The 64,229-nt window shown below is 39.8% G+C and overlaps 2 protein-coding genes and 1 long non-coding RNA gene across 3 annotated transcripts; all 3 read left to right on the top strand.

Annotated features, from left to right (window-relative positions):
- The first annotated feature begins 14,122 nt into the window (after positions 1-14,122).
- LOC307163770 (uncharacterized protein) lies at positions 14,123-17,104 on the top strand. The gene is made up of 5 exons (XM_079880010.1): positions 14,123-14,207; positions 14,981-15,024; positions 15,118-15,396; positions 15,942-15,983; positions 16,989-17,104. The coding sequence occupies exons 1-5, from the start codon at positions 14,188-14,190 to the stop codon at positions 17,060-17,062; spliced, it is 459 nt and encodes a 152-aa protein (XP_079736136.1). The 5' UTR covers positions 14,123-14,187; the 3' UTR covers positions 17,063-17,104.
- Positions 17,105-31,946: 14,842 nt separating this feature from the next.
- LOC307163794 lies at positions 31,947-32,642 on the top strand. The gene is made up of 3 exons (XR_013822151.1): positions 31,947-32,042; positions 32,391-32,459; positions 32,583-32,642. It is a non-coding gene; the product is annotated as an uncharacterized lncRNA (long non-coding RNA).
- An 11,838-nt stretch (positions 32,643-44,480) lies between these two features.
- Positions 44,481-55,259, top strand: LOC307163713 (uncharacterized protein). The gene is made up of 6 exons (XM_079879920.1): positions 44,481-44,537; positions 45,050-45,391; positions 53,296-53,583; positions 54,020-54,265; positions 54,361-54,432; positions 54,531-55,259. The coding sequence occupies exons 2-6, from the start codon at positions 45,088-45,090 to the stop codon at positions 54,629-54,631; spliced, it is 1,011 nt and encodes a 336-aa protein (XP_079736046.1). The 5' UTR covers positions 44,481-44,537; positions 45,050-45,087; the 3' UTR covers positions 54,632-55,259.
- Positions 55,260-64,229: the final 8,970 nt, after the last annotated feature.

The raw sequence follows: 64,229 nt of genomic DNA, 5'->3' as shown, positions 1-64,229 counted from the left end.
TATTTAAACAAAAATTGTAGGCAAATTAACGATCACTGATACAATTTTCAATACAAAATTTATTACAATGAACTCCTAAAAACACCAGAAAACCTCATCTCAATGCACGGATTAATCTGTTACATAACATTAAACAAGATCAACATAGAAACATCCTTTGTTCCAAAAGAAACCGTTACAACTTTGTTAAACACATTAAGGACCTATGAACTGGCTTAAATGCAATTTTAATATCACTTAGTTATCAATTATTTATGCTCTCTAGCTTCTAAAACGCTTCTCTATCGTCTCAGGACTCGTGTTGGACTCGGTCAGTGATCTTGCCAAATGTTCTAGTTGTTCTCGACGAGTCCAGCAATATATGCTTTTTTCTCATTTAATCAAAACCATTTCCTTCAGAGGAACCCATCAACATATTTCTGCAATATATATTTAGTTTTCAGTGCGTATGAACATGTGTGCTGCAGTCCATACCTCAGGAGTCTGTGTGATACTGAATCTGCACTTTAAAGCAGCCTTAAATATCTGGACTGGAACCAGAGTAACCACATCAGGATCTAGCAATTATTGTTTCTATTTAATCCGTCAACTGATGACTGTGAATGTGTGTCTGTGTCAAACTGTGCACGACAAACAGTGTTTGTGTGAGCAATTCATAAATGTATATTTTTTACAGTTTTCTATGCAAATATATATGTATATGTTGCTTTTGTGTGTTTAACTGGTCGTCTGCACTGTTCTTTGTGAATCTGCAAGTATGTGTTGTGGAAAAACAAAATTAAACCACTTTAAGAAACATTTTTGTTGGTGTGTATTTTTGAATGAAAATACGTATTTTGTAATTATATATATATATATATAGATGTGTGTGTAAAAAATGACATAAAAAGAGGATGTTTGAATAGTTTACAACTTGCTAAAATTCATGCGGAGCCGTATGTGGAACTAAACATTTGATGTCTTGTTATAAATGATAAGTCCTCATTAATTGACTGTATTTACTGGACTGTGTCTGCAAACTTATAAATCTACACACTTGCTGAATTCAGGAGCGCACACTAGCATGATGTTACTTACTCCTACTATTACTGTCATAGAGAGATCCTGCAGAAGTGTAAGAGTTGAACACTAGTCTGAGCTTCTGAATTCAGGAACTGTGTTATCAGCCGAGAGTCTCAGCAATCCAGACCAACATCTTCCAAAAGATCAATCTGCAGTAAAATAATAACCAGGAGAGGAAATAAAGCTCAATCTGCATTAAAATAATAACCAGGAGAGGGAAATAAAGATCAATCTGCATTAAAATAATAACCAGTAGAGGGAGATAAAGCTTGATCTGCAGTAAAATAATAACCAGGAGAGGAAATAAAGACACACTCTCTGTGAGCTTCAGTGGTCGCACCAAAGGGCTTCCGGTCATGAAGCAGAGATGATCCCGTTGGCTGGTGGACGCTATCGCTCTAGCCCAGGGGTTCCCAAACTTTTCCATGCCAAGGCCCCCCAAATACCACTAGGTTCTGGCCAAGGCCCCCCTTTTGCAGGATGTGTTATTGAACCCATCGACAATACTACGGCACGTGTAGAAATAAATAAATAAAACATCTAGGTGAACATCAGATTATGTAATGGTGTTTGATACCAGAAAGATTATAGAGATTTGATTCGAGTTTGACCTGTCGATACAGATTTTAGCCGATTCTGATTTCATTTTTTCTAACCACTTTACAGCACACACAAATATTTTATATAAAATAAAACACCACTTTTACCCAAACTGATTAATAAAAACAAGTTTAAATGGATACATTTTTTTCTATAAATATTTTTGTCTTCATTTTCTTTTCTGAAAAAAGTGACTGCCATGTCAGAAAAGAAAATTAAGACAAAAATCCTACTCCAGTTCTTGTTCAAACACACTATACATGCAAATTATTTGCATTTTAGGTACTTTTTGTGTGAAATCATATTTATTTTGTCCATCAAAAGTGTGCCTTCACTTTAATTGAGCGTGAGCAGCGCAGCAAAAATATACTCGGCGCCGAAACCTTCCGCTTCACTACTGCTCACGCGCTGCTCCTGCTCGCGGTGTGAATACACTCACTGAACATGCACCCCGAAAAAAAATTAGCGCTGCTCACGCGCCGCTCGCGGTCTGAAACGGCCGTAATTCACAAGGTTTCCTACATGTGCGTCCTGTGTGCATGTGTGATGCTGATGTTGCGCGATGTTATTCATGCGGCGCCCGAGTGCATTTGAATCGGCATGTCAGACTGAAAATCACGTGAAAATCGGCCAATTCTTGTCACTAGCCGATCAATCAGTTCATCTCTAAAAGATGAGCATTAAAAGTATAATGTTCAGATAGGCTATGCAACAAATTATTATAATGTTATTTCATATCAATACTCATATTAGCAAATATTTTATATTTTATATAAATATAAACATTTTGTACTTTTTTTCCGCTTTTTTCCCAACTTGCTGCGGCCCCCCTGGCGCCCCCAGGGGACGCGGCCCCCACTTTGAAAACCCCTGCTCTAGCCTACGCTTCTCTAGGCCTGCAATCCCCACAGGCGTCAGCGCTCTCTCCACCAGAGGCATGGCCTTCTCCTGGGCCAGTGGAGGATCTATCAGAGATATATGTGCAGCGGCCGGTCCTCGCCAGATTCTAGAACTTGGAAGTGTCTGCGTTGCAGGCGAATATCTTTTCCGTATAGTTGGAGCTGTCCTCCGTGTGAGCCTGGCCCTCCATCATTATTAAGATACTTGGTTTTACTTGTGTTGTTTTGATTTTTTGTTTGTTTTCATTACTGTGCAGCACTTTGTGACTCTTCTGTCTGTGAAAGGTGCTATACAAATAAATTTTACTTACTTACTTACTTAAGGGTTCTTACACCAGTTCAGCTCTACACACACCTGAGGACATCAGAGAAGTGTGTTCATCACACCAGTGTCATTAGACTGATCACAAACCCCTTTACACCACAACTGTACAGAGTCAGATTCATTCCAGAGTGTGTGTTGAATATTGTTGATGTGAATTCAGATGGTTAACAGTCAAACCAAAAATTATTCAGACACCAGATATAATTTTTGATATTTCTCTACTAGTGTGATCAGGACACTATAGTTCATTTCTGTAAGTGAGGAGAGCAGAATAAAGTAGACTGTGACATACCCAACAATTCTTCATACAGTTGTGTTCTCTTATTACGTTGCTAATTGATAAATGTCCACTAGATGGGGATATTGTTCTAGATATGAAAGTAGGAAGGGCAGAGGAAGAGGTTGTTGTGCTGATGGAGAATGAAAAGTAAAAAGACCTGGGGCCTGTACCATGAAGGTAGCTGAACAAACTCGGGGTTACAGGATAAGTTTTGAGTTGACAAAACCAAACCGATGCAATCAGGCTTTATTGGTACCATGATGCAGCTCATCAACTTTCTCTGTCAACTCAGGCTTTGATCCTCAAGCTATGATTACTCCACGCGCGCGTGCACATAAAAGAGTGACGTCGACACTGAACAACCAATAGCGGGTCGCGATTTTTCCGCGGAGGAGCAAGAGATAATCATTCATAATTACGATGAATTTAAATATGTATTTCAAGCTCGAAACAATACGGTCTCTGCTGCCAAAGCAAGAGAAGACTGTTGGAGAAAGATTGCTGATTGTTAATGTGTAAGTTAAACAAATACGTTCTATATTTATGTAAAATTATGTATGTATGTGTAGCCATACGTGTAATATAGCCTATAGCCTATTTTTATAATATATAAAAATGTGCATGTACCGGTACTAAGAAAAATTAATATTCATTGATTTTTAGATGCAACCCCAACTCCAAATGTTCTTGGCAGCAGATAAAGACAAAATATAAAAATATAATTCAAAGTGGTGAGTATTTACCACAACCTTTTATTATTTTTGTGAACATTTTATCACAAACACTTGTTTGCAGAAAACAGAAATAAAGAATTAAATTCAGAAAACCAGAATACACTGGCAGAGTAGTTGGCTCTGAGTAGGCAATAAGGGACGGACGATTATGGATGGGATTACAGGTGCTACAATCTGACCCTGGTGCTGGCTCCTCTAAGCAAGTAACACTGGGTACGTGTGCAATACATTACTATACTTTAAGTTTTAAATATGGCTGACTGTATGTTCTGCAGTAGAGGGAAATACAGTGTCCCTGTTGAAGCCAGCACACACACACACAGTCTCCCACACAGAGGTCAGTATGCAGCAGACAGAACACCAAACATAACCTGCTTTACAACAGTTATGCTTTACATTGGCCTATTTTTATTTATTAGGGTGGAGGAAATGAAGACACTCTGTCTGTGTGTTCTCAGACAGTTGCTGATGTGAATGCACTGGGCTTTTTATTATGGCAAACATTTGAATGTGTGGCATAAAAAAGGGACTGGCCCTTACACATCTCTTTTATTGTAGGATTTTTCACAATCTGCCCCAGAAACTGAGGCCTCTACCTCAATGGGCTTCAGAAGAAATGTGTAAGGATTTAAAACCCTTAACATAAATTACAGTCAGTCCTGTGTTTGTAGGAAGTCAAGGAACTTTTTGTGATTTTGATGAGCCTCCAGAAAACTTGTAATGATCATGTTTGTGGTGGAATTATGTTTCAGGTGGAAACAGACTCAGTCAGGGCCCTGTACAAAAGGAGACTCGAACTAGACTGCACACTAAAGGAGACTCGAACTAGACTGCACACTAAAGGAGACTTGAACTAGACTGCACACTAAAGGAGTCTTGAACTAGACTGCACACTAAAGGAGTCTTGAACTAGACTGCACACTAAAGGAGACTTGAACTAGACTGCACACTAAAGGAGTCTTGAACTAGACTGCACACTAAAGGAGTCTTGAACTAGACTGCACACTAAAGGAGCTGACTGTGAGCTGAGGAGGCTCCAAACAAAATCAAACAGCTGGATAAAACTGATCTCAGTATGTATATATATATTAGTATAACTTATTTAACCAAGTAACACTTTAGTATGAATATTTATTAATGCAACTTTCTCTTGCTCTCTTTCTCCCTCCCATCCCACAAAACCAATAAAACTTTTATTAAGTGTAATATTGTATGGTGATCGCATCTACGTCTGCACCAGCTGGGTGGTCAAGTGTGATCGGGTCAGTGTCATCGGGGAGAAGCTGGTTTTGTGGTGTTTCTCGCTCCTTCCTACTGGTGGCTATATTGTGCAGAATGGCACATGCAGCCACTATCTGTGATCTCTGGTGACTCTTAAGGGCCGAACACCATTGAAACGTGCATTTAGGATGCCAAAGGTCATCTCTATCTTCACTCTGGTTTTACTGACGGCCACATTGAAGCGGTGCTGTGGCCCTGTCTGAGGGTCATGATAGGGGGTTATTGTGTAGGTTTTTCTAGCTCAGTTCAAATTAACAATGTTTTGTATTGTACCAAATTTAACTTGCTTTCCTCAAAGTGCTGACACAACACAGACTCACAGAAAATTTGTGAGACAAGCACTGGAGCCAGGCCATTTGGCATCCAAACTTGATCATATATGTTCATGACCACAAGTCATCTGCAGACTGCAGACGAAATGTTTAGTAAATCATTGTTATATCTGTTAATGTTACTATTAATTTAAAGATTCATCTCACAGAAAATAATCATCTCACATATTCACATCCTCTCTACCTGAACATTATGGCTGTGATAGGACTTCCTATTAACATAATCTGCCTCATGTTCCCCTAGAGCAGTGGAGATTGGAGCAATAGACTGCATACATGCAATGACTTGGGAATCCTATCATAAGATTAACAGAAGAAGAATAAAAAAAAATATTCTTAACATGTATTATATTGTATACACTTGTGAAATTTGCTTTAAAAAAAAAAAGTGTTAATGTGATGTCACCCTATCAATATATCTTACTGGCAATTTTATAAAAGCCCTCTTTTATGGACATGCATGTCAATAAATGTCCGGGGAGCACTATTAATGAAACTTTTCATGTACTCCTGCAGAGCGAGGACCACCTTACGAATGGTTTGACAAACCGTGTTTTCCCCTAGCTTCTGTGCGTCACCCACCGTGCAAGAATGTACCACTTGCAAAAAAAAAAAAAAAAAAAAAAAACCGCAACGCAATATTTGCGGTACAGTAAGTGCATGAATTCGACGTGTTAAATTCTTTATGTGCGGCTCAAGAGGTTCTCAAAGATAAGACATTCCTTCCGCGGAAAATCTGTATCTTTCATACAAGTAACTTTTAGGAAAGGCAAGGGGATTTTGTCTGGCTAAAAATTCTTTCTAGTGCTCGTCAAACAATTTGCGCTGAGATGTCCACCGGATTTGGAAGAAAAGGTGAAGTCATTGCAACAGACACTTGGAATAAGTTACGTCACCTATATGTTTCTTTGCTCTCAGCTGATTGGTCAAACTTCAGTCTGAGATCTTGAATCCAGAACATAACCTGCCCCGGAGCAGGTTAGCCGTGCAGCGTAAGATACCATGGCAACGAACACAGATTAAAGCCGAGCTACTTTCATAGTACCTAAAACCCAGGGTTGGCGGAAACTAAGCTGAAACATAGCTGGCTAGCCACCTAATCCGGCTTCATGGTACAGGCCCCTGTTCGCTACTCGGTGTGCTCTCGTTTATTTTGATGTGATTACACAACAGATTGGCGACGAGGATGGCAGTTCATCTTCCTCCTACATACTTACAATGTCCTGCTGAGCCTGCAGTTCTGTTTGGGATATGGACACACATGTTTGAGGACTACTAGTTGACGATTCATGCTGAGGGAGATGACTGGTCTGAGACTCGTAAGCGTGTTACACTGCTTCACTGCCTGGGCACAGAAGCACAGAGAATTTTCTACACTCTTCCTAATCTAAAGTTTTTACAAACAATAACTTGGTTTCCCTGGTTACGCCTGACGGTTTATTTAGCATCCGGAGATATTTATAGTCCGCTCGATTTATAGTCCGTATAGATACTTTGACTGCCTGTTGCTATGGTTACTCACAGCTGATGTAGCCAGCGCATTTATTTATTAATTTCGAACGGTAAACAGTCAGTTTCACCAGAACTCCTTTACTAGGTGTCCACTATCACTTTTTAACGGACACCCTGCAGCCAATCAGAATCGAGTATTCACCCAGACCATGGTAAATATAAGCAACACTTCTCTGAACTGCCCTTGGAACAGTCAGATGTGCGTCTTGTCACGTATTCAAAAGATGACCTTCCAGTGTTGGGATGTATTAAGACGTCTGCGCGACATGGTGAACATTCAGTAGGCTACCTGCTGCCACATTATATATTGTGAAAAGTGGAAACGCACTTATGGGCATGGACTTAATATATTCCTTGAACTTGTGCATAACAGGAAATCGAGTACTCACCCCCAAACAGCCAGTGCAACAAGTGTTCAATACTGATACGCCATCCTTTGGCTGTGCAAAGAACTTTGTACACAAAGTGAAAATGCATGAAAACTTCATTGCTGTGCAACAGAAGCTACTCAGACTACCTTTCTCTGTAATGGATGCTGTGTCTGCAGAGCTGAACCGCCTATTAGCAGCGGATATTATTGAAAGAGTGGATGCTTCGCCGTGGGTTTCACCCATCGTAGTTACTCAAAATAAATCTGGAGACATCAGAATGTGTGTGGATCTTAGGGAACCCAACAAAGCAATCGTTGTGGACAGCTACCCCATCCCACACACTGAAGAACTCTTTTCACAGCTGAGAGGTGCTGTGATGTTTTCTACAATCGACCTGGCAAATGCAACCATCAGGTACCACTACATGAGGACAGTAGGGACCTCACTGCTTTTATAACACATGATGGTTTGTTTCGTTTCAAGCGAGTTTGCTACGGATTAGCATCAGCCCCAGCAGCGTTTCAAAAACTGATGTCTACTATTCTCAGGGGTGTTACAGGCGTCCAGTGTTATCTGGATGACATAATTGTGTTTGGTGACTCTGTTACTAGCCATGATGCTCACCTAAAAATAGTGCTGCACAAACTACAAGAAGCAGGTCTGCATCTAAATGAGAAGAAATGTACATTTCGCCAGGAGAAGCTCACATTTCTGGGACATACCATCTCCAAAGAGGGATGATGCCAGATCACAGCCACTTGGAAGCAATACGTAATGCTCCACCACCTTCGGATGTGCCCACACTAAGATCATTTCTAGGCCTCACCGCTTGGTATGCTATATTCATTCCTAACTACGCAGCTGTTGTGGAGCCTATGAGAGATGTCCTTAGAGGAAATTAAAATTTCGCATGGACTAATGAAGCACACAAAAGTTTCCAGGAAGTAGAAGAACTGATTGCATTGGCTTTAGCCTATTTGATCCTGCTTTGCCCACAATTGTTACAACAGATGTCTCAGACTACGGCATAGGTGGCATCCTGACTCTGTGTTGTACGTCACACGTAGGCTCACTATTGGCCGACGCTGGTCATGTGTGATGCGTGACGTACAACACAGACGCGCTGCGCAAAAACACTACGTGAACTCACTCGAGGCCCAGAGAGAAGGAAATGAATAGTAGAATAAAGTCGTTATTTTTGTTTACTTTTTGCGCACAAAAAGTATTCTCGCCGCTTGATAAACTTAAGATTGAGCCACTGATGTCACATGGACTACTTTGATGATGTCTGTATTGCTTTTCTGGACGTGAACAGTATGCCGTCCATTGACTTTCAATGGAGGAACAGAAAGCTCTCGGACTAAATCTAAAATATCTTAAACTGTGTTCCGAAGATGAACGGAGGTCTTACGGGCTTGGAACGACATGAGGGTGAGTCATTAATGACATAATTTTTATTTTTGGGTGAACTAAACCTTTAATCCTGTCCGATCGTCCATCCATTGACTGAGCGTGTAGGCCTATGCCGGGTCAGCCAATCTGGGATGTCCGTTAAAATTAACTTTTGCAAATAACAATCGCGGTCCTGGACAGTGAGTGACCTTGAACATTAAGATACATTTTCACACGATTTTCTTCTCTTTATTAAAAACAAGCTAACAAAACTTGCCAGAGGGATCGTTCTGCCTCCACCTAAGCTCCACCCACAAAAAAAGTCACCATCCTCACTAACTGAAAAGGCCTACCTATAAGTACTGTAACGAAAGTATTTGTAATTAGTTACTTTCCACCACTGTCAAAAAGTGACAACTTTTAAAAAGCTATAAAAAAATATCTGTGGGGTATTTTGAGCTACAATTTCACATACACAATCTGGGGAGGGCAGAGTTTTTTTTTACATCTTGTGAAAAGGGCATTACCCCTTTAATTCTGCATTAAATGACTAAATGCCTGTTAAACTTCATACTCACAGAGACTTAATCTCTTGATTTCTAGTTTCTGTTCTGTGTTAGAGATGACTGAGCTATTAGATGCTTTAGGGACACTTTATATTTTTATGCATTAGTCTACACAATATATCATGCAACAACTTTCATATGGATTTACACGTTTAGCGAGTCCAGTGTGTTTCCTTCCTGTCGGCATGTGCTGTGATGTAATGTTAAACTGCACTGAATGATACATACACACACACACACACACACACACATACACACACATACACACACACACACACACACAGAGAAGCTAGTGATGCATGTCGGCTGGCTGTGGGTTCAGATCTGTGGGAGTTTGCAGAGGGGCTGGTATATCTGCACAGTAACAAGGAAATACAACTCAGCTCAGTTTTGCCCTCTTTACCGTAAACACACACTCTCACACAAACACACACACACACACACACACACTTCGGAGAGCCATACTAACCAAAACCACAAGCCTTGAGCTACGCTTACAAAGCCACCACCATGAGGCAGACATGGGTATATGCACACACACAAACACTCACTCACAGACGCACACACACACACAAACACTCACTCACAGACACACACACACTCACTCACATATGCACACACACAAACACTCACTCACAGACAGACACACAAACACTCACTCACATATGCACACACACAAACACTCACTCAAAGACACACAAACACTCACTCACATATGCACACACACACACACACACACACACACACACACACACTCACTCACATATGCACACACACAAACACTCACTCACAGACAGACACACAAACACTCACTCACATATGCACACACACACACACACACACACACACACATATGCACACACACAAACACTCACTCACAGACAGACACACAAACACTCACTCACATATGCACACACACACACACAAACACTCACTCACATATGCACACACACAAAGACTCCCTCACAGACACACACACACTCACTCACAGACACAGACACACACAAACACTCACATATGCACACACACAAACACTCACTCACAGACACACACAAACACTCACTCACATATGCACACACACAAACACTCACTCACAGACACACAAACACTCACTCACAGACACACACACACTCACTCACAGACACACAAACACTCACATATGCACACACACAAACACTCACTCACAGACACACAAACACTCACATATGCACACACACAAACACTCACTCACAGACACACAAACACTCACTCACAGACACACAAACACTCACTCATAGACACACACACACTCACTCAGACACACAAACACTCACATATGCACACACACAAACACTCACTCACAGACACACACTCACTCACTCAGTGGCGGTCTTAACATAGAGGCATAGGTAGGCGGCTGCTTGGGGCCCCCTACCAGCGGTCGTAGTAGGGGGGCCCCCAACCAACCTCAAAAAAAAAAAAAAAAAAAAAAGCCCCTTATCGTCATAAACGCTTCAAAAGCATAGTCAATTTTATTAATATTCTTAAGACATACTTTGAACGTTGAAGTAGTAGTTAAAATGTCCAATTCATGGTTATCTATCCCTACACATGCACCCCCTACTTTCACAATGAAATGGACTAGTCCGTAATCATGCGCGGCGCGAAAGATAAACACGCAGTGACAGGAGGACTGGGAAACAAACAGATACAAAGCAAGATGAGTCTAAACGCGAAAATGAAACGAACTCAGAGCTGCCAACTCTCACGCATTCACCGTGAGACACACGCAATTGACACTTTTCACACGCTCTCACACACATCCATTTTCTCACGCACAGAAAAATCGCGAAGCAAGAGGACACGGAGACCGACAGACTAGACAGAGCAGGTACTTATGATAAAAAAAAATCTCAGCTCTCAGATTCTGTCAATTTTATTACGAAATTCAAACAATAAATACCGTTTTGGTGCTTGTAAATGTTACGCGACGCGACAGATCCCTAGTGCACGTGAACCGATCATCTCTACTAGCTAATAGTTATAAAGACCAATGAATACTGTTGAAAGATACAGTCCAACTTACCAAATTGTATATTCCTCATACATAATATCGACCAATCTGTGTTTTTCAACTGCGGAAAGGGGCGAATAAAACAGCTGGAGAACAATAATTATTGAATGACAATTATTGTCACATATGTGGCGGATTTAGCAAATTGGGGGCCCAAGGCGAATGTATGTATGGGGCCCCCCCCCCCATTCGATCTTTAAAAGAGAACGGAAAAAAAAAATTACCGAATGAATGGTGGATAGGCAGGTAAAGCTAATCTACGGGGAAGTAAAGGTTGGAGAGGAGAAAAAAAACCTTACCCTTTAAACCCTGCATGCACTTTACTCCAAAATGAAGATGGAAAGCAGATAACACACGAAGTGTAGCACTACACAAACTAGTTACGATGGAACCCAACAGAGAATAAGGTTTCAGATAACACGTCACCTGAAATATCTTGCATCAGCTGTGCAAATACATCTACTGATGCTACTGGACACATCTTCAGTGATGTTCCTGGAATCATTGGATGTTTCGGGTCTTTCAACATCATACACCCTCATCCAGGTGACCCAACTGTGGCTGATCAGACCCCAGCCTGTGTCCAGTTGGCAAATCTATACCCCATGGATCTCCTCTCTTGAGCTACGTCACAAATTTTACGATTTCAATTCAATGCTTGTAATTTGATTCATTATTGACTCGTTTGGATAAATATTAGGTACACAAGATGGGCGTTAATTTTTCTCAAGAAAAAAAAACTCACATAATGCTGTAAACATACAGAGAGGCCTATCAGCTTTTAGTATTATTTAAGGTTAAAAATAACTCAAATTAAACAATGCGTTTTTATTATAACAACAACTTTATTTAATGATTTAAGTACAAATATACTAAATATGTAATATAGTAGGCCTACACATATTTAGCAAAATACTCTATAGCTCTTTTTTTTATAGCCAACAAACATGCTATAGGCTAGCCTATATTATGGTCATTATTTGGCTTTTCTGAGGTAAATGTTATATGTGACAATAATTGTCATTCAATAATTATTGTTCTCCAGCTGTTTTATTCGCCCCTTTCCGCAGTTGAAAAACACAGATTGGTCGATATTATGTATGAGGAATATACAATTTGTTAAGTTGGACTGTATCTTTCAACAGTATTCATTGGTCTTTATAACTATTAGCTAGTAGAGATGATCGGTTCACGTGCACTAGGGATCTGTCGCGTAACATTTACAAGCACCAAAACGGTATTTATTGTTTGAATTTCGTAATAAAATTGACAGAATCTGAGAGCTGAGATTTTTTTTTATCATAAGTACCTGCTCTGTTTAGTCTGTCGGTCTCCGTGTCCTCTTGCTTCGCGATTTTTCTGTGCGTGAGAAAATGGATGTGTGTGAGAGCGTGTGAAAAGTGTCAATTGCGTGTGTCTCACGGTGAATGCGTGAGAGTTGGCAGCTCTGAGTTCGTTTCATTTTCGCGTTTAGACTCATCTTGCTTTGTATCTGTTTGTTTCCCAGTCCTCCTGTCACTGCGTGTTTATCTTTCGCGCCGCGCATGATTACGGACTAGTCCATTTCATTGTGAAAGTAGGGGGTGCATGTGTAGGGATAGATAACCATGAATTGGACATTTTAACTACTACTTCAATGTTCAAAGTATGTCTTAAGAATATTAATAAAATTGACTATGCTTTTGAAGCGTTTATGATGATAAGGGGCTTTTTTTTTTTTTTTTTTTTAGGTTGGTTGGGGGCCCCCCTACTACAACCGCTGGTAGGGGGCCCCAAGCAGCCGCCTACCTATGCCTCTATGTTAAGACTGCCACTGGGTATTGTCCCCAACGGCGCGTCTATGACAACTCGAGGTATCGCACACCGGACGCGCACTTTGTCAGTTTATGGCCAGCAATATAGTTATGTTTAAGGATATTATGGAATTAAGATCATGCCTGTACTATGTTATGTTTGTACTGTACAATTAAATACAATCGTTGCTTAGTCTGCAGTCTGAATTCACTTTACCTCAGAGCGTCCGTTAACTGAATGAATTGAGAATATCACCTGAAAATTTTCATTCAATCAGCTAATTTCTGTAAATTAATGTAAAACTAAATGTATATTGCAGCACAGGGTGAAGTCTCAACACTAAATTAAAGGCCTATAGACGCCTGTCTCAAATACAAGCCGGTGCAGTTCGGCGATTTGGGAAAATAAAAGCCCGGGCTATTATTTGAAGTTTTACGGTATTTAACAGCTAGAAGGGCTTTTATTTGGCCTGTGAGAGATTAGACAGATATTTGTATATGACCCCTAATTGCCGGGAGAACTGTAAATCGAAACATTTGTTAAAAATGTAGAAGATTATTCAAAAAACCTACTTTCACGAACTAGTCTTAGGATTTTCGCTCAACTTTGGTAAAACCACTGCAGCACAATTCTTTGGACTCTCCTGATCAATAATTATTTAGTTATTAATTATAAAGATAAATGAACTTTGGCATTTTTGTAACAGTGTCATTTAGAAATGAGGCGTGTCCAAATGTACCCAAAAGACTCAAACTCAAAAAAACTCAAATCTTCATGACATTAGGAGAACACAAGCAACCCATGATTTTAAACAAGCATGCAAACGTTTAAGGAGATTGGGCCATAGGTGGCGCTATAACTTTTAAAAAGCTTTAAAATACATATATTTCCCTATATATTTCCATAGTTAAAGAATTCTCTGAATTAAAACCCAGTGTGTTTTAGCTGAACTATCGGGGACTTCCGCATTACTGTGGACCGCTAACATGCCTTCACGGTTTAACCCGTAAGTATGTAAATATCCTACAGCCAGATTGTGTGTTTGGCTCTTATCTTGTTAGTAAGTTTATTTATGTTTAAAAAAGTCAAAAACCAAATTAGCTAAATAAACAATAAATTTAAAAAAATACTTTCAACTATGTATAGGAGTTTTAGTAGACTACGTCATGACTCACAACGCATTGGATATTGTTACTTTTAATAGATTTTTTTTTTAATCCAGACAAGTAGTCCTAATATAATACAATATAAAGACAATAAGCAACAGGATATAAAAGAGCATTTAAAAATAACAAAGAAAAGGGCAGAGGGATAGTTCACCAAAAACTCCCTAAAATATGATTTATTAAAGGGCCAGTTCACCAAAAGTGTAAATCGTTTACTCGCCCTCATGTTGCTCCAAACCTGGATGAGTTTCTCTGTAATGTTGAACACAAAGGAAGATATTTTGTAGAATGTTTGTAACCAAACAGTTATATATATTATGGAAGTCAATGGGGACCAGCAACTGTTGAATAACCCACATTCTTCAACAAAGGATTGTGTTCAACATTACAGAGAAACTCACACAGGTTCAGAGCAACATGAGGGCGAGTAAATGACAGAATTTTCCTATTTAGGTATTAATGTAATCAGTCAACTTGGGGAAATATGATGAAATCCACTAGTTACAGGTGCTTTGAATTAGGCAACCTTAGTGTTATTATAATATAACCTTTATTCAATATTTAAACACTTAAAGTGAGCATGTACAGATCTGCCCTTTTCTGTTCTCCTCAGGCACAAAATGTTGGTTTTACTGCCATGCATCTTCTATTGTGCGAGTGAGTATTTCATTTCTGCAGTGTTTTAATGTCAGTATTTACTGAAAGAAAACATACATCAATATTTGCTTGGTTAAAACTTTATATCCTCAGGCTGTGCTCCTCAACCGAAGCCGTGTCTCCAGTGTGCTTTATCCTGTGATGACGCTCATGAGCTGAAGAAACACCAGAGCGTTCATGTGGACGTCGAGCATCTTTCAGAAACTCTTCACGGAGAGATACATGCCGTCTCCAGCTTATTTACAGGAGGACGCTGTTCTGTGGTCGTGCCGGATTGCTGGAAGTGGGGCTCTCCGATCACATTACGAATATATGCTGATGATAACCAGTCGTCGGCTGAGCCGCTCTACGTCAGCGCGGGGTTAACGCCTGGTAAGACTCAGATCATCTAAACGTGAAGGTGAATATACAGTCAAACCAAAATATATTCAGACTCCTTCAACATCTCTCACATTATCACAGTTTATTCACTGTAGTTTAGAACATGGTAATAAATATGAGCAGAACTCAGTTGATATTTGACTGGTTTTGTCCGTCCTTCTGTTAGACTGTCTCACACATGAATTATGTTGAATATCTGTCAGCTGTTAAATTTAACTACACAATTAGATAATACCAGTTTAGCTCAACCAGTGACCAAGCAATGCTTCATTGTGTTCAGTCTGTGTGTAAAAAGAGCATTAGCAATTAAAGAAAACACACTTCAGCAAAACATGATCAGCTCAAAGTGTCCCAATCATTTTTGGTCCCAAATTTCATAAATGTCACTGGTAGTCTCTGTATGAAGAATATTTGGGTATAATATGTCACAGTTTACTTTATTCTGCTCTCCTCACTTACAGAAATTAACTATAGTGTCCTGATCATGTGTACCTATATACTAAACTAGCAATTGCTTTGCTCTCTCTCTGCTCCAGTTTCCACAGACTGTGATCCAGACGCCGTATCAGACAGGGACAGTAAGTGAACATGAAGAGGCTTGATTCTGCAGATAAACGCCATCATTTTATATTCCTTTTAAAAAACAATTCTGGCTGCATTTAAAACTCTTCTTTATAATCTAGGTGATGATGACTGTGTTGTTTACATGCACCCTCATAATGCGATTATAATGAGATGCACGCAATATTGCAATTAAAGTTTACCTCATGTTTACACCATACTTTGTTCAAATTAATGCAGTATGGCTCATAATTGAAGCAACCATAATCGTAGTTAAACACGCTGAATTTATTAATAAAGAGGCCAGAAACTGAGTTGATGTTGACAGTGTTGCTCAGAGATATTTTCAGGTGCATCTCCATAAATGACTGCAAACAAATCAAAGTATACAGTGCAAAGTAACACTCTCACTGTATGAGTTCATCATCTGAGCTGTGAAGTATGGTGTTAAAAATAACCACAACTCTTAGCGGATAATCAGAAGAGGTTTGTGGCAGTCATGTAAACATGACATTAAAGTCCTCCTGTAACTTTATCCATTAAAACTCATCTTTGATCACCAAAACGACATATTTAAATGTTTTTTTACTTGAATTAAATGTCTTTAATGCCTTAAAATATCTTGAATGTAACTCAACACTCTTGCCTGGTTGACTCATCCACTGGTTGGCGATCACACGTTGATCTGATTGGTTACAAGGTAGTTTGTGACGTCAGAAACACCAGCGATTTCAAAGCGTGTTTTTGAGACTGTCTTTGGTTCACTGCAGTTTTAAGGAGGAAATACTCAGCAATGCTGTCGACTTATGAATTTACACATGGTTTGTCTTAAAGCAGATTAAAAACACCACATAGACTCATAAACAACATTAAACGCTGGAGTTTCTCCACAGATGGACTTTAAATCTTCACTCTGATTATTGGAGATGATCTGCATTATTGGTGCACATGTAAACACAGTCACTGTTAGTGTTGAATGAGCAGGACTTGATGCGAGTTGTGTGTGTGTGTATGTGTTCCAGATCCTGATGTGAATGTGTCTCACACACTCCTGGTTCTGCTGACGTCTTTGCTTCTCCATCTTCTCCCACCGTGAGGAACTGAGATAACACACATTCTCACACACACACACACACACACACACACACACACACACACACACACACACACACCAGCTTCTAGTGCCAGACTAATCCTGCTCTTCTCCACTGGAACAAGTCAATGATGATGTCTTTACACACACACAGCATTACAACACACACATGATCATCTTAGCCCTCAGATTACCAGACTATCAGGATTATGACCAAAAGTGCATTAAACTGTTCTAGAGCATTCCTCTATAAACTATGCTTTTGTATAAAATTTCATATTTTTATACTGAAATTGACCCTTACCAAGTTACACTGCCACTTTATAATGTGAAAAATGCTGTACTGTATGTATATTTATAATAAATATTTATATATTTAAGTGTTTTGTGCACTATTTTTTCTCTTTACAAAAAGAAAGCTGTAAATTATACAGCGACTGCAACACTTGCTGGACAATGATTTGCATTATAAATGGGTTTACAGTATAATAGTATTATAGTCATATTTCTTTATTACTTTGTTTACATTTTAATTATTATTTGATTGAATAACAACAAAATAAATACAAATATTAAGAATAATAATTGCCATTAGATTAGATATTGGTTCTGCCTTTTATTAATGAAATAATCCACATACAGTTTCATGGCCTGTGTAAAATATATATGTGTGGTAAATGATGTCCAGTCACTGACAGGAGAGGGAAGATGCTCGTTTCAGACATTCATGATGATATAGACCACATCCAATAATATATATACACTTTTTTTATATATTATAAATAACTATGGCATTGCACAATGCACATAAAACTGAAGTGTAATAAACCACAGCTGTAACAAACACAGCACTTTAAATGATGTTGAATGTGTGTAAGCTTTAGTTATGAGAGGAAATGGAGACGTGTGGTTTCGTACAATCTAAAAAAAAAAGTCATCTTGAAGGTCTCCGGATGTGGAGTTTGTACTTTTTCTCTTTTGTGTGTTTCTTTTTTTTTTTTTTTAAGACCGCAAGTGCTTGTGCCACAGTAAACCCAATGGCAAGCCAATTTAACATTTAATCCTTAAAAAATTATACTATGTATTTTCATGCTACTAGTACTTATTATTTTATAGATATTATAGATTCCATTAGATAATAGTGCTCATTCTTTAAAACTACCTTTATAAAGATACTAGAGCTTATTAATTAGATATTAGTTCTTATTTTTTAGACACAAGTGCTCATTCCAGTAGTGTTTAATTATACTTTACTTGTTAAGAAACATTGGATCTAGTTAACTTGACCTACTTATTTTTTGATTAGTAAGTTTTTTTGACTAAGATATCCTGAACTTAATAGGTAGGCTACTAGTACTAATTAAATGTACATTTCTGCTCAGAATGCTAATACTCAAAGGGCCATACTCATAAATATAAATCCACAAACTGTAAAGCAGTGTTTAGAGTTCAGAAAGCTGAAACATATTCTGAGTAGGGCTATTTAACAGAGAGAAGGGCAAGAGGCCTGTGAGAGATTAGACAGATATCAGGCATGGGGACGACATCGCATTTGTCAGGCGCGTAAATGACCACTAATGGCCACTAGGACTGCTGTCAATCAAAACATTCCTTAAAAATTTAGAAGATTATTTGAAAAACCAACTTTCACAAACTAGTCCTAGGATTTTCACTCAACTTTGATAAAACCACTGCAGCACAATTCTCTGGACTCTCTTGGTTAATAGTTATTAAAATAAATGTTGAACTTTGTCATTTTTATAGCTATAACGGTGTCATTAGAGAAGGGGCGTGTCCAAGTGTACCAACAGCCGATCATTCCTAAACTCAAATCTTCATGACATTCGGTGAGTACATGCAACCCATGATTTTAAACAAGCATGCAAACGTTTAAGGAGATTGGGCCATAGGTGGCGCTATAACTTTTAAAAAGCTTTTAAAAAAAACATATTTCCGTAGTTAAAGGTGCATTGTGTAACATTTAGGAGGATCTGTTGACAGAAATGCAATATTATTATTATTATTAACATATCTTTATTGCGAGGATTAACCCCTTGAGATGAAACATCTCGTTTTCGAGGGGGTCCTCCAGTATCAATATCATAAACATAACTATGTTTTCAGTATAAAGACCTTACATAATGAATCACCTCAGAATGAGCATTTCTCTCTACACACACCCATAGACAGTATATAAACTGGACACAGCGACCCAATAGGTTTCAACAGAGAAAAGTGAAGTCAATTAGAAGCACTCACTTCCTGATGGCTGAGCGACTGCGCAGACTCACACTGAGCTTGACGATGTAGATGTGACGTGAGCAACCCGTCTGTCTTCTAGTAGCTGTGCCGAGAGAAATCTGAATCATTCCCTTCCGAATCTTGCAGAGACGGAGAGTGTGAGTAGGAGATATCCATGAGATAGGAGCAGGAGAAACTTTTGCTAGGTATTCTGATTAATTATATTGTCATTTTGCCTCCACGTCCCCCGATTGCCCGTGAGCTTCTCCTCCTGTCCATACGGTAATCTCTCTACTGTGCAACAGAGAGTCGCGTGGTTATGACGCAATCGTTAGCCTACTTTTACAAAAACTGCTTCTACAGGGCCATAACGTAAGATACAAGGTAATGGAGCCTTTTATACATTGTCGTGTTTCTTTAGAAATAAATAATGGACAAATGGAGTCTTTAAACGCCTCAGATGTAAAGTTATTCGCTGTCAAAGTGAGGGCAAAATGAATGGGAGTCAATGGGATGCTAACAGCAGGTGGGGGTAGGGCTGTCGCGATAACCGCAATATTGCAGTACCGCGCTACTGACAAGCCAACTGCAGAGGAATTCAAGTAACCGCAGCAACCGCGATATTCGCGTGTTTTCTTTTTTCATAAGGCTATACCCTTCTTGTTTTGAACTTTGTGCATGTGTATTGGATGTTAAATAAGTTAATAATGATAATAAGACGTGGTGATCATGGTTTTATCATGATGATTTGTACAGAGGCTTTGTGGATTTGCACTTAAGCCTAAACAGACAGTGAATGAGAGAGATCGACTGAGCGCGTGCGATTACCTGCGTCTGTCTTTGAGGTCAAGTCATATTCGTGAAAAGGCTGCCGTGTCCAAGGAAAGTTAAATATTTGTCCTGTCATCCTTTTAACGTTTAAAATAAAGGGTATTATTTACCATGAAAACGACAGCGCTGGTCAGCATCCACAGCGCGAGGAACTCGCGGTCGCGGGAAACAAAACTCAATGAGTCACGCATTGAATCAATGCCATTTGTCTCTATTAAAGGAGAACTTGGTAACTTTTTTAACTTAATAAAACTGTCTAGAAATCATTTGGATGGTTAAACAACCTGTTCTGGTGATATTGGTGACTTTCCCCGCTCCCCCAGCGTTCCCAGGCGGAAAACCAACCTTGCAACTTGAGGACTACCGTCCCGGCAAGATAGAAATTGGAAGTCTCGTGAGAAGCGAGAATGAGAACGAGAACGAGCGCGAAACACAAATTGCTTTACGGCAATTCGACATAAACACACACGCATGTATGATGTATTACCAGATTACCCACCTCGGTAGACATAGCTCCACACGATTCAGTTGGCTTGCTCCGATCAAAACAAACGCACATGAGCAGCGGTAGAGAGGGGGAGGAGGCCGCCGCAAGTGAGTTTTTTACGACCGTGTTGTGACATATACGCCCCACCACAGCTGTAGGGGGAGCTCGTGGGGAAAACATGCGACAACAAAAGGGAAAATCAGCGAAGAAGTGACTAGAGTTCGCTAGAGTTGCCGAGTTCTCCTTTAAGTGAAGCTTCAGCGTTACCTATGCAACGCATTGCTGGTCAGCTGAGCCTTGAAAAGTGGAGCTCAAAGTTAAAAATAATTAACCTTGTTTCATTACTATCTTTTAATGAATCAATCAGCGTTTTTGAACGTGTTGTTGAATGAATGGTTTAATGACTCATTCAAAGACAGTCCGTTGCCTTGCCGTAACAACTGCGCGCTGAGTGACAGGCTTTCAATGCACAGATACGCTGTTTAGTTTCGGTTTATTGGTTACTGAAAATGTACTCGTTTTTGTGCATGCTGACCACATCGTAACACTTATTTATATAGCAACAAATAAATCAAAATAAATGAATAAATGCGGTAAAACCGCATATCGCGCTATTGAGCCACTCATAATTACCGCAAGGGAAAATCCTTCACCGCGACAGCCCTAGGTGGGGGTCTGCTAATCAATGGCGGCGCCCGGGGGTGGTACGCTTTCTGGATGCTGGATTACCCCCCTACACACACCGCGGTCCGCTTACATCGACATGTTTCTACAGTGGCCCTGAGCGGACAAACGCATTTCGTCACTATGCTGTTCTTCATGATGAGAAGTGAGCTAAAGTCAGCAAATAAAACACTGACACAATGATGAACAAGTAACAATAATATTCGCAATAACATATCGATTTACTGTCTTTCTGTCTCTCTCTGTATGCTGTATGTCCTGGTAAACCCTTGTGGGTGTAAAATGCCCCACAATTATGGCAATATCCGTAATCCTTATGGGGACAAGGATTTTTTGATCCACAGAAGGAAAACAGTGTATAAATTATCTAAGTGGTGTTTTTTGAAAATGTAAAAATGCAAAAAGTTTTCTGTGATGAGTAGGGTTAGTGTAGACTATTTTTACACAGTTTGTACAGTATAAAAAATGTGTGTGTGTGTGTGTGTGTACACTTTGTGATGGGCACTTACAGTGAAAGATCATGACAACAGGCTATTTTATATGTGCTTGCTATTTAAAAAGATGTATAAATCTATCTGACACATGTTTCTAGTTGAAATTTTTCAGTCTAGTGTTTTGCACAATTTTCTGTAAGGGTTGTGTTTAGGGCTGGGGCTTGGTCTAGGTCATATTAAATATGAATTATGAACTTGATAAAAAAAAGTGGAAGTCTGCAATGCCTACTAATATAGTGAAACAAACGTGTTTGTCAGTCAGTCTGTCTGAGTCTGAGCTGACTGCGAGAGGAAATCTTAGTTAAATTTAGTGGGAAACTAAACCTGCTGATGTTTAGGAGAGTCAAAGACAGACTATGCTGATTTTTTTTCAGTGGATATATTAAGACAATTATTGTCATGGTTTATGTTTTATAGTGGGGTGGGGTTATTAATATAATTGTATGTTTTAGCATGATTACTCCGATTGGTTGGTAGCTGGGAAATTAACCTCGAAAATATGTTGTTTTTTTATTTATTAAATATAAATTCATACATTAATCTAAGGTCTTGTTAAAGAGACTCAAGAAGGAATAAAACGGTTGAAATCTATAAAGTTTACTAAATGACAAAACAGAGAGAACAAAAATGTTTAAGAGAGATAGAGAGGGAGGCTTATATCCAGGGCTTCTAATGCAATGCACTTGTACATAATGATTAGGAATTTGGGATTATTTTCATAGTCGATTAATCTGTTGAATATTTTCTCGATTAATTATAGAGAAATTATAGGCCATTATAGCCTGTATTATTTGCTTGACCATCTAAATCATCTAATGACCATCTAAATCTGTCATTCCACTATACAAGAGTAATCCATCTATTAGGCTATCTTAAGTCTTGTTAGAAAACCAAAAATAAATAAATAAATAAACCAACAAAAAAATAACTTCTTGAAAATTCTTTAAAAAAAATTATTGTATGGAATAGGAAGCTCCTGCTGTTAGGTGAATTAGCTCAACAGGTATCCTCAAGCTACATGACACAATATAATTTATTAATATTACACTTTTACTTAAAGCTCACTTCAAAACACCATAGAGTATTTGTATCATATTCCGGTCACGGTTTAAAATTGTTTCAAGTCAAAAAAAGATTTTGAAATATGTTATATTTAGCATTTTATATGAAGTTAGTGGCTATCTTAACTAGCATGCATAAGTTACTGTAAACATTCTTTGTTCCTATAATAAAATAACAAAAATCGAACAGAAATCACACACACAAACCATATATTCTTGAATCCTGCATTTATTAGCTTCTTGAATCAGATGAAGAGATGTGTTTAGTTTTGTCCTCAGAAAGAGGAAGTATGTATACACAGACAGCTAGTGATGTGACATTTGAACCGAGGCGTCGGAGGGTGTGTCGAGAAAAAAAGGGCGTGCCAATGAAGCCACGATTCGAGGCTTGTGTTGTTTATGTGAAATCACGTGACTAATGACAAACGAGGCCTCGGTTTGTGTGGATACGTCATCGGTTCGTCTGAGTGTCACTTCCGGATAAAAGGGGTTTCGAAATTCGCGCTTCCTCCTTAGCCCCTAGAATGTTTTCTTACAATGTTCCTTATGATTGTTAAAAGATGCACTATTTTTGTATTGTCTTTTATTTGTTGCACCCGTTCTGTTTCAAGGACTAGGCTACTACTGAAACTTCATGCCACTTTGTTTTGTAAATGGAACTTTGTCAATAAAGTTTGAATGAAAAAAAAAAAAAAAAAAAACGCGCTTCCTTGTGGGTGTTGCAGGAGTAGTAGTAGAAGCAGTTGTAGTTGTAGTAGTCTCCCTCCACCATAAGCACTGCACTCAACACAATCTCACTTTTGTAGGCATGTAGGCTAGTTTGGGCTAGTGACTGATGAATCTTGATGCAGTTGCTGCTTCCTGCTGGCAACACCGCAAAAGATTGGTCAACACTGACAGTAATGCAGAGCAATATGAAAGAGGTTTAACAACCTATGAAACTAATAATGAACAATATGAAACTAAAACTACATAAGCTTAATTTTAAATGGCTTAGGAACTAAAGGCTATTTGGAGGTGGGTAAATGCTATTTCCGAATTTTGGGAGGTGCGCAAACGGCGTTTACGTGCGTTTATTAGCCTAATGCTCGACGCCGCTTTATACACAAATCTTTCTACTCAGTTTTCAGACACGCTGTGTTTTTCTCCATGTTTGGTCTGAGTTTGTTATTTTACACTGTTTGACCAGCGTGCTGGATAGACCTGTTGATCTGAGCAATGGAACAAACAAAACAAGCCCTGAACATTAATAAAAGAACACATATTATACAGACACTTGATATTTAATCTTATTAGATGATAAGTTGATGGAATTTGATATTTTATTTAATATTTTACTTTGTCATGTTTGTAAAAGGTGTTTTTCTGCATGTTTGGTCTGAGTTTGTTGCAGTTACATTGTCTGACCAGCAGGAGTCGCCAGCATTGTTGCGTTTCCAAAAAGTGAATAATTTTGCGAACAAATTGGTTCAATTGTCTTCTGTATGATGGGTAAATACCATATTCACAAAGCAAGATACCTTAAAGGTTGTCTAAGCGATCCCGGGAGACGTTTCTTCTTGTTGACATTCGAATTATTGTCAAACAAAACGGAGGCTAGCTAGACCCTCCCTCCTCCTCATCCCGTCTCCTCCCCTCCCTTCCGGCATAAAGGAAAGTCAAAATAGTCACTACAAAGTTAAGTTTTACTGATACTTCATTCAATGTGTAATGTCGCCAAGTTAGATAAATGCTTTTATATATTGCAGAACAGAATGCAGAAAAAGAGACACATTATCTTAAAATCATTTTGCCACCTGAGGTTATAAATAGCTCCCATACAAGGACGCAATGATAGCAAGATAACGTTAGCTTCGCGTTTCCCAGTGAGCATAAACAACGGCGGCGTTGTAAACCAATTTAGTCAAAGTTGTCAATAGCCTATAAATGAACATTCAAATTCACGACAAACCGTGGGTGAAAACAACCCTTAACTTACACAAATTGTCGCCCTACTGTGAATTTGCTTGATCATTTACAATAGAGATTGGTCGCTGCTAGAAACATACATGTTGTATTCACCAAAGTTAACGCTGACTGCATAAATCTAGCTAATTACATCCTTGTGTTGGTTTGGCGAACATGAACGTCAGTTTAGAAAGAAAAGTGGATTTACCTGTTCTGCAAAGACAGAGCAACTGAATGTCGGATAGTAGCTAATCCCTTCTGCCGGCGGAGGTCTCGCCACATTTCAAAGGTTTTTCCGATGTAAATTCGGGACTTCGCGCGTTCCTTATCCTTGTCCCTCTTGCAAGTTGTTCTGTTCATCGGAACGTCGTCTCTTTGGTCGTGTGTCGGCCATAATTCAAACTTCCCTCTTCATCTCTCTCCTCCACACACCCACCTCATGTGCACGCGCACTAACCCCGCAAACGCGCAAACCCCACCCTCCAACACTTCTTGTCGGTTATTGGCTGGAGCTCTGTTTGTTATGTTTCGTGGTGCGGGTGAGCACAGTTTGTTTTTGTTGCCGTTTGTGGAGCCTGTGGTGTCTACAGAGACCGCGTTTTTTTACAGTGTGTTCAGGGGACAGGCAGCTAGCGGATAGTGAGGAGATGTTTGCTGTATGTGACAAAAAATGTTTTAGCCTAAAAAACGCGTGACATCGCTTAGAGCACCTTTAAATTCAAACCTAGTTGCAAAATTTTTGCTTATGATTTACAGTTATTATTGTCTTCACTTCAAAAAATCCCCTCCAATAAAAAAGCTTTGAAAACATCCTGTATTATAGTAAATTTTATATAAATTGTAAAAATATTTTATTTACTGTTATTATTTACTTTCATTTTCTCTGTATCCCCCACTGATCTATATAATGACTGGATAGCTCATGACGTTCTAAACTGCCAGTAGGCTGTGAAGCCACCGGAAGTGTTCGAGCGGCCATCTTACGATTCCCTACCAGCAGAGGGCTCCAACGCCCGTTATACAGAGATTGGTAGCTCCGACGGCACTTTTAAGATGACCCGCTGTGCAGTAAACAAGTGTAAAACGACGTTCACAAAAGGATGTAGAAAAACTGCCAACAGGTTGTAATTCAAGCCCTATAAGTAATAATTTATATGCAAAATTGTCGCTATGCCCGTGTTGGTTTTTCCGAGGCAAGAGTAATGCTGCTGCTTCTTCAAAAAACAACGATAAAACAGTCAACAGTAGCCTATAAGAAACCTCAGGGCAGCAATAATCACAATTACGGTAAGTGTCCAATAGCGACACCATTTGACAGCTTCAAAAGAGCTTCGTGCAGACTCCGTTTACCGTTACATTAACCCATACAATTTGTATTATGCATTTCCTGAACATGTACTTGCTAATCAAACACTTTATATGAACAAACTACTAATCTATAAAACACAATCGGTCTTCCGACCTATGTTGATATGCGCGAGGGAGAGAGAGCATACAGCGCTCGTGTTGTTTGAGGGCGGTGAGAGTGCGCGCGCGCAGCCGGGGCTCTCTGTCTCTCTCTCTGCTTGTTCTTATGCGCCCTGTCCACTGATCTAAATAATTCGTTGTTACGACGACTTATTTGTTTCCTCGTTTTAATAAATCGTGGACACGTTGAACTAATTCCCTCCCTCATTTTGATTTAACGAATTACAACGTGGCCACAAGATATTATAACATGCTGAGGTATTATTAATTCGTGGCCACGAAACAATATTCACCTGAATATTCACCAATTCACAAAAATATAGGTCTTTAGCATTCACTATTTAATTAATATTATCTAACTGTTTTTCTTACCTGTGAAGATAGCTCTTCAGTGAAGGCCGACTAGTGTTCTCGTACAGCTTTTTATTCCTTTTGCAAAGAAATTGCCGTTTTTTAATAAGCAGGAAAAATTTCCCGACTTTAAACAAATAGCTGCTACCCATTTAAATGCTTAGGATGTTTGCGTTGTGAGAATATACAGGGAGACTTTAGATTTAAAAACTGTCTCTCGTTAGGCAATGTTTTCTCTGTCAAATCATAAAATTTCCTATTGATTCAATAACGCGTGAGCTCACTAGGGAATACCAATATGGCGGCGCTGTGGCTTCACTGTTTATGACGTCATGAGCTATCCAGTCATTCTATAGATCAGTGGTATCCCCACATGTTCATGTTCATTGTTCTGTTTTATTTCCATTGTACTGATTTATATTGTAATGCAATAAAAAAAAATAAAAAACAGTCAGGACACTAAAACTATAATGCATTTCATACAACTGCAAAAACACTTGCATAATAATAATGATAATAATAATAATAAATAAAAAAAATGTTAGGCTACTTAAAGGTAGGGCTGCCCTGCCAACAACTATTTGAGGGAACAGCCATTTGTAGTGGTGTCCGAAACCATAGTGGAAATTCAGTTCACACACATCACTGCTGTCCTAAATTTTAACTATACCTCCCTTACTGTAAGTACAGTACACAAATATTGACACAAAAATCTTAATGTAATTCACTTAGTGGTTTTTTATGTTTCAAATGTTGTAGTAATTCCCTAGTGACCAGACTGACTTACTACAGGTACAATTTTCACAAATACCTCCCGATACTGTACGCACAGTACACAAATATTAATATGAAAATATTACTATAATTCACCTAAAGTGTTTTTTCGTGTTTCAAAGGTTGTAGTAATTCCCTAGTGATACTGACTTACTACAGGTGAAAGTCTAGCTCACAATCTTTTTGAAAAATGCAACTTAAAGGAGCATTTCACGCATGGGAACATTGATCTTTATTGAAAGTGGGTCATATATGTAGTCGAAATGTAAAATAAATATCGAATTTGGTGCCTTCTTGACCGAAAAAAGACAGAAAGTAACTTTAAAGCGCATTTGTATGAAAGACAACAACTCCCACAATGCACCACATTGCACAGCTCCGCAAGCCACTCCCACTAATCCAGAACAGCGTATATCCGCCTATCTTTTCACTTGTAAAAGTATTTACTGTATTTACAGCAAGGCAGATATTGGCAAAATCTCACCTGTAGTAAGTCAGTCACTAATAAACACAACAACCTTTGGAACATGGTAAACACTTTAGGTGAATTAAAGTATTCTATTCGAATTAAAGTATATATTTTCATTAAAATATTTATGTACTGTAAGAATGGATAAATTAGGAAATGCCAGACAGTCTGTTTCGGGGGCGACCAGACCCTGAGAGGACAAAGGACCTCTCTGGAGATTACCATTTTAACTGGCCCTCGTGCACCATCGAGACGAAAGTCTCACCTCCGAATCATCCTAATCTACATCTCCTTCCCTCTCCCCTCACCCTCTCTCTCTCATGCTCAGATCACCTGAATTCACCCAAGAAAATATATAGTTTAATGTGAATGATTATCACAGAGTATTTTCATGTTTGGTATCATTTGAAATGTCTCAGTGCGACTGGTACAAATGTCTCATTTCCAAATAAGTAAAACAAAAGGTAAAAAGGTTTTTAACAGTTTATGGATAACTGGCACACAAAGGAAGATGGTCTCCTGGCAGATTGTCTCCTGGCAAATGGTCTCCTAATCCCCCCCCCCCCCCAGAAATGCAAATTTCTTTTGCATCTTTTTCTTTATTCCAGAGCATTTGATGTTTGTATCGATTATCTTTGAATATCTTTACCTGACATAATAAATTGTTACACTTGATTATTCTAACTGACTTTGACATTGTTTTCATTCAAGAGTTAAAAGAATAGTCAAACATTCGCTCACATTTAATGATGTACAGATATCACTAAAACCTTTTCATTTATGGAGTCAGATGAAATAACGAGTAAATACATATTCTAATGTATTGCATTTAATCAAAAAATACTTGCCTCGAGAATGGAATTTGAACATGTCAGTTTTTAAATGTTAAAAGAAATTTTAACTAATAAAAATTATACGTTTTAACGCAGTTGGTGTAATTGGCAGACGTTCCCTCAAGCATTATGAGCCGTGACAGCGCGTTAAAGCACTCTCAGGTATAAATATGCAGCTATAATGCATGTAAGGTTATTTTTAACGAATATTTCATGTCGACATAAATTGATTGACTACTGTTAAAAGTAATATTGGTATTGATATATTATGTAAGACTACCGACTCTATAGAGCAGTGGCATGGAAAAACGAATGTCTGGCGAATATCGAACCTAAAACTAACTTTACCTCGCTTTGTAAGCGATAACCAGCAGGACAGCAGTGATGTGTGAACTGAATTTGGCAACAATACAGTGAAGTAGAGTGAAGTTATTGAATATTTGCACTTTGCAGACGCTCCCTTCAGATCTGTGTCTCTGCCTCATGCATGTTCCTCGGTGTATTTTCTCCAGTGCTAAGAACAAATGAAACGGAAAACACCTTTTAAAAACAGATAACAAAGTAAAATATCAACTGCCATTAACTTATCATCTAATAAGATTAAATATCAAGTGTCTGTATAATATGTGTTCTTCTATTAATGTTCAGGGCTTGTTTTGTTTGTTCCATGGCTCAGATCAACAGGCCAATAAGAGACTATTAACTACTATTATTCCTTTTAATTATACTAATGTCTAATTACAACATCTACAACTGAATAAGACTGATCAGAGATCAGGTAAATACTAATGTCTAATTACACTGTCTACAGATGAATAAAACTGATCAGAGATCAGGTAAAAACCATACTTGTAGGCTACATTTCACTGCTGAGGACGAATTCAATGAATCCGCATGATTCTCACACACACACACACACGTCCACTGTGCTTTCTATGATGGGAGAAACGAATCTAAAAACATTTTTTAATCATGTAAGATCCACATGTGAATCAATATCTTTCAAATAAAGTGAAAGTGAGTGTATAATGTGTGTATCTGACACATAACAAACCTTCTGTTTTCTCCTCAGGATGAATCTCCTTCTTCTTCTGCTGTGCTTTATCAGTTATAGCGGTCAGTGTCATTCATTTAATTTCGTTTTTTAGTTCAAGCTAAAGTTATTCTAGTGGATTGTTTTTCTGTTGTGTCTTTCAGCTCATCTCTAGGTTTATACTGTCATTACTGAAACGTGTAATGTGGCACTTCTAATATTGTTGGCTACTTCTTGTCTTCATTTATTTATATATTTTAATCCAGTTTATTAAAATAACTCCACTAGAATATTTAGGATCATATTGATTTAAGACATTTATTTTCCAGTATTGCTAGTGTGTATTGAGTGAATATTGCTGTGTGTATTTGCAGGATCCTCCACTAAAGCTGTGTCAGGAATAAAGGGAGGAAACGTCTCTCTATCATGTGGATCTGAGGACAGAGAGATTGTGGAGATCAGATTATACAGTCGGTCTAAAATCATCCGTGTGTGTGAGAAGAAAAACTGCAGTGGTCGAGTGTTTAAAGAAGGATCATGTGACGTCGTCATCAAGGATCTGATCTATAGTGACGCTGGGAAATACTTTTTATATGTTTATTACAATAATGATCAGACAGAAGTGAAGCGACTAATCCTGGAGTATCATCTTCATATTCATGGTAAAGTCAAAACTGATCAAACCATCATCATGTGTTTCTGGATTTCCTCTAATAGTGTTGGTATTGTGTGCAGGACTAGAAACAGCAGAAACACTGAAGTAGGGCTGCAACAACTAATCGATAAAATCGATAATAATCGATTATGAAAATCGTTGTCAACGAATGTCATTGTCGGTCTGCTCACGTTACGGGGAGCGTTACTGATGACGTCACTTTAATGACAACGCAGTCACGCGAAATGGCAGAGAGTAATCGGAGAGAAACATCAGCACGGCAAGCAAAAACTGTATATTCTCATTATATGAAGATGTGAAAATGGTATAGTCTAGTTTAATTCAAACTGCTTTGTTTACTAACTTCGGGACAGTCACACTAGATCTATTTTGTATCGAGCATCAGGTTGCGCAATCAGTTCGCTCGCAACATAAGTGATGGATTAAAATAGCGCTACCGCAGAAATAGGTTAAATTAAATGGTGTTTACAAAGTGAAGCACTAAATATAAAGGCAGTTAATAACAGCAGCAGTAAAATATTGTTTTTTGGTCACTGTAGTCAGTGGTTTGCAGCGAATGCTTGTGCAGTAATACATCATTTTTCCTGTACTTTTAATCAAGCCTGTTGTCAGCTGCGTACCTCCATTCCGCTCTCTTTTTATAGCATTTGTCTACTATGTAAGGGATAATCCCGCTTATTACATGGCTACCCACCAAATAAATCAATAATTTTACACAAAATATTGATTTAAAAAGGAGTTTATTGATTTAAAAATGATTGTATTGCTTCCGCTAAAGAAAATAGTCCGTTCCGTCTCTACGGTTAGAATCCTGCGTCCATAGCAACGCTCTTTTCTGGGGCCTGTACCATGAAGGTAGCTGAACAAACTCGGGGTTACAGGATAAGTTTTGAGTTGACAAAACCAAACCGATGCAATCAGGCTTTATTGGTACCATGATGCAGCTCATCAACTTTCTCTGTCAACTCAGGCTTTGATCCTCAAGCTATGATTACTCCACGCGCGCGTGCACATAAAAGAGTGACGTCGACACTGAACAACCAATCGCGGGTCGCGATTTTTCCGCGGAGGAGCAAGAGATAATCATTCATAATTACGATGAATTTAAATATGTATTTGAAGCTCGAAACAATACGGTCTCTGTGGCCAAAGCAAGAGAAGACTGATGGAGAAAGATTGCTGATTGTTAATGTGTAAGTTAAACAAATACGTTCTATATTTATGTAAAATTATGTATGTATGTGTAGCCTATACGTGTAATATAGCCTATAGCCTATTTTTATAATAGCCTATATAAAAATGTGCATGCACCGGTACTAAGAAAAATTAATATTCATTGATTTTTAGATGCAACCCCAACTCCAAATGTTCTTGGCAGCAGATAAATACAAAATATAAAAATATAATTCAAAGTGGTGAGTATTTACCACAACCTTTTATTACTTTTGTGAACATTTTATCACAAACACTTGTTTGCAGAAAACAGAAATAAAGAATTAAATTCAGAAAACCAGAATACACTGTGGTGGAGGAGTTGGCTCTGAGTAGGCAATAAGGGACGGCCGATTATGGATGGGATTACAGATGCTGTACAATCTGACCCTGGTGCTGGCTCCTCTAAGCAAGTAACACTGGGTACGTGTGCAATACATTACTATACTTTAAGTTTTAAATATGGCTGACTGTATGTTCTGCAGAGGGAAATACAGTGTCCCTGTTGAAGCCAGCACACACACACACACACACACAGTCTCCCACACAGAGGTCAGTATGCAGCAGACAGAACACCAAACATAACCTGCTTTACAACAGTTATGCTTTACATTGGCCTATTTTTATTTATTAGGGTGGAGGAAATGAAGACACTCTGTCTGTGTGTTCTCAGAGTTGCTGATGTGAATGCACTGGGCTTTTATTATGGCAAACATTTGAATGTGTGGCATAAAAAAAGGGACTGGCCCTTACACATCTCTTTTATTGTAGGATTTTTCACAACCTGCCCCAGAAACTGAGGCCTCTACCTCAATGGGCTTCAGAAGAAATGTGAACAAGGTTAAAAAACTTAACATAAATTACAGTCAATCCTGTGTTTGTAGGAAATCAAGGAACTTTTTGTGATTTGATGAGCCTCCAGAAACTTGTAATGATCATGTTTGTGGTGGAATTATGTTTCAGGTGGAAACAGACTCAGTCAGGGCCCTGTACAAAAGGAGTCTTGAACTAGACTGCACACTAAAGGAGTCTTGAACTAGACTGCACACTAAAGGAGCTGACTGTGAGCTGAGGAGGCTCCAAACAAAATCAAACAGCTGGATAAAACTGATCTCAGTATATATATATATATATATATATATATATATATATATATATATATATATGTATAACTTATTTAACCAAGTAACACTTTAGTATGAATATTTATTAATGCAACTTTCTCTTGCTCTCTTTCTCCCTCCCATCCCACAAAACCAATAAAACAGTTTGAGACATATCTGCAGTTTCAATGTGCTTTTATTAAGTGTAATATTGTATGGTGATTGCATCTACATCTGCATCAGCTGGGTGGTCAAGTGTGATCGGGTCAGTTTCATCGGGGAGAAGCTGGTTTTGTGGTGTTTCTCGCTCCTTCCTACTGGTGGCTATATTGTGCAGAATGGCACATGCAGCCACTATCTGTGATCTCTGGTGACTCTTAAGGGCCGAACACCATTGAAACGTGCATTTAGGATGCCAAAGGTCATCTCTATCTTCACTCTGGTTTTACTGACGGCAACATTGAAGCGGTGCTGTGGCCCTGTCTGAGGGTCATGATAGGGGGTTATTGTGTAGGTTTTTCTAGCTCAGTTCAAATTAACAGTGTTTTGTACTGTACCAAATTTAACTTGCTTTCCTCAAAGTGCTGACACAACACAGACTCACAGAAAATTCGTGAGACAAGCACTGGAGCCAGGCCATTTGTCATCCAAACTTTGATCATATATGTTCATGACCACAAGTCGTCTGCAGATGAAATGTTTAGTAAATCATTGTTATATCTGTTAATGTCACTATTAATTTAAAGATTCATCTCACAGAAAATAATCATCTCACATATTCACATCATCTCTACCTGAACATTATGGCTGTGATAGGACTTCCTATTAACATAATCTGCCTCATGTTCCCCTAGAGCAGTGGTGATTGGAGCAATAGACTGCATACATGTTGCAATGACTTGGGAATCCTATCATAAGATTAACAGAAGAATAATAAAAAAAAGATTCAAAATAATTCTTAACATGTATTATATTGTATAGTACACTTGTGAAATTTTCTTAAAAAAAAAAAAAGTGTTCATGTGATGTCACCCTATCAATATATCTTACTGGCAATTTTATAAAAGCCCTCTTTTATGGACATGGTCGATAAATGTCCGGGGAACACTATTAATGAAACTTTTCATGTACTCCTGCAGAGCGAGGACCACCTTACGAATGGTTTGACAAACCGTGTTTTCCCCTATAGCTTCTGTGCGTCACCCACCGTGCAAGAATGTACCACTTGCACACAAAAAAAAAAAAACCGCAACGCAATATTTGCGGTACAGTAAGTGCATGAATTCGACGTGTTAAATTCTTTATGTGCGGCTCAAGAAGTTCGCAAAGATAAGACATTCCTTCCGCGGAAAATCTGTATCTTTCATACAAGTAACTATCAGTTAAGGCAAGGGGATTTTGTCTGGCTAAAAACTCTTTCTCTACGAGCTCGTCAAACAATTTGCGCTGATATGTCCACCGGATTTGGAAGAAAAGGTGAAGCCATTGCAACAGACACTGGGAATAAGTTACGTCACCTATATGTATCTTTGCTCTCAGCTGATTGGTCAAACTTCAGTCTGAGATCTTGAATCCAGAACATAACCTGCCCTGGAGCAGGTTAGCCGTGCAGCGTAAGATACCATGGCAACGAACACAGATTAAAGCCGAGCTACTTTCATAGTACCTAAAACCCAGGGTTGGCGGAAACTAAGCTGAAACATAGCTGGCTAGCCACCTAATCCGGCTTCATGGTACAGGCCCCTGGTGTGTTATACTTCGCAGCGGCCTGTTATCAAGAAATAACAGATCGCATTCTACATTGGAATTCAAAATCTGCTGCTTAATATCTTATTACAAACATGTTTGTGTCCTAATTTCATAATGTGAAGTTTATATGAGCAGCGCAACTCAATATTTTGTTTTGTTTATTTATATTTTGGATATTTAAAGAAGTTTTACTGTTTAAAAACTGGACAAACTTTTGTGTTTGGGGTTTAAAATGTAAAAATTAAAGATTATATTAGTAAAACTCAATGTGTGGCTTTTGCACTTTTTAAAGTACACTTTTACACATAAATACCCTTATTTAGGGTTTTATTTAGTTATAAACAAAAATCAAATTGAATTTTTAAAAAAACCTATCCGATTAATCAATTAATCGAAAAAATAATCGTCCGATTAATCGATTATCAAAATAATCGTTAGTTGCAGCCCTACACTGAAGCGGACACGCTTAAAGGACAAGTTCGGTATTTTACACTTAACGCCCTGTTTTCAGATCGTTTCTGATGAAATAGTACGGTTAAGATTGAAATTTGCACACCTGGCGCGAGAATTTTTGGTTCCCTTTCGTGGTAACTCCGAGTTACGTCGGATGACGACGAATGGGGTTTCGCTTAGAAAGCCTCTCACCTTCGAGTATACAAAACGAGGCAATGGCAAGAAAATGCCATGGGTCTGCGGGTTTTGCATAGCGTAAGTCCGCCCCACGCCGGGGGTATATAAGGAAGTACGCTGGCAACATGCAGATATGTTTTCGCTTCGGAGCCAAGAGTTCTCTTCACTCCTGCAAGCCATTCTGAATCATCTTCACTCTACGAGACGAGCGGCTCTACAGTGTGTTGGTGCGACGGCGCGTTCCAGCGAGATCGCATTTCCTGCTGCTGATCTGTGCAGTAATCTGCCGACAGTGTGTGTGTTTCTCCCTGGGCGCTTCAGCACTCTGCTGAGCTTTTTCCTCTCTAAAAGAGCTGCATGCGGCACGTCTTTTTCAAGACGGCTCGCCCGCTTATTTACTGAATGTGGGCGCGTGATTCATCAGCCTAACGGTCACGAGCGCTGTTTCGCGTGTTGGGCTTAATCAAGCTCGACAGCGCTCGTGGATGAGTCATGTTTTCATTGCAGGAACATGACCATCGCGTTGTTTATAGATCGAGACTCAATGATCTCTGTGTGAGAGTCACCTCTGCCACACCCCAATCTATCTCTTCCTCGAGAGGGGATACTTTGGCTGGTGGCCAGGGTGATCTGAGGGTTGGTGTGGCATGATTCCGACGAGCTTTCCTCGGGCCACGTCCCCCTCCACATCGCAAACCATGGGGCTTCCGTGTTTGCCTGGTTCCTCTCGGGGACCCAGTGTTTTCATTCGGGGCTCCAGCAGATGGTGTCATGTCACTCACAGCATCACAAGGCGGGCTTGATTCCTCTGGAAATGAGGATTCGACTGCGTTGCCTCTCTCAGGAGTGTCAGCGTTAGTCGAGTCTGATCCAGAGCTGATGGCCATGCTTTCCCGGGCAGCTGAAAGCATCGGTTGGAGTGGCGCCATCCCCCCGAGTGCTGTAGGCTTATGATTGGTTCTTGGGCGCGTGTTGCTCTACAGCACTCACTCCCAGTGCCTTTCTCCCGGACGTGCATTTTTTGTGGCCTTATTGTGAGTTATTGTGGCCCGCGGGCATCCTCTGCTTTCGCTGCACTCGATCGCGTGGCGATCATGGGCTGTTTGTTCTCTGTCACTATCGTGGCACAGGCATGCAGTGCTGTGTGTCGCCTTCACCTTCGAGGCAGTGCTGACTCGGGAGTTCTGTCAGACCAAGCCGTGGAACAGATGCCTCCACCACGGGCTGGGGCGCCATGTGCAATGGACATGCTGCCGCGGGCTCCTGGACAGGACCCCAGCGCCTTTGGCATGTCAATTGCCTCGAGTTGCTGGCTGTACGTCTCGCCCTGCACCGCTTCCGTGCGCTGCTCAGGGGTCAGCACGTACTAGTCCGATTAGACAATACCGCGACCCATCAAGGTGGTCTACGCTCCCGCCGTATGTCGCAACTCGCTCGCCACCTCCTCATATGGAGTCAGAAGCATCTGAGGTCGCTTCGAGCCATTTATATCCCGGGAGACCTGAACCTTGCGGCCGACGAGCTGTCTCGGCTTCGGCCTCTCCCTGGAGAATGGAAACTCCATCCCCAGACGGTTCAGCTGATTTGGGATCAGTTCGGGGACACACAGGTAGACCTGTTTGCCTCCTACGACTCGTCCCTCTGCGACCTGTTTTATTCCCTGACCGAGGGCACGCTCGGCACGGATGCACTGGCGCACAGCTGGCCGCGGGGCCTCCGCAAGTATGCGTTTCCCGCAGTGAGCCTTCTTGCGCAGACCTTGCGCAAGATCAGGGAGGACGAGGAGCAGGTAATTTTGGTTGCCCCGTATTGGCCCAACCGCACCTGGTTCTCAGAACTAGTACTCCTCGCGACAGCACCTCCCTGGCCTATTCCCCTGAGGAAGGACCTGCTTCTCAGGGACGGGGCACCCTATGGCACCCTCGTCCCGATCTTTGGAACCTCCACGTGTGGCTCCTGGACGGGATGAGGCAGGTTTGAGTACCCTACCACCAGCGGTGGTGGCTACCATCACTTCTGCTAGAGCATCGTCCATGAGACATGCCTATGCGTTGAAGTGGAACCTCTTCGTCAACTGGTGTTCTTCTAAAAATCTTGAACCCACGAAATGCCCCATCAGTGTTGTGCTTTCCTTCCTGCAAGAAGGGTTGGAGCGAAGGCTGTCTCCCTCCACCCTGAAAGTGTATGTTGCCGCCATTGCCGCACATCACAACGCAGTTGATGGTAAGTCCTTAGGAAAGCACGACCTGATCGTCAGGTTCCTGAGGGCAGCCAGGAGATTGAATCCTCCTCGTCCCCCCCTCGTACCCTCTTGGGACCTCTCAGTGGTTTTAACTGCCCTGCAGAGTGCTCCCTTTGAGCCTTTGCAATCAGTGGAGCTTAAGTTCCTGTCAATGAAGACAGCGCTCCTGGTTGCATTGGCCTCCATCAAGAGAGTAGGGGACCTGCAGGCATTTTCGGTTGACGAAGTGTGCCTGGAATTCGGACCGGCTAACTCTCACGTGATCCTGAGACCCCGGCCTGGATATGTGCCCAAGGTTCCCACCACACCCTTTCGAGATCAGGTGGTGAACCTGCAAGCGCTGCCCTTGGAGGAGGCAGACCCAGCCTTGGCACTGCTCTGTCCAGTACGCGCCCTTCGTGCTTATGTAGACAGAACGCAGTGTTTCAGGACCTCAGACCAGCTCTTTGTCTGTTATGGTGGGAAGCTGAAGGGAAAGGCTCTCTCCAAGCAAAGGTTGTCTCACTGGATAGTGGACGCCATTGCTTTGACTTACCAGCAGCAAGGTCGACCATGCCCCCTTGGTGTGACGGCCCACTCCACTCGATCTAAACCAGCACTCTATGAACTATCCGTGACGTTTGTAAGACTTGAGAAATTCGATAAATGCCAGGCAGTCTACTTGAGGCCCTGAGAGGACAAAGGGCCCTCTGGAAATCAACATTTGAACTATCGAGATCTCACCTCCGAGTCATCCTAATCTACATCTCATTCACTCATCCCTCACGCCCTCTCTCTCATGCTCAGATCCTGAATTCACCCAAGAAAATATATAGTTTAATGTGAATGATTATCATCGAGTATTGTACATGTTTGGTATCATTTGAAATGTCTCAGTGCGATTGGTACAAATGTCTCATTTCCAAATAAGTAAAACAAAAGGTAATAAGGTTTTTAAGAGTTTAGAGAGAACTGGCACACAAGGAGGGTTGGTCTCCAGGCAAATGGTCTCCTACACCCAAAAGTTGTCAACTCTGAATGCATATTTCCATTGTTATCAGATGTTTCCATGTGAAAGAGGTTCTGTCTATATAATTGAATGCAGCAAAAGGTTCGGGGCCTTTTTGTAACTCAAGTTGGCCCATGCTGCTAAGAGTGACCAAAAACTGGTATGTCTGGCTTTGCCAGATACACCGTTTGGTTTTTGCTTTTTCCTGAGTAATTTCTTTATGCATGCTGTTACCACGTGGACAGAGGATGAGCAATAACACTGTGTCCTAACAACACGCGACGCGTGATAAAAGGTATCTTTTCCATGTTAATCAGAGTTTTTGTCCTAACCGGCGAGACACAACGAATTTATTTTAGAAATAGTTTCTTTTTATATATATATATATATATATATATATATATATATATATATATATATATATATATATATAATATTATTTTGCGACATCGCGCTGGAACAACAAACACAAAGTGTGGCAATGATAATCTCAGGTATTGTTTTTGTGCTTTATTTAATGTTAAAAGCGTGTAATGTGACTTTGAATATCATTTAGTGTTCCAGCTTTGAGGCTGTAAAAGCAACAATGGATAATTCACCTCAGATCTTAAAATGAAACAAATGGAAACAAGATTGTTCTTCAAACTGTGAACAAACAAGTGTATTATTTGACAAAGATTGTTTTAGTAACTCAGTTGCCTATGTATTTGAATAATGTTTAAATGGTGTAATATTTGTGAATTTGATTATGTACTTATCCATTCTTGCGAGTGCCGTCGAGATTTCTCTCTGGTGCCGTGCACTGGCCGCGAGACTCCGCCCACACACTGTTCTGATTGGCTGACTCCGGCCACATGCTCTTCTGATTGGCTGTGGGTTTTGATTGATTTTTACTCATCTCGCAGACGCGTCGCGTCTAGTGTGAACAGACAAATTATTTGTCGCTGGAATCATATTGCATCGCGTCTGGTTAGGACATGGTGTAAGTGTCTGTAAATTTATAAAAATGTTGACAGCAATGATTCTCACACTGAATGTTGCAGGTCAACGGCGATTCCCACTGTTGTGGTCTTATTGTCTGACCAGGTTCGGACCGTGGGTCTCTACATTAAGTTACTGAATGATACACACGGAGACAGGACTGTGGCGACTCGTGCTCTTTTTAATGGCCGGAGACTTTCACTCCAACAATAACACAGGGAAGGCTAATCTGAGGCTGCGCACATGATGTGCTGCAGTCATAAACAGTCGAGCACCGAGTGCTCGATCAGATGTATCACATCCCCCTTTTCCGAGAACGTGATGTGTAACGTACACTTAATCACACCAACTTCATTAACATGAAACTACTGTGTCCAATACTAAATAATATATATATATATATATCCTTGAAGACTAGAACTTACTTAGTATTCACAAATCACTTTACAATCTTTATGAGAACGCATCAGATAAACAAGTTTCTTAGGTTTAACTTTAACTCTAACCACAATAATACAATAGATTGCCAACACATGTCTGTATTCCTTTTTTTTTTTTTTTTTTTTACAGACTAAGCAATCAGTCGCAGACCACGAACTAGTCTCTGAACCTGACAGGACGTCTCACTACTCTGCCTCTTCTGGTGACATACTCTGGTGAACTGTTCACACCCAAAGGAGACAAGACCTGTGGTGGTGGATCTTGGGGTAGCAGGGTAGTAGACTCATGTGTCTCAGAGTGGGTTACATCTGTATCTTCATCAGAGTCAGTGTCTCTAAACAGACATGGATGTATCTTTCTCAAATGTCTCCTATTCCTCCTTAAAGTCTTTTCTGCTGGAGTCAGCACGTTATACGAGCGTGGCTCCAGTCTCTGGCCTGTCACTATGGCTGGTTCCCAACCACGTCGTGTCTGCAATATACATATTCTTGCCTGGAGTGTAAGTTATGTTCAGATCATATTTTTGCAGTTGCAGCAACATACCTTGTAGTCGTGCTGGTGCTTTGTTCAGCGGTTTTCTTACTATGGCCTCCAGAGGCTTGTGATCTGACTGCACGGTCACTGCTCTGCCAAAGACGTACTGGTGGAATCTCTTGGCTGCAAAGACTATGGCCAGCAGCTCCTTCTCTATTTGTGCATACCTCTTTTCAGTATCCGTGAGCGATCGTGAGGCATAGCAGAGAGGTTGTCCTTCCTGTAGCAGACATGCTCCAAGTCCGTCCTTTGATGAGTCTGCCTGTAGTGTAAGTGGTTTCCTGTGGTCGTAATACCTCAACACCGGAGCCTGTGTCAGAGCAGCTTTCAGGGCCTCTAAAGCTGCAGTGTGGTGTGGACACCACTGCCACAATGTGTCCTTCTTAAGCAGCTGTCTGAGCGGTGCTGTCAGTGAGGCCTCATTTGGAACATACTGCGCCAAGAACTTGGTCATGCCCAACAGGCGTTGGAGGCTTTGTTTATCCTCAGGGGGCGGCATGTCAATGATTGCCTTGATCTTGTCATCATCAGCCCTCTGTCCTGCTGAGGTGATTATGTGTCCCATATATTTCACAGTGTCAACCTTGTATTGTATTTTGTCTTTGTTAAACTTCACATTTGCTGCCATTGCTCTCTCCATCACTTCATGAAGGATTTTGTCGTGTTCATGTTCTGAAGCTGCTGCTATTATCATGTCATCAGCGACAATATGCACACCTGGAATGTCACCAAAGGTCTCACAGTTCTTCTGCTGGAACACTTCGCTGGCTGACTTAATCCCGAAGGGAAGCCTGAGGAAGCGGTATCGGCCCCACGGTGTATTAAAGGTGCACAGTTTTGACGATGGCTCGTCCAGCTTAATTTGCCAGTATCCATCCTTTTCGTCCAGGATGGTGAAGATGGTTTTACCTGCAAGTTTGCTGCGCACATCTTCAGGTGTAGGGATGGAGAAATGCTGGCGTCTCACAGCTTCATTCAGGTTACAAGGATCCAAACACACCCTTAGTGAACCATTCTTTTTTTTCGTGGCAACGAGACTGTTCACCCATTCAGTCGGCTCTTTGACAGGCTTTATCACCTCCCTCTTCTCCAGATCATGCAGCGTTTGTTTCAGTGTGTCCATGATCGAAAGAGGTATGTTTCTACAACCATGAATCACAGGAGGAACAGATGAGTCAACATGTATGTGATGTACTCCAGGAAACTCACCCAGTCCTGTGAAGACCACTGCATATCTTTTAATCAGCTCCTCTTTGGTGGATGGAGGCTGTGGGGGCTTTGTTGTGAGTTCTTCAACCCTCTTAACCAGCTCCAACCTTGCACACGCTTCACCACCCAGAATCGCTTTGTCTGCCTGTGTTGTTACATGGAACTTTACAGTGGCACTGTGTCTGGAGGTTTTACACTGCAGGGAAGCAACACCGCATGAGGTCAGGCGGGCTCCACCAAAAGCGATTAACACAGTCTTTGTGGGTTGTAGTTGAATGGGACCTGGCAGTTGCTTGAAAATGGACATGGGCAGCACACTGGCATCTGCGCCTGTATCAAGTTTGAATTTTATTGCTACGCCTCTAATGCTGGCTGTTTCGACCCATTTGCTGTCATTTGTGTGGCTTGCTGTCTTTTGATCATTACTATTTATCATGCCAATATACAAGGAGTCCACTTCACTCTCTATGTTGTTTACTGCCTTACTCTTAAAGTTGTCACGTTTAATACTCACTGTGCGACATACTTTGGAGAAGTGATTATTTTTTCCACACTTGTGACACACCACTCCATAAGCTGGGCACTGACGAGGCTCATGCTGTCTCCCACATTTCAGGCAGCTTATTGTTGTTTGTTTTCTTGCATTATTGAACCTGCTGCTTGTTCGCTTGTGCCCCCTCGATTTTTCCACAGCGTCGACTTGAGTATCACACGTGATAGGGGTCATCTGCATTGCCTGTATTTGTGTCTTGGCGAGTTCTGTTGATCTGCATATGTCAATGGCTCTTTGAAGGGTTAAACCGTTTTCACGGAGCAGTCTTTCTTTCAGACGAGAATCATTAATGCTGAACACTAATTTATCCCTCAGCATATCATCTTCACTTCGGCCAAACTCACAGTCTTTACTTTTCTGACGCAGTTCTGTAATAAATCTGTCCACTGCGGTTCCTGATGACATCGCATGGGACCAGAACAGATGTCTTTCAAACACAACATTCTTCTGTGGGCTACAGTACTCTTTGAATGCCGTGAGAACATCTTCCATCGATTCCTTGTCGTCATCAGATGGAACAATATGAAGCGTGTTATACACTTCTAATGCTTCTTCACCTATAGTATGAAGCAGGATGGCTACTTTAACCTCCTCCTCTTTCTCAGACGCACCTGAAGCAGTCATGTACAGACGAAAGCGTTGTTCCCATCTGCGCCAGTTCTCAGCGATATTGCCGGTGAGTATCAGCTGCGACGGCGGCTTAAACTGCTCCATCCTTGCACTGTTAGCTGTCCGGTGTTAGCAGAATGCTAATCCTTTTCTGCTCTTTTTTTTTTTTGTTTTACACACAGCCCTTTGTTTACTCCGTAACTCCGTCTTCTGACACCATGTTGTGGTCTTATTGTCTGACCAGGTTCGGACCGTGGGTCTCTACATTAAGTTACTGAATGATACACACGGAGACAGGACTGTGGCGACTCGTGCTCTTTTTAATGGCCGGAGACTTTCACTCCAACAATAACCAGTGGCGTTTTCTTGCGGAGGCCAAGGGAAGCCAGGCTTCCTCACTTTTTCAGAATATAATCGTCATTTAATAAACACTTTTGTTTTCACAGTTTACATAATCCTTCTGTCATCTCCTCATCGTCTCTCTTTATTCATTACTGAGCGTTTTATGATGTGTAAAACAGCGCCCCTATAAAAGTGACATGGTGAATGAGCGTTGAAAACATGGTACTGCACCCTGTGTCTGTGAGGAGGCCAGGCTGAGTTGGCATCCCTTGATAGAAAAAAAAAAAGAATGATTAACCAATCAGGTGACGCTATTGTCACGACACTGCTCCCCTGTGATTGGTCAGGACAGTGTCAAGGGAAGCCATGAACTTGTTGGCATCAGGCCAATCACATCACGTTATCATCGTCAATGAATGAATGAATGAAATAGCGGAAGATTTGTGGATTTGTGTTGACATCTTGTTTAGCTAGTTAGCTAAAATTATTAATTGTAATTATGGAGGGTGGAGATTTGGAGTATTTGATAAAAAATTTTTTTTTTACGTGATTAGTTCTTACTGTGTCTTGCGTGCTTTGATTAAGCAGCATGAGTGCACTTTGTTGTTTATTGTTGTGAATAACCGCTATTAATCCTCGCATGAGCGTCACACCGATTTAAGGGTGTAAAAGAAATGAAAAAGGTTATCTTCTTGTTGCTTACCGTCCGTTTCCTATCTATCTGCGAATGTTTTAATGAAAAGACCATAAGATGTTTAAGAGGACTGACTGTGTGTGTGTGTGTGTGTGTGTGTGTGTGTGAGAGAGCGCGTCTGGTCTGTGCCCATTTAGCGATGTGTTATTTTTTTAATGTGATTATAGTTCTTCTTACTGTTTCTTGCGTGCTTTTATTAAGCAGCATGTGAGTGCACTTTGTTGTTTATTGTTGTGATTGTTTGTGAATAACCGCTATTGTATATCCTTACATGAGCGTCACACCGATTTAAGGGTGTATTAAATGAAAAAGGTTATCTTCTTGTTGCTTACCGTTGGCGTTTCCTATCTGCGAATGTTTTAATAAAAAACACCATGAAAGATGTTTAAGAGGACTGACTGTGTGTGTGTGTGTGTGTGTGTGTGTGTGTGTGTGTGTGTGTGTGTGTGAGAGAGAGAGAGAGAGAGAGTGTCCGTGCTCAAAGTGTTGGATTGTAACAAGCGTAAGTCCCGGTAAGATGATGCTGGGCGCTCTAATAGTTCATCCAAATAGCAACATATAAATGGTAACGTATGATTTTCTGCCCCCACCCCTTAAAACACACAGCTTAGAGGTTGTGTCTTAATTGGCTTCCTCAGAAATTTTCCCCACGCCACGCCACTGACAATAACACAGGGAAGGCTAATCTGAGGCTGCGCACATGATGTGCTGCAGTCATAAACAGTCGAGCACCGAGTGCTCGATCAGATGTATCACATCCACGGACTCTCCGGTGAGAGCAGATCTGGAGGAGGAGCAACAGAAGAGGATCCAGAAGAATACTGGAAATAACAGTCATACTGTGTAGGAAATAATCATTGCATACAGTTATGTGAATAAATTTGAAAGGTTTTGTGGAATTGAAACCAAACTGGGTTGGGAGAAATATAGATGGTTGTAAATGTGTACAGCAGCTGATTTTGTATATAAACTGCTTTGCTTGGAAAATTTCTTGACAATAAATACAGTTTGTTAGTTTGCTAACTAAGCATATCTGATGCAAACCACATCTGAGGAGAACTTTACATGGAAAGGCATGTTGTATGATGCCATTTCCTATAAATGTTTTCGCAACCAGATAAACGGAAAAAAGCAGCAGGTATAAAAGCTATAAAGGAAGTGAAAACAGCATTTGTGGATCAAGTCTGTGAACTATTTGCATCTGTTGAGACACAATGGAAAAATGTATTTTCTTCTGTGTAATTTGGTTTGTGAATATGCAAACCTCTTCCAGTGGTAAATGATCAAACTTTAATACATTTCATAATGTCATTTTTTTTAAACCTTTTTAGTAATTATTATAAACATCTCTCCAGATTTGTCAGTACGAGGATCTTCTGATGTGAGAGTTCGGATGGGAGAAAACATCACTCTGAACTGCAGCATGAGAAACAGATATGAAGTCGCCTGGTATCGTCTCAGATCTGAAGAGCTCGTTCTGCTGTTTTCTGCTGAGAAGGACAAAAACGGGAGAAAACTTCTGACCACTTACAATCAGAACCGAACTCGTATGAAAATAACAGCAGACAGTTGGGTCACCAGAGCCTCTTTAACTATTTCTGGAGTAACAGAATCAGATTCAGGACTTTATTTCTGTGGATCAAAGTCTGACACTCCAGAGATGCACTTCGACAAACCCACCAGACTGGAGATTGAAGGTAACAGATTTCAGTTTTTCTCATCATTGGGGGTAAGATGAGCCACTCAAGGTTTGGGATATAGCTGTTTGTTATTGAGAGCAGCACATGGGTAGAAGTAGTTTATATCCTAAATAAATACATATACACACACGTAATATAAAATAATATATGTGTGTGTACTGTGTATGTTTATATGTATATACTGTACAAATACACACATTCATTGCACAACTCCATTATTTGAGTGAAAGTATAGACACTTCTGGTGAAATATTATATTATTATGTAATAAATATGATATATTATGTATTACAAGTAATGCAACTTAACTTTAATGATCATCATTCATAATGTCTTAATATTAATTCAAAAGCAAAACAAGTGAAAAAATAGATATTAGGGAGTGATAAGCGTCTTCTGAAACTCCCTACTGTTTATAATGGTAATTTAATATTTTTGTTTTAAATAAGTGAGTTTTCCTACATCTTGAAACTTTTAGTTCTATAAATGGGGATTTTATGGATGAACAAAACATTTTTTGGTCACCACATTAAAAATAACATTTAAATATGATATATATGATGTGTAGTATTTGTAAGCTTTTGACTATTTCTGTCACAATACCATAGTTACTGTTAGGTAGTGCAACTACATTAAATCCATAGGGAATGTTGCTGATTTGTGTACTTAAAGCCTTCTGTGGTTAAACTCTGGAGCCCTGCTACCATACGACTATCTTGAACTCATTTAATACTTGTTTTAAAGTTACAAAGCTCTTTTCAAAGTCAATATCATACTAGAAAAGAAAGGTTTCTACATTGTGTTTATTTGACAAGATCCAGCTAAAACATATATCTTAAAGGACTTCAGGTAACATTATTAGCCCCAATATATTTTTGCTTGTTAACTAATATCATTGTCGAACCTTACATTTTGCCATCAACTGATCAGTGTTCAAAAAATGCTGGGAAATCATTGAACTTCATGTTACCCTACAAGTGTGATTACTGATAGGCTGTCTACAAAAAAACAAACAAAAAAAAACAATCATATTTTAACAAGAAAAAAAAAATCATCCTCTGACTTTCAAAGTTAATTGAGTTTCAAAGACTTAAAAGTATGATATTTGTCTTTCAAATATAGAGAAGTTAAGGTAAATAGATGTACCGCATGGCGGTACAAAATATGACCGCCGCTCAGGCCTGCACTGGCTTTCCACAAAAATAAATGACGTGGAGTAATTTGGCTGTATTGCGTGTTTATGTATATACCTACAAAAAGTAGTAGTATGTGCATGTCTGTGTGTGTGTGTGTTTGTGTATGTGTGTGTCTGTGTGTGTGTGTGTGTGTGTGTCTGTGCGTGTATGTATGTGTGCGTACATGTGTGTGCGCGTGTGTGTTTGTGTGTGTGTGTCTGTGCATGTGGATTTGTATGTGTGTGTATGGGTGTGTGTCTGTGCGTGTGGATGTCAGTGTGTGTGCATGCTTGCGTTTGTTTGTATTCCTGCATGTGTGTGTGTATGACAGTTAGGGTTGCCAACTTCAGAAAAGGAAAATGCGGGACAATCGTGGTTATTTATAGGAAAATGAGGGACACTCAAAATATTTGTACTGTATCACAGTGTACGTCATTTCAGTGTCTGCAGTTAAAGGTATAGCGGAGGATTTTTTTACTTCTGGGTGGAATGCCTATACTATTGGTCCTCCTAATTGTCAATCATTCTGGTGAATCAATCAAACTTTTCAAAAAGTGGAGAGGGCGGGTCTCATCTAAAATTCGGAAAGATCCACCGCTATACCTTTAAGTTTGTGTTTAAAAGGTTATCAGACATAAACACATTTGTATTGCTTAACCTATTTATGTATTTAATTCTAAAAATAATTTTAATGTCATACATGAAAAAAGTCACATTACAAACAAACCATAGTTCAAAATAACAGCATTTATCTAAAATAGAAAGCTTTTTAACATTATACACTAGGCTTACAGTTCAAAAGTTTGGGGTTAGTAAGATTATTTTTTGGGGAAAAAAATAAAGAAAGTAATTGCCTACTTTTATTCAGCAAGGATGCATTACATTAATCAAAAGTGACAGTTAAGATAATGTTACAAAAGCTTTCTATGTACTTTCTAAAAGCTTTAAAACATTAATAATAATCAGAAATGTTTTTTGAGCATATTATTCCCTCAGGTAGATTACATGTTTTCTTGTGTGGCTGGATGTTAGACTCATGAACAATAATCACGTTGTTTGCATTCGCCAAAATTGATTAGCCGAAATCAAAACGTGGACAGTGAAAAGAAATTACCGTTAGCGCGAGACGAGTCCGGCTTGAAGCGGAAGCGACCAGACGGCAGAGGATGTTCGCAAATCAAACAATGATTTGTCTCAAAACAGTGATTAAAAAAAGCTGTGAGTGGATGATGACAGGTGTCGGTGATCATTCTCAAGTGTCGTGGTCAGGGCTTGACATTAACTTTTTTGCTCACTAGCCAATGTGGCTAGTGGTTTTCCAAAGTTACTAGCCACACAGCATTTTTACTAGCCACATTTTTGTTGTTAAATTACCTGATAAAAGTTGACTATGGCATGCTAAAATTTACTTGAACTAGATTTACAACACTTTTAAATGTAAAACCACTGTACACACCCAAATCAAGACTACATAAATATATAACAATACAGGTCATTATCATTAGCTCTGATAAGGTTGTGTGTAAAGCTCCTTTTTTTAAAATAAAACCATGTATTATGTATTATAAGTCACCACATAGCTCCACCGGCATACGACGTAACTCCAGCAGGGCAGCTGTCTCTTCGTTTCTGTGTTGTCGGTCACTAGCGCGCAAGGCAACACTGTGTGCATGTAATACTCATTAGGGCTGTCAAAATTGCTCAAAAATGACGTTCGAATATTCCCTCTAAAAAAAACACAGCCTATATTCGAACATCTGGTTGCGCATTTTGTCAATGACGCGCATTACGTCAATAACAGGACAAATTAATACAAAGAGACATAACTACTTGTATAGGTAGTTTATTTAAGTTTAAAAATATTTGACAACGTATTACCTACAGAAAAACAAGCAAATCAACTAATGGCCAAGACCGCAGACCTCACTCTCGCTCGCTCGCTCACTCGCACTCGCAGGCACTCTTGCTCGCTCTCGCCCTCACCCATGCTGCGTTCACACCAAACGCGAATAGAGCGTCTTGCGCGAGTGATTACAATGTTAAGTCAATGTAAAGACGTGTTTACGCGCGTCTGGAGGTCTTGCAGCGCGAATGAGGCGTCACGCTCTCTGCGCATAACGGTTTAAATGAACAACAACAATAAGCAAATGTTGAGTGCTGATCAAGGGTTTTGTGCAAGCAATTTAAGGTCGCGACTCTTATATAGCAGGCTTCATTCAGTGATTGAAACAAATATTATTAACATTAATTGAAGTTTTACAGTATATAGAACCGACATTGAACGCTCCGAGCGAGCTGTGCTGTGGTAAACTTTTCCTTGACATGAAACGGTAAATAATCAAACCAGTGGAAGCCTGCAGTGCATTAAACTGATGTATCTAAACCTACCTTATTCATACAATATCTATTCAGTCAGTACAGTAGCCTACACTTTAGTAATGTATATGTTAATGCTTCTTCCTGTTACCTGTCCGTCCCTGACCCCTCATCAGGCAGCGCGCCCACTCGCAAAGCAGACAGCCGCGCCTCTGCTACCGCGGGCGTTTTTCCACATTCTAATATTCATTTTCACCTTCGAAATTCTGTTTTTTAAAACTATTCGAATATATATTCGAATTTAGAATATTCTTTGACAGCCCTAATACTCATGGGAGTTGTAGCGACGTAGTGTCACACTTATTTCAGATGCCTTTTGAAAAGACTACAATTATTCAACCCGCCAAAGTGGCTAGTTGGAGTGACTATGTTACCCGCCACGAGCAAAATCCACCCGCATTTGGCGGGTTGGCGGGTGTTAATGTCAAGCCCTGGTCGTGGTTATGGTAATCATATTGCATTTTTGAATAATATTGCATTTTAATTTTTTATTAATTTTTTATGGGAGGGGCGCAAATCACAAATGAGTGATTATGGGCTAGGTTGATGTGGGCCCTTAAGAGCAACATACCATAAAAATTTCTTCATCCTCGGTGCCACGGTTCAGGTAGTTATTTAGGAAAAACTGAATTTTTTGGGTTTGGGGGGGCCCAGCGCGCGCGGGGGGGGGGGAATGGCCCCCGGGGACCAAACGAAATTTTTCCGTAAAAGTCTAGTGGGGCTACATGCCCACCAAATTTCATGTTCCCCGGTGTTTCGGTGTCCCTGGTATCGTTGACGAAAAATTCAGTAGATGACGGGGAAAAAAAAAACAAAAAAAAACTTTGACAATCCCTATATGACCACTTTCGCTAGCGGTCATAATAAGTTTCCAGTAAAAATAATACTCAAGTGAAGTACAGATACTCTGTACAGAACTCAAGTAAATGTACTTGGTAATTGTCCACCTCTGCATACATGTATGTATTTAAAAAATGTATTATGGGAAGTCCATAAGTTCCCGTTGCGGGGCCATATGTGGAGGGCCCACATCTCAGGGTGGGTTGCCAAATCATTCCCTTCGCCTAGGACAGAAGGTCTTTCCTCAGGGGAAATTGCTAGGGTGCTAAAAACATGGGCGTAGTGTCCGTGACGTCACCCGTCGGTTTCTGAAGAGCGTTTTTGAAATCCAAAGTGGGCGGAGCCGGCCGTCGCCATCTTGGCAGCGCGTCACTCCCGGCTAAACGAAACTGGCTAGCGGTGACATCAGCGGCAATCCACCTGTCACTCAAGTGGCCACGCCCTTAATTATGCAGAACTTTAAGGCTTAATATATTTTAAACGGATGAGTTATAAAAAATTCACCCCCTTACAGTCATCATGAAGGGCAAAATTAACTATGTAGACCAAAACCTCTTTTTGTACCAGGTTGTATGCATGTTTTTCTCTGCTGTAAAGTTGGGTATTTTAACATGCGTGTCTATGGGATTGAGTCTCTTTTGGAGTCTGTCTCTAGTGGCCAGTTGATGAACTGCAGTTTAAGTCACTTCCGTGTTGGATTTAGCGCGTCCCTGTTCTTCGAGAAGAATATTGGGCAGTGAGAGTTATATATTTGGCACCAAAGCATTCTTAGCCAGCTGAAAACGCCTAGCTGTGGACGTGGCGCTTGAGAGCATTTTGACAGCGTAATGTTTTATTTTTTTTCTGTTGAGACGCTTTGCTTGCTATGAAACAGAATACCCGCAGAAGTGTTACTAGTATCTCATTTAACGGATCGTTTGTTTCTGTGTTGTTTTTAAATAAAATGTTGATACAATGTAATGTATTTGCTCTGGCTGTTGTTTTAAATTATTTTTGTTCCGTTATTATGCTTGTTGTTGTCATCTGTTGATGTGGTGGTTGGTCGTAAAGTATTAGTCCTGCCCCTCCTCCACTGTGTTTGGACGGCTGGGTAAAAAGTGACAGTGATGAGTGCTGCGTTTTACCCGAAGTTGAACATTCTTCAACTGTCGGCAACAGGTAAAAAAACGTTGAGTGCTCAGCGCTTCAGCGTGAAAAAGACGCTTAGCGCCTCAAACAATTGGAAAAATACGTCAGGAGCGTGAAAAAATTGTCATTGGTGGACACAGGGCCTTAAAGCAACAATATGTACCTTTTCAACCTTCATAATATATTTCCAAGACCCCTGTGATGGTACATAGACTTACAATAGGTTGAATGACTCGTCTGCCAAAGCCTGACGGGGTCTGTATCGCTTTTACTGGCACTACGTAACTTTGGGGTTCGGGTAGTTAACCCGAGCACAAAAAGAACTACAAAATTCGACTGCTTTACGGCAAACCTCACTTCCCCCACCACTTCCTCAAATTCGGAGGTGAGAGGCCAACCAGCGTTTGTTTTCCGGCTTTTGTGGGTATGTTTTTGTCATGGCCAAAGCAGCAACGGACAAAAAAAAAAGATCAGAAGTAAGCCTATGTCTAAACGGCGTGTACAAGTTTGGTAGGGGCTACATTCTTGCAAGTAAATAATACATGATTAGACAGACAAAATCATATTTTAGGCTAAGTAGCCTAATGACTGCAGGCTGATAGTCATGTTTGTTTATTTTATTTTTCTGGTGAAAATGTCTTGCCTCAGACTATAATGCAAATCGATTTTTCAACTTTGCAGATTCATCTATGGTAGCTCGATATTATAATATTGACGATATATGGCTATTACCTACCAAACAAACACTGAATTGAATTAGCATTCTGTAAAACAGTAGCCAATAGGCTGCTATAATGACGCTGGCTTGTAAACGTGAGCTACGCGATCTTTTGGCGTTTAAAAAAAATAAAACCCATATATTCATATGACATGCTGAAATATTTGCCACTGTACCTGGGATGAAGACATTTCACACGCAACGCAGGCAGTCTGCCCAAGACGTGAGAACTCCTCCTGCAGAGTTCGGGGTATCAGCTTGTCAACAAATGTACGTGTATCCCCTGGTGTAACCATGACAGATTTTACGACAGTAGTTGAAGACAATACTGTTTCCCAACTGTAGGGGGACCCCGAGAGCAAAAGTTACCTGGTGTTGATTTAATCTGAATCGTATGGTGAGACGAGGCCCGTTTTATAGACGGATGCTCCACCCATTCTGGCGGGCTGCCCACCGATTGGTTCGTGCAGATACTCTGCGTTGCCATTAGTTTGTGCAGTTGCCACTGCCACTGCTAAATTATCCAAATTGACAGAGTGTGTTAAAGATATAAAAGATTGGATGACGCGCAATTTCCTTTTATTAAATCCAGACAAGACAGAGGTATTAATCATCGGTTCAAAAAACCGCCCACAAAACCTCTCACAATACAACTTTAACATAGTAGGATGTCCTGTTACTTCATCCTCTACAGTAAAAGACCTGGGTGTTATATTAGACTGCAACCTGTCTTTTGAAAATCATATTTCATATGTTACAAGAACAGCCTTTTTCCACCTTAGAAACATTGCTAAGCTATGTAATATGCTATCAGTTTCTGATGCAGAAAAGCTAGTTCATGCATTCATGACCTCGAGACTAGATTACTGTAATGCTTTATTAGCTGGTTTTCCTGCATCCTTAATCAACAAGCTACAGTTAGTCCAAAATGCCGCCGCTAGAGTTCTTACTAGATCAAGAAAATTTGACCATATAACACCAATTTTATCATCACTACATTGGTTACCTATAAAGTCCCGTATTAATTACAAGGTATTGCTACTGACTTATAAAGCCCTAAACGGCTTAGCTCCAGTCTATTTAACGGATCTTCTATCGCCCTATAATCCATCGCGCTCTTTAAGATCACTAAATTCGAGGCTTTTGGTCATACCTAGGATATCCAGATCCACCAAAGGAGGGAGAGCATTTTCACATTTAGCACCAAAACTCTGGAATAGTCTTCCTGATACTGTTCGATGCTCAGACTCGCTCTCCCAGTTTAAAACTAGATTAAAGACACATCTCTTCAGCCAGGCATTCATATAATACTTTTAATCTTACAGTTAAATCCGACCTCTAGTTCATAAACGCCAGAGGAGAACTGGCCCCCGACTGAGCCTGGGTTCTCCCAAGGGTTTTTTTTCTCCATTAGGTCACCTGATGGAGTTTTTCGGTTCCTTGCCACTGTTGCCTTTGGCTTGCTCAGTTGGGGATATTTGGGGATATTTAATTTAATTAATCAATCAACGATACTATTGATCAGCATTACCAAACGTGGACGTTGTACTATTTTATTTAATACAGTGAAGCTGCTTTGATGCGATCTGTATTGTGAGAAGCGCTATATAAATAAAGTTGACTTGACTTGACTATTGAGTGAATATTGCTGTGTGTATTTGCAGGATCCTCCACTAAAGCTGTGTCAGGAATAAAGGGAGGAAACGTCACTCTATCATGTGGATCTGAGGACAGAGAGATTGTGGAGATCAGATTATACAGTCGGTCTAAAATCATCCGTGTGTGTGAGAAGAAAAACTGCAGTGGTCGAGTGTTTAAAGAAGGATCATGTGACGTTGTCATCAAGGATCTGATCTACAGTGATGCTGGGAAACACTTTTTATATGTGCATTACAATAATGATCAGACAGAAGTGGAGCGACTAATCCTGGAGTATCATCTTCATATTCATGGTAAAGGTATTTACATATTCAAAAACTGATAAAATCATCATCATGTGTTTCTGGATTTCCTCAAATAGTGTTGGTATTGTGTGCAGGACTAGAAACAGCAGAAACACTGAAGCGGACAAGCTTAATATTCAGTATTGGGGTTTTCCAGTGTCTACATCTGGTTTCCCAATATTAAATATATGATTATGGTCTTTGGATATTATTATGGTCTTCTTGATTACATTTTAATTTATGCATTTGGCAGACGCTTTCCAAAGCGACTTACATTGCATTTCAAGGTGCACATTTAACATTTTATCAGTTCTTGCTTTCCCTGGGAATTGAACCCATGACCGTGGCGTTGCAAGCACCAACACTCTACTGTTTGAGCTACAGGAAAGCTGATTAATTGACACTATTATAATGATTAATGCTGAATGTCTGTGTTCCTCCTCAGATGAGATCTCTGTGCAGAAAGGAGAGGATCTGAAGTTGGATGTTCTGTTGATCAATGCTGATAAAGTGGAGAGAAACTCTAGTGAAGGCTGGACAGAGGTGTGGACGAGAGGTCACGGGGTCAACAGTGATCGACTGACCGTCAGTGACGAGACTCTGATCATTAATGAGTTTACAGTCACTGACACTGGAACATACAGAGTTCTGGATTATGAAGGAGAAACCTTGATCACAGTCTCAGTCACAGGTGAGAGAACATCAGTGGATGAGGAGGAGAGATATTATGTTTAATCAGTAAATTAATCCTAAACTGCACGACTAACCTTTCAATATTCTGCACAGAATCTGTTCTAGACTGGAAGGGAAATCTGATCGACACAGATGAAGACAAAACTGACGACACTGAACATCGAAGTGAGTAAAACATGAGGCATGAGAGCTTTACAGGAGTTCTTAAACTGGGAATTCAACATTTAGAAAAACTCTCTTCCCACTTTCTCCTTCATCTGTAGATCACTGGATGCTGATGCTGCCGGTTGGAGTGTTTGTGATTATGGTTCTGATGGTTTGGACTGATTTTGTGAGATTCAGACGTAATCTCCACAGAGATTAATTGAAGGGGGAAAACTGAGTTCAGGGATCCAGAAGTGTTGAGGGTCAATGACGGTGAAGTGTGCTGAGGATCTGTGGATCATCATTAAACTGCTGTAGTTCTCCAGCTCTAGACGCTTCTCTATCGTCTCGCGCTCGTGTTGGACTCGGCCATTGATCATTGGTCATGTTGGTTGTTCTCGACGAGTCCAGCAATATATGCTTTTTTCTGCTTTAAATCAAAACCGTTTCCTTCAGAGGAATCTGTCAACATATTTCTGCAATATACATTTAATTTCCAGTGCGTATGAACATGTGTGCTGCAGTCCATACCTCAGGAGTCTGTGTGACACTGAATCTGCACTTACTATTAATGTAAAGCAGCCTTAAATATCTCATACATGATCTAGCAATTATTGTTTCTATTTAATCCGTCAACTGATGACTGAGAATGTGTGTCTGCATGTGTCAAACTGTGTATGACAAACAGTGTGTGTGTGTGTGTGTGTTTGTGTGCATATGTATATTTTGCACAGATTTCTATGTAAATATTGATGTATATGTTGCTTTTGTGTGTTTAACTGGTCGTCTGCACTGTTCTTTGTGAATCTGCAAGTATGTGTTGTGAAAAACCAAAATTAAACTTTAGTAAGAAACATTTTTGTTGGTATGTATTTTTGTATGAAAATATATATTTTAATATTTTGCTGTGTTTAGAAATTTTTGTTTTTGTTTTGTTTAGTAAAATATACAATGAAACATGAAGAGGATGTATGAATAGTTTACATCATGCGGAGCCGTATGAGGATCTAAGCAGAACAACGCTTGATGGAGTTTCATGTCTTATTTTATAAAACGGATAGTTCCAGTCCTTGATTCTGATTGGTTGAGCCGTGTTCGAAGCCGTTGTACAAATCTTTGTAAGACATCACTGAACATTTATTTAACCGTGACAAAAGTACAAAAGTACAACAAAAGTACAGCAAAAGTACATCCGAATGTTTATTGCGCATGTTGACTTAAAGGGATACTTCAGCATTAAGCATTAAAGCCCATGGTGCAGGTTAAACACCACTGTCGATTAATGGGTACATAAAGCAGTCAAGATATGTATATAAAGTTAGAAATGTCTCCAAAATGGTGTTAAAGTCCAGTTTTTGTAGTTTTTGGTTAGTAACGGTTATTTTTTATGCAATTCGGCGATGACGTCACATGAGGTAGACGTGGTGGAAGGTAGCCTCAGCCTTGCTCAGCTACTAGAACTAGTTCTAGCACTGACTATGGCGTCTAACTGGGATGAGGAAGAGGTGGCAAGACCCACAGTTAACATTTATGATGGCCCACAGCCATATAATTTCGAACCGTTTAGACGTGAGAGGGCGAATGAGGAAATACCGAGAGCCGATGGCCGTCAAAGACAAATAAATGCATGGTTAGAGGAGAATGACTGGAGAGTTGGTGAAGTGTCCTGGTGAGTTGCTACCATTTAGAAACCCAGCAATGACTGCTGGAGATAGTAGTCAATGAACAGCAGTGCATACAACAAACTTTTTTTACTGTCAGTGAATAGCATTGAGTGAAAGTCAACGTTTTCTTTATATCTAGTGACAGTGATTATGTCGTTGGCTCAGATAAGTACCCTAAACTTAGTCAGAAAATCTATAAATAGAAGGCATATTACATTTAATAATTACATTTAATAATCACCTAGTGTTTATTTATAAGCTTTTACCTCTTTCTCCGGTGAAAATGTTGTTTGCAAACGTAGCCGACGCCGAGTAGGCTGGTCATGTCTTCAGTGTGATTATTGTTGATAGTGCTAACTAGTTTTCCTCGTGATTGATTGTCATTGACACCGTCAGACTGTGCTGCGTTTGATACTGTTGATCATCGTATCCTCCTTCACAGACTTCAGCACTATATTGGTCTCTCCGACACTTCCCTAAAATGGTTTCGCTCCTACCTCACAGATAGGACCGAGTATGTAGCCTTGGGGGAGGCAAAATCCTCACCACACATTGTTACCTGTGGGGTCCCCCAGGGCTCCGTACTCGGTCCAACCCTTTTTACAATTTACACGCTTCCCCTTGGTCGTGTCGTCAGCAGGCATGGAATTCACTACCATTGCTATGCTGACGACACACAACTTTATCTTCATATCACTCCTTCCTGCTCCCCCTCTGCCACCATTTCCCGCCTTACCTCCTGCCTGGAGGAGATCGGGGCATGGATGAATCAAAATTTTCTGCAGCTGAATGGCTCTAAAACAGAAGCCATCCAAATCGGAACGCCTCATCAACTACGTTCGTCTCCCATCACACTTGTTTCATTTTTTGGTAATACTATTTCCCTCTCTCCTTCCGTTACTAACCTTGGGGTCAAGTTTGACCCCTACCTTTCTTTTGACAATCATGTCACCTCAATTTGTAAAACCTCGTTTTTTCACCTCCGTAACATTTCCAAACTGCGTTCCTCTCTTTCCCTTTCAGCTGCAGAGAGGCTCGTCCATGCCTTTGTCTCCTCCAGGCTGGATTACTGTAACGCACTCCTGTTGGGAATCCCTGGCAAGAGACTCCAAAAGCTCCAGTTTGTGCAGAATAGTGCTGCCAGGGTCCTAATGAGGGTGCGGAAACATGAGCACATTACCCATATCCTAAAATCCCTTCACTGGCTCCCTGTTCACCTCCGCATAGAATATAAGATCCTTCTGCACACCCATCACTGTCTGCACGGTGCAGCCCCCACATACCTCACTGATCTCCTTTCCCCACACACCTCCACCCGGACCAGAGCAGGCGAACGGCACCTCTTGGTTACACCTAGGACACGGCTCAAGACTATGGGCGACAGGGCTTTTAAAGCATCCGCTCCTCGTCTGTGGAATGCCCTTCCAGAAAAACTTAGAGCTCCCAAGACCACGGATGTTTTTAAAAAAGAACTGAAAACCTTTCTTTTCAGAAAAGCGTATTTTTAAGTGTCTGTGTATTTGTTTTAATTATTTTTATCTGTTTGAGCCTTGTAGCACTTTGAGATTTGATGTCAAATGTATAGTGCATTATAAATAAAATTCATCATCATCATCATCATGACAAAATACTACAATAGGCATGATAATAGGTACTATTATTACTATAAAAGGCATAATAATTGGCAGTATTATTCCATTGGATAGCACTGACCTATGGGATGATTATAGTATCAAAAAGATTAACATGTGCAAGCACACTTATCAATGAACTTGATACATGTTGCAGAAATGTTTTATCCATGCCTTTCAACTTGCGTGTGCAAAATTCAAAATTGAATGAATGTGAAGCAATTTGTACAAATAGAGACAATTTTGTGAATACAAATGTTTTCCTTTGTATTAGTGTATCATAATTTGCACATGCAACACAGAAGATGTGCATGTGTGGATCAGGTGACACGCATGCATTCATTGACGTCTCCTCTGAGTCGATCTCATTTGATTCATTTGGATTTTGAGACTTTCTTTTCGCGGTTTTTAAGCATTTCACAACCCACACACAAACAACTACAAATGAATAGGCCTGGTGCTAATTATTAATGTGTGCACAACTACCCATCTATTTGACAAATTCACAAATGTGCGTCACTACATTTAAACTAATACAATACAAGTTGTGTGTGCAAAATCCAAAATCACATGAATGTGCAGCATTTTGTACAAATAGAGACATAGTTGTTAATACAAAACCTCGGTTTTGTATTAGGGTGATTCTTCAATTGGGGGCTATTTAGCCATCTTACATTTTGATGAATGAAATTTGGTTGAATTTTGTTAGAATTATGTCAAGATAATGTTTAAATGCTTTGATGTAAAGATATAATAATGGCCACGACGGAGCTTAAATATAATTTGAGTATTTTATATCTATTTTCCAACTGGCACTGGAAAACGTCATTCCCGTCACAACATCAAAAAGTCTCATAATGCAAAGAATGTATCAAGGAGATCATTTAAACTCATTTATCTTGCAACCATTGTTAACCTTCAACAATACGTATAAAAAACAAAATGTTTCCATTCAGCGAATTACATGTATTTTCTTGTTCTTACCATCAAAATGTGTTTTTCTGTGTTCATCAAAGCACACTTTTGTTTAATTTCTGTAAAATTAATTTTAGATGTTTTTTCTTTGAATAAGTGGATGAGTATTTCATTAGGCTTTTCATGTAGCACCTCAAGATTGAACATAAAACAGTTTTAAAGGTATGTTTGCTGTAAATTAAGCAACGTGGCGGTAATGACATACTGTTCTGGTAATGACATAAATGAAAAGTGCATTGATACATAAAGCAAATTTAAAGGTTTAAATAATGACTTCTGGTGAATGTTGTTGAAAGAAATGGACAGATTTGAGGATATATATATAAATATGACACAACCATCAACTTGAACATGTTTATTTATCAGTAATTTGTTAGTCAGAAAAATATTAGACTACCTTAAAAGTATTGCTTAATTTAACAGACCTGTGTGTGTGTGTGTTTTATACAGTATCACTAGTGCAGTGTCCGTTCTCGGAGCATATAAGCCTGGCCCGCGTGAGGTGCGCCGCTTCCCGCTCGCGCTGTTCTGTAGTTTACTAAAAGTTTATTAATTCTGAACGTGTCGCGTCTAGCATGTCCATCTATATTGCACCAAATGCGACACTGCACTCCTTTGTGAAGTCGATTGGATGAACCGTTCTCGAAATAATAAAAATGCAAACGGACATACCGACACATAGAGATTCCTGCCTTTATTAGAGAGAAGAATATGTTCAGCCCCCTCTCTCCGAAGCTTCGAATATTCGATGTTCATTACTACCGAAGCTTCGAAGCTCAAAAAATGGTATTCGGACCAGCCCTAAAAATCACACTATTATGCTTCTTTAACTTAATTTATAAACACATAATATGATATAGATAGTGACACAGAACATGTCATTACCACCATCACTGTCATTACCATCACAACAAGTTGTGTGTTGGTAATGACGTGTTGCAGTAATGACATTTTTAATTTTTTTTCAGGAAAAAAGATGCTAGGTCATGGATTTGCTAACATCATTCAACAGCTAGTACAAAAATTACTTTAAATACACATAAATCATGTGAATATATATATACATTTATCAAAATATTGCTGCTAAAGCATTTATGGTAATGACGCTGAATAAGTCTACTCCATGATCAGAAGGAATTCATGATTAAATTACTTACTTTTTCAGACATCAAATATCACTGTTCTTTCATGGCTGACATGTGCTCCCCTGCTAGTCTTCATTTCCATGGTTACGGCATAAACAAGTCTTACCCTCAAAAATATCCTTGTTGTAATCATAGACTGTCGCGGTAATGACAGTATTGTTGTGGACAATACTAAATTGTTAAAAATATTCACAAATTGCACAGATATGAACCTGAATTACGCATCAAGTGCCTTTTAAAGTTACTGTTTAAACATATATTGTGTTTTTTTAATGAACTGATAACATTTTATCACATTTTCAGAGCAGATTTAGTCTGCTTTAAAGTCTAGGTTGGGGACAAGGCCTGAGTAGCCAAATTTTAGTGATGAAAACATTTTTAAATATGGAAATCATACTGATTTTACTGTATAACATTTTTTGGTGGTGCAATAAATATTATTTGAAATAACTAAACTATTTATTTTATAATATAGTATTTTTAACATGAATGTATAACCTGGGGACATAAAAGTTCCCCTAATTGAAGAATCACCCATTAATGTAGGCCAGAATTTGTGCATGCAACAAGTAAGATGTGCATTTGTGGATCAGGTGACACGCGTGCATTCATTGACTCGTTTCTGAGTCGATCCTATTTGATTCATTTGGATTTTGAGACTTTCATTTCGCGGTTTCGCCTTGCACGATCCACACACAGCTGTCTGAGAAAACCCTGCTACCACTAGATGGCAGTATTCCGCTAAAACAGACAACGGCAGCGTAATCAAGCGTTCTTCCTCATTTAAGAAGCTTAATGAGAGTGATATTGAAGCACCAAATTTAGTACAGAATATAGGCCTACCTTATTAATAAAGCATACTTTATAGAGGCAAACAGATTACATCATATTATGAACAACATCCATAGAAAACAAACCATTATAAACCGCTTAACGTGCAATCGTTAGTATGCGTTGCATGTTCAATAAGGTGTAGTGGCAACTGAGTTTAAATATCACCGTCTTACTGCATTGAAGTTAAGCTTTTTCTTTATAATATGCTCTATGGGAGGAAAACTATAGCATACAGACAAGAGCCTATATGAACGCGACACGCGGCGTTTCACGTTAATTGCATTTCCTTTCCTGAGCCTGTTAAAAAGAAAAAGCTTAACATGAAATTCTGCAGTTGCGTTTAACTTTGCGTGTGTATGGGAGAGCAACCGGTCCGAGAGCGCAGTGAAGTAAGTTTTAGGTTTGATATTCGCCGTATTTTATAAAGAGACCATCTGCAAATTCCACTTACAGTCAAAAAATATAAACGTCCAGTCATTCATTCAAATGAATACTTCCAAGGTTATAGTAAATGCCTAGTGGGCAGACTGACTTAGCCTACTGTATGTCCAGCCAATATCCCGATTGAACAGTAGCTACAATTTTTTTAATTACTGTAAATTGTTTTTCTATTAATGTTCCAAAGGTTGTAGTACGTTCCTAGTGATAGTCAGGTGAGATTTTGCATTATTCACCTGTAGTAAGTCACCAAAAACCCGTTTGGTTAATTACAGTAATTTTTGAATAAAATAATAATTGTTTACTGTAGGCTACATGAAGGGAAGTATTGTCCAAATTTTACTTGTAAGTCAGTCTTACAGGAACCTTCTACAAGCTTTGGGAATTTTAAAATGTCTGTTTTTAAATATTAAAAGTAATTTGAATTAAAACAAATTATACTTTTTAACGCAGTTAGTGAAATTGGCAGACGTTCCCTTGTGGATCACGAGCTGTGCTTAGCGCGTCAAGGCATTCTCATGTATAAATATGCAGCTATACACACGTAGGGCCAGTTGATTTTCAATTAATATTTCATGTCGATATACAATATTGTTAAAACTCATCGTGCTATAGTAAGACTATAGCCTATAACAAATGGCTTAAGGGTCAAGGGTGCGAAAATCGTCTTTAACATTTAAAAACAGACATTTTCAAATTCCAAAGCTTCTATAGTATGTGTAGTCAAACAAAAGTAATATGAACGCAACTGCGAAATTTCAAGTTTTTTTTTTTTAACAGGCTCAGGAAAGGAAAATGCCATTAACGTGAAACGCCGCGCGTCGCGTTCATATAGGCTCTTGTCTGTATGCTATAGTTTTCCTCCCATAGAGCATATTATAAAGAAAAAGCTTAACTTCAATGCAGTAAGACGGTGATATTTAAACTCAGTTGCCACTACACCTTATTGAACATGCAACGCATACTAACGATTGCACGTTAAGCGGTTTATAATGGTTTGTTTTCTATGGATGTTGTTCATAATATGATGTAATCTGTTTGCCTCTATAAAGTATGCTTTATTAATAAGGTAGGCCTATATTCTGTACTAAATTTGGTGCTTCAATATCACTCTCATTAAGCTTCTTAAATGAGGAAGAACGCTTGATTACGCTGCCGTTGTCTGTTTTAGCGGAATACTGCCATCTAGTGGTAGCAGGGTTTTCTCAGACAGCTGTGTGTGGATCGTGCAAGGCGAAACCGCGAAATGAAAGTCTCAAAATCCAAATGAATCAAATAGGATCGACTCAGAAACGAGTCAATGAATGCACGCGTGTCACCTGATCCACAAATGCACATCTTACTTGTTGCATGCACAAATTCTGGCCTACATTAATTTAAAATCGAGGTTTTGTATTAACAACTATGTCTCTATTTGTACAAAATGCTGCACATTCATGTGATCTTGGATTTTGCACACACAACTTGTATTGTATTAGTTTAAATGTAGTGACGCACATTTGTGAATTTGTCAAATAGATGGGTAGTTGTGCACACATTAATAATTAGCACCAGGCCTATTCATTTGTAGTTGTTTGTGTGTGGGTTGTGAAATGCTTAAAAACCGCGAAAAGAAAGTCTCAAAATCCAAATGAATCAAATGAGATCGACTCAGAGGAGACGTCAATGAATGCATGCGTGTCACCTGATCCACACATGCACATCTTCTGTGTTGCATGTGCAAATTATGATACACTAATACAAAGGAAAACATTTGTATTCACAAAATTGTCTCTATTTGTACAAATTGCTTCACATTCATTCAATTTTGAATTTTGCACACGCAAGTTGAAAGGCATGGATAAAACATTTCTGCAACATGTATCAAGTTCATTGATAAGTGTGCTTGCACATGTTAATCTTTTTGATACTATAATCATCCCATACTGACCTGCTATACATCCCAAGGTATGAAAACCCTGTGTGCTTGGGCGCGAAGTGTAAGATGAGGGAGTGGTAAGCCTCAAGGGAGAAGGTCTGATGCTGTGGGAGACAGCTGTCGAACATCTTTCAGTAAGGCAGTCCTCATGATTATGTTCTCCAACTTTACTGCAGCCAATGAGCCTGCAAAGACCAAGACAGGTAGGCAGACAGACACACAGATGGAAAACGTACAAATAGACAAGAAGATAGATAGACAAAATTTATTTTTTTAATGGAAACACATGAAATTGTCCTGCATATGAATTATAGCAAACATAAACAGTAAACAGAATGTTATGAGATTGCCAGGTAATGAAAAAATAATTTCATCACAAAGGTCACATGTCAAAGCATCCAGACAATCACTCAGACAGCAAATACAACAAAACTGTAGAGCGTGCATAATACCACATACTGCGTGTACTGTACCTGGGTCCAGCCACTCTTTGTTGCGCTGATCCCCGTCTAGAGGGCCATGGGCACAACTGGAGAAGGCAGGGGTGTCATGGTCATGGATGTCCTGGATGTGGTTGACTAAACTTCTCCATTTGGCCTCCATGACCGCTGGGTTGCCATCTGGGGTTGAGGCTGCAGTCCAATAGAGGTGATTCACTATAGCAGGCCTCCACAACTATAGTTGGTCACACTCTTTTGAAGCTGCATCCAATGCCTTCCCCAGACCTGTTTTAGAACAAATGGTATTAATTGATATGCACTAACAAAAACTGCTTCAAGGTTCCAACAATGGATACATACTTTTGGCAATGTGCCACACATCAAAATAATGTGCCGTGTCCCTTCAGGGCTCAGCTCCTCTCTCACCCATTTGGCAACCTAAGGAGAAATAAACAAACTTTTGTGGATGATTGACCTGTGTGGCCCTCAGTGCATCAGCAAACCACAAACATCCAGCTTCAGTGCAATTCAGATATTTACATTCTATACTGCATTTTTATGGTAAATACCTGGCGATGACGGTCCGTGATCAGCGTTGCCAAATGCAGGTCCTTTCCCCTCAGCAGGCCAACACTGCGCTTGAGCCCTTCAAGCTCACACCATGAGCTGTTGGGGACCTCTGAGCTCTGCAACATGACATAACAGTGTAAGTGTAGAATGCTAGTGGAAAGATGTTATATTAAGATACAATCAGTTTACCAAATTGCAGAGTT

The sequence above is a fragment of the Squalius cephalus genome (genome assembly GCF_949319135.1).
Source record: "Squalius cephalus genome assembly, chromosome: 8".
NCBI lineage: Eukaryota > Metazoa > Chordata > Actinopteri > Cypriniformes > Leuciscidae > Squalius > Squalius cephalus.
This window is presented reverse-complemented; position numbering and strand designations above follow the sequence as displayed.

Excerpts from the sequence above, each read along its gene's own strand:
- LOC307163770 (XM_079880010.1), top strand. The coding sequence starts at position 14,188 with ATGCCTTCACGGTTTAACCC. Across the intron at positions 15,025-15,117 it reads ATGCATCTTCTATTGTGCGA|GCTGTGCTCCTCAACCGAAG; the intron begins GTGAGTATTTCA and ends TTATATCCTCAG. Across the intron at positions 15,984-16,988 it reads CGCCGTATCAGACAGGGACA|ATCCTGATGTGAATGTGTCT; the intron begins GTAAGTGAACAT and ends TATGTGTTCCAG.
- LOC307163713 (XM_079879920.1), top strand. The coding sequence starts at position 45,088 with ATGGGAGAAAACATCACTCTGAACTGCAGCATGAGAAACAGATATGAA. Across the intron at positions 45,392-53,295 it reads CACCAGACTGGAGATTGAAG|GATCCTCCACTAAAGCTGTG; the intron begins GTAACAGATTTC and ends GTGTATTTGCAG. Across the intron at positions 54,433-54,530 it reads TGACGACACTGAACATCGAA|ATCACTGGATGCTGATGCTG; the intron begins GTGAGTAAAACA and ends CTTCATCTGTAG.